Source organism: Marmota monax, unplaced genomic scaffold (assembly GCF_021218885.2).
Source record: "Marmota monax isolate L192 unplaced genomic scaffold, Marmota_monax_Labrador192_F-V1.1 WCK01_AAM20220418_F8-fsc00158, whole genome shotgun sequence".
NCBI lineage: Eukaryota > Metazoa > Chordata > Mammalia > Rodentia > Sciuridae > Marmota > Marmota monax.
Window position 1 is genome coordinate 1263797 of NW_026694092.1, and position 60948 is coordinate 1324744.

Sequence of the window (60948 nt, forward strand, 5' to 3'; positions counted from 1 at the left end):
GGCTTTTCATTAAGCAAGAAAAGTAGTTTGGTCCCAAGAAACCAATTTTCTTCCCCAAAGCTATGCATAGTGAGATCTAGGAAGTCTAGTTCTAGCACTATTCTGTTGTTTCTTATTGGACTCTGTTCTCTGATATCTAATGCTGCTTGTCTACTACTGAGGTGAGGTCTTTCTGGTGTGGACACTTTGTAAGATGCAAGGGGACTTTAGTATAGGGCTCAACTGTGTGTGTGTGTGTGTGATGTCCCACTCACATTCTCAACCCTTGTGCTTCCAAGTAAAATGAGACCCCCTAAGAATATTGGAGTATTCACATGCTCTTAACATTCTATTCATAAATTTTATAATAATAAGCCAAAGATGTTTCCTTCAAATAAGGGTCAATGATGAAAGTTCCCCCAATATCTTTCAGGGTTCACTCTTGGTGTTATATTCTGTGGATTTTGACAAATGTATAATGATACAATCCATCATCATATTATCAAACAGAATGATTTCAATGTTCTAAAAAATCCTTTGTGCTATGTAGGGGTTCTGTGTTTGGGTTTGAGGTCTCTGATAGCTTCATGATTGTGGCATGCTTGGTGTCTAGGAAGTTTCTGGGCAAAGACACAGAATGCCTTCATGAGAAGGCTCTGTGTTAGAGTTTTATCAGCCTCAACCTTGATCTCAAGCACACAGCTCCTAGGAATAAAGGAACGCTCTTGTTAGTCAACCACAATGTTTTACTGAGCCTAAACCTGTCCACGTAACAGTAACTTTACACAATGGACTTTCTTGAGAGCTACACAAAGCTCATAACATTGCACATTGCAACTTAGTATTAACTGAGGAATAAGCTACATAACATTGCTAAGTCTGTAACCTGCTCAGTAATACAATGAACAATATGTACTAATGATGCCAATGACCTCTAGTAACCTATTGATAAAAATAAAGCTTGGCAGCTTGGCCCCTCTGCCATTCTGCCATCTTTCTTTCCTGCCTCTGCATCTTGACTCTGTGTCCCTTTTTATTTTCCTTACTATACCTATTTACCCCTCTTCTTCTCTAATGCCCTTGAAACCCACTGATCATTTTATTATCTCTATAGCTTTACTTTTTCCTGAACATCATATCATATAGGTATCATTCAGTTGGTTGAATCCACAGATGTAGAACACCTGGATACCAAGAGCTAACTGTAATGCAACGTGAGCTCTTTATTCACACACATATTTTCAGAAAATTTGATTCACATTTTTTTTAAAATGTTATTTTTTCTTTATATATATATATATATATATATATATATATATGCTAGTAGAGTATATTTTGATACATTTATACAAACATGAAGTATATCTTATTCTAATTAGGATTCCAGTCTTGTGATTTTACATGATGTGGAGATTCACTGTGGTGTTGAATCACATTCTGACTTCAAAAATATCTGGGGCTGGGGCTGTAGATTAATTGGACCTTCATCAAAATTCAAAACTTTTGTACATCAAAGGACACTATCAAGAGAATGAAAAAACCACTATATATATATATATATATATATATATATATATATATATATATATAAATATTCAGAATATATAAATATTCAGAATATATAAATAATTCATAAACTCAACAATAACAAACAAAAAAAAGTGGTCAAAGGACTTGAATAAACATTTCACCAATATCACTAATTAGGGAAATGCAAATCAAACCTACAATGAGATACTACTTAATACCTGTTAGTATTGGTATTATAAAACAAAACAAATTTAATGGATATAAAGTCTCTGTTTGACTTGGTAAAAAAAATTTCTGGAGTTTCACGTGGTGATGGTGGCTGTAAAATAATATAAATGTTCTTAATGCATTGGTTTATACACTCAAAGGGGGTTAAATTATAAATTTTATGTGATGTATATTTTGACACAATGTAAAACTATAGATATAAGGGCTGTTATTTGGATTTTGTCCCCTAAAATATTGTGAAGGGGCTGACATTTGCACCTAAGTTTGTTAAGGGAGTATAACTGAATGTTTCAATTCATGCAGAACCAGACACATAGATGAACACAAGAAATAAATATTTGGGAAAAGTTTTTGGACTTGGAGGGATCATGAAATTTGAGGTTTAAACAAAGTTTACCTAAATCTTCCAGGGGCCAAGAAAGCCTAGCTACCATCTCTAGATTACAATAATATAATGATTATTATTAGTGTTTACCATATGCCAGGCATTACACCTTCCATAAAATTGTAAATTGTTTCTTTAACCCTCACTGCAAGCCATTGATGTAAGTATCACCTCATTTTATACAGTAGAGAAGTAGGGTTAAATGCATGCCACAGCCACATTATTCAGTAGGTTCCAGAGCAATTTTTATTTATTTATTTATTTATTTATTTATTTATGTATGTATGTATGTAACATAGATTGAATCCAGGGGCACTTAACCACTGAGCCACATCCCCAGCACTTGTTATTTTTTATTTTGAAACAGGGTCTCACTAAGTTGCTTAGGGCCTCGTTCAGTTGTTGAGGCTGGGTTTGAACTTGCAATCCTCCTGCCTACCTTCTGAGCTGCTGGGATTACAGGCATGTACCACCCTGTCAGTCACCAGAACAAATATTTTAAGGTTAGTCTTGTTGAATCTAGAAACAATTCTCATCCTTGTGTAGGAGATACTGGTACTTTAAAAAAAAAAAAAAAAAAAAAAAAAAAAAAAAAACAAAAAAAAAACCAATGATCTGAAAAACTTGAAAGGAGAAAAAAGCAGTGAAACAGGCTAAAGAAACATTGGGAGAAAAATGATTCAGGGAAGATAGAGGAATGACATAAAGCACTGATCTTCATATTGTTCTGATCTTTTTCCACCCATGTTTGTTTGGACCTAAATGAGCTGACATTTGGAAATTTGACAGACTGCAGATGTATCCTGCAATACTACTTAGTCATGTTACAGACTAATTTTGAAAGTTGAAATTTAGAGGTGAGAGTTACACTGAAATAAAATCCTATGAGGGTCTTTTAACCACTAGCTTCAATCTCCTAGCACTGCTGATATTTAAAAGCACCTTTTGGAAACCCCAAAGAGTAATAGCTTAGCTATATTCTTCTAGTTTGAAGGATGAGTATAAATTGCTCCAGGAACCCTTGTTACTTAATACTTTTTAAAAAATATATATTTTTTTAGTTGTAGATGGACACAGTACCTTTATTTTGTTTGTTTATTTTTATGTGGTGCTGAGGATGAAACCCAGTGTCTCACATATGCAAGGCAAATGCTCTACCACTGAGCCACAACCCCAGCTACTTAATACTTTTTACTACTTAACTTCAGATTTTTTTGTTCAATTAATTTGAGCCTCATTGTACTTAAGATATATAATTTGAGGCCCATTTTTTCCCATTGTGAAAGTGAGTCCTTCAGGCCACAAAGGAGAGGAGGAAGGACCCACACTTTCTAAGGAAGGAGAATTTTCTGACACTACAGTTTCAGTCCCTTCTTACTGGAGAAGGTCTCTCAGCTACAACAGTTTTGAAACATTTCATATTACAAAACTTAACACACAACCATGTTAAGAACACAACAGTGCTAATCATGGTAGGAGAACCTATTGTTAAGTTGGGAAACAGACACTATAACACTCTCCTTTGGAAAGCGAGTCTAAGCAGGCTTTTCTTAGATGTTTTCCATCTAGTTGCAAGTACCTTCATTCAAAAGCCCAGCTGGGAGTGGTGGCACACACCAGTAATCCCTGCGACTCAGGAGGCTGAGGCAAGAGGATAGCAAATTAAAAGCCAGCCTCAGCAATTTAGCAAGGCCCTAAGCAACTTAGCCACACCCTGTCTCAAAATAAAAAAATAAAAAGGCTGGGGATATAACTCAGCAGTAGAGCACCCCTGGATTCAATCCCCAGTACTGTTCCCCCCATTGTCTCTAGGAAAACTCACCAAGACTTAAGATTAAAGCTTACAATTATGGAAAAAGCTTAGCTAACCAGTCCCCAAGACATCTCTGTGCTCCCTTTTACATCTACTTTAATTTACATGGTCTTTGCCAAGTCAACATCTAAATCAGTAAGCTCCTTGAAGTTCCACCAAGCATAAGCTAAACCTGCTCATCCTACGAAGTTTCAACTATTCATGTTAGATAGGAGTTCAAGGACACCAAGATGGCAGAGACAGGGTATTAGAAGCAGCTAGAGGACAAGACAAGGAGAGGAGTCCTGTCTCAGTTTACAATAAATCCCATTACCATGACAACTCCCACCACTGAGGACTTATCACCCACAACTTCTGCCACAGATTCAGTCTTTTAAAATGACTAATTGAGGTAAAGTGGACAGTATTCTAATTAGGTTTTCTAAAGTAAGGAATTGGGGGGGGGATTGGAAAATATTCTAATCAGGTATCATAAGATAACCAATGGGAGAAAATGGAGTAAGGTCTTCAATCAGGTCCATATAGGAAAGAAAGCACCCCACAGTTCATGATATAAGACCCTAATTTCCAGACACTGGAGCCTTAAGACTCTCTCACTTAGCCCACTCCACTCTTCACCTATCAATAAATTTTCACCTTCAATAAATCTATACTTTATCTGTTACTTCTATGTGTCTCACCCAATTTTTTGTTTGTGACACCAAGGACCTAGGCTTCGACCTGGACTTGGACTGGACATCCCAGTGGTAACATTAAGGGTAAGAATTTCTGAGGCTGTCTGTGTTCATTTTCATCTTAGTTTCCAAGTTCAGAGCACTTGGCAACAGACACAGAAATGGAGTAACACACTGATGAAGTCCAAGGACAACTGAATAACTGAACTTCTATTAGGATGAGACTATGTTGGTAGGCATGCGCTTGCTTCAGAGTAACCCAAAACTTCAACTCGTAGTTACTAAAACAAAGAAACAACAATATTAAAATGCAGTCATGTGACATTTGAAGCCCCTAGACCTGGTCATTTCTTCACATATCTCTAAATAAATAAAATTAAATATAAATATGAAGGAAGATTTGTGCCTATTGGTGATTTTTACTAAGAAAATAAATACTTGAAAAAGATGGAAAAGCTATTGAAAATTAGTCCCAGTGGGAATATTCTATTTATTTTTCACATTCCTTCCTCCTCAGAATCTGACAGCTACATCTTTTCTAACAAGAAACAAATGTGTTTTGAAACTAATCAACCTTGCCCTCCAGAGTCCTGTAGTGTTTTCACTTTCACAAGTTATTTCCTTTCTTTATGTGTGATTGCACTATTATAATAGTAAATACTTTTAAGCAACAACAATTAACTTGAAACAAAAACATCAATATATAATGTGAGTAAATGTGCATTATTGATTTAAATTTAACCAATTCAATAATACAATGCATTTTAATATCAGAAATAACATTCAGCGGGGCACAGTGGTGCACACGTGTAATCCCAGCAACTCTGGAGACTGAGGCAGGAGTATCACAAGTTCAAGGCCAGCCTTGGGAAATTAGCACCATCTTAAATAATTTAGTGAGATTCTGTCTCAAAGTAAAAAATAAAAAATGCTGGAGATATAGCTTAATGGTAAAGCCTTCTGACTTTAATCCAAAGAAAGAAAGAAAGAAAGAAAGAAAGAAAAAGAGAGAGAGAGAGAGAGAGAGAGAGAGAAAGAAAGAAAGAAAGAAAGAAAGAAAGAAAGAAAGAAAGAAAGAAAGAAAGAAAGAAAGAAAGAAAGAAAGAAAGAACAAACATTAAAAAATTATGGAATTTAGTTTCTGAGATATGGAATTCTTAATTTGTGGAAAGTGTTCCTTTTTGAAAAAGCAGAAATAGGAAGTATTAATCAAAATTATTAGTAATATCTTAAGCCAACAACCTTGCCATAATGTAATAAATCTGATACAGAATGAACCATAACCTGGAACTCTCTCTCTCTTGGTTTATTTTGTTTGTTTGTTTGTTTGTGTTTTTGTTTTTGGTAATGGAGATTGAACCCAGAGTCGCTTTTGCCAGTAAACTATATACCCAGCCCTTTTTAAATTTTTAAATAGATTCTCACTAAGTTACTAAGGCTGACCTTAAACTTGAAATCCTTCTGCCTCATCCTCCAACGTTTCTGGGATTAAAGGCATGTGCCACCATGCCCAGCCTGGAACCAGACAAACCTCATTATATCATAGTTTCATTCATAACAGAATCTGCCACATGGACCTCAAGAATGGGATAAATTTACTCTCAAGGGTTGGGCATGGTGGTGCACATCTGTAATCCCAGCAGTTAGGGTTTTGGTTAGAGTTAGGATGGTGAGTTCAAAACCAGCCTCAGGAAAAGCGAGGTGCTAAGCAACTCAGTGAGACCCTATCTCTAAATAAAATACAAAATAGGGCTGGGGATGTGGCTCAGTAGTTGAGTGCCCTTGAGTTCAATCTCAGGTACAAAAAAAAAAATTATTCTTAAGGGCAAGAGTAGATATCAAAAGCATTCTTCTTTGTTTATTATTCCTAAAGAGTTATTACCTATTGCACTGGAAAATGGCTGCTGGATATTTCTAATCTTTCAATGACTGCTTCCATTGATTTTCCCTCGCGGAAATTCATTTGGCCCTCTGTATTGGTCCACTTTCTATCACTATAACAAAATACTTGAGATAATTAAGAAAAGTTTATTTTGGCTCACAGTTTTAGAGGTTCCAGTCCATGATCTGATAGATTCATTGCTTTTAGCCTTCTGGAGGAGGGGCCAGATGGCAATGGGTGGGGAGAGGCAGCTTCTCACTTTGTGGCCAGGAAGTAAAAAAGGAAGAGGAAGAGATGAGGTTCCACAATCCCCTTCAAGGATATAACCCCAATGACCTAAGGACCTGCTTCCTAAAAGTTCTATCACTTCTCAGTGGTGACACCCTGCAGATTAAGCCTTTATCGCACAGAATTTAGGAGTCATTCAAAATCCAAAGTACAGCACCCTTCATTCTATGTCTTCCTTTCTGTTAGCAAACAGGTCTTAGCAGTGCATTCCTGGAGTGATCCCTGAGCTCAAAGACAGGCGTTTTTCCTTCTGAGAGGAAAAGCTGACTGAAAGTGGCCCTGTACTCAGAAAACAGAGACTATATGTGAGTGCCAGTCTGAGTTCAGAAAAGCTGGAAGACACCTCCCTTATGCCTACCTAAAGAAGGGCGTAGGAGGGGCTGGGTTGTGGCTCAGTGGCAGAATGCTTGCCTAGCACATGTGAGGCCCTGGGTTCAAACCTCAACATCATATAAAATAAAAATGAATAAAATAAAACTATTTAAAAAAAAGAAGGGCATAGGATTGATAGCACCCAGCTGTTGCTGCAATGATGACAAATTGATGACTTGAACAATGTGTAAGATTTGTGGGGCTCATTCCTAAAAACACTAAACGTTTTTCCCTTCCTGATTAAGTCCCCTGTCTTTATCTCACATGACTAGACCTTAGTTGCACATTTCAATTACTAAGCAAACATAGATGGTGCCCTTGCTGATAGACCATGAATCACTAGAATGACATTAACTTCTCCTTTTTCTCTTAAGACAGGTTCAAAGTCTGGGTCAGGCTCCCATTTCTTCCTTACCCTCTACTACAGTCATGACACCTTCCACTTACCTGATAGATTTCCTAATCACTTCCATCCAACCCCACCTCTCACATTGCAGACCTATTTTGTGTTTCTGACCTCACTGATTCAAACTTCAAGCTCATCTCTTCTCTTACTTCAGGTCCTAGAGAGAGACTCTTTCCTGTCTTTCCCTGGCAACACAACCCATGTATGCAATTTTCATGGAGCTCCTATACCTAGGACAGAGTTAGGGACCATGGCTAATAGTCTTCCCCAGACCAGTGTAGCAGGATTCTCATGCAGAGAGCCAGGACACTGGGGCATTCAGCAGGAAGCAGTGTTTATTAGTGCAGGCACTGGCCCAGTGGATTCATATCCAAAGGCTGAGCCCTGAGCACAGCAGGGTATCGTCTTATATACTCCATTACATGTTAGTTCTATACACACATACACATATATATTTACATATATGTATAAGACATGCATTTTTTAGTTTTCACCTCTCATCTTACCTCTCAGCCAGGTACCTTTATTTTAGGTAGATTTTCAATGTTTGTTAATTGCTGGAATCTCCTGCTCTACTTTCCCCATTTTAGAGTAAACAGAGGTCTACTGTTCCTTATTTAAAACTTTGGGAGCTGGCTGTATAGAGGAATTCACAATTTTTTCGGATATTTGAAGAATATTATTATGCATATGTGGTAAATTACAGAACACATAACTGTGGAGAGCAGTGATTTGAATCAAATCATGGCCTCTGACTCTCTCATGGCTGTGTTTGCACTGTGAGCTACCAATGCAAAAGTGCAGGTCAAAATGGCCTAGTTGCTATGGTGACACCGGCCTGAGAAGTGCAGAGAGCTGTTTTCAGTCAAGGCCTTGAGTTCAGACACCAACTCACAGGAACAGAGGATTCTGAGCAAAAAAAAAAAAAAAAAAAGATGACCCTAATGTCTCACCAGTCCTGCAACCTTCAGATTTCCTGCTTTGCTGAAACTTCCTCACAAATAACCTTTTGATGAAACCTATATAATAAATGTGTTGAGCTAGCTCTGGGTAAGTCTTACCCCATTAGGGGTTGGCTGAACCACCTGGACCCCACCTTTTATTATCTATGCATGTCTGTTTGTCTTTTCTTCATCCCCCATCACCCCTCCTCTGGTTTCTGAATTAATGGCTACAGCTGACAGATGAGGGGGCACAATACCCAACTAGGTCTGTGGAAGCATAATTATTAACACTAAGTGGGATAAATCAAAACCATAATTTTCTCACACTGATAGGGGACAGACAGATGTGAGTGGCAGGAACAGGACATGAGGTTAAGGGAATAAACTTATAAAATGGGCCCCCTGTGCTGACCTCTACATGCTTTCTTTTCCAAGAAGCAATCTATCTAAGCCTGTCTGGCCTAAATGGAAAGGTATGTCACATTCCTCAGCAAACTACCTGTTATTTGTACAAGAAATGCAGGCTCAAATAACTTCAGTCAGAGGAACCCAAGTTACCCTGAAGGGGGAGACCTTTGTGACCCTTTACATAAACCAGATCTTGGAACTTAAGGTGATAAGGATAATTCCTCCTAATCATAAAATCTGTAAGAATATGTGGTTAAGAATCCAATTAGAGCCGGACGCAGTGGCACACGCCTGTAATACCAGCGACTCGGGAGACGGAGGCAGGAAAATCACAAGTTCAAAGCCAGCCTCAACGACTTAGTAAAGCCCCAAGAAACTTAGTGAGCCCTTTTCTCTAAAGAAAAAATAAAATGCTGGGGATGTGGATCAGTGGTTAAGTACCCCTGGGTTCAATCCTGGTGCAAAAAAAAAAAAAAAAACCAGAAATGGACCTGGATGGAATTCTGTAAAAACTTCTCCAAGATTCTCCAATAAAACTGGAATGCAGGAGAGACATACTATCCCTCTCCTCTGTGAGAGGACCCACTCTCTGCCTTGAGAGTGTCCCCTTTTCCCTCTTCCTATCCCTTTAGTAAACTCTTGTCTGAAATTTTTCTGACTTGATTGCAAGAATCAAGGTTTGAAGGTGGGGATCTCCATGCTGCCCCAATTTCCCAGAAGACCCCCCAGCCCTGTAACACTATCAGGTCCTCTCCCACATCACGGGAGTTCTATCTCTTCTCACTTAAATAAATCCTACTCTTCCCTTTCATCTTTGTCCATGGACTTTATTCTTTAAACTTGTGAGAAAAGAACCCAGAAGGAAATTGGTGAGACCTACAGCCCTCACAAACCCCATTTACCAGCAGAAGCAGGAGACATTGTCAAGGAAGAGAGTGTGTCCTCTCAATGAGGAGAGGGACAGCTTGCCTCTCCTGCACTCCAGTTTTATTGGGGATCCCAGAGAGTCCTGCCCTGGTCCACCTCTAGGTCATCTTGGCCCATGATGACTGGTTCTCATTGGATTTTTGGGGTTTTTTTTGTACCAGGGATTGAACCCAGGGGCACTCAACCACTGAGCCACATCCTCAGCCAAATTTTGTATTTTATTTAGAGATAGGGTCTCACTGAGTAGTTTAGAGCCTTACTAAGTAGATGAAGCTGGCTTCGAACTCACAATCCTCCTGTCTCAGCCTCCTGAGCTGCTGGGATTACAGGCGTGTGCCACCCCACCTGGCCTCTAATTGGATTCTTAAACATACATTCTTACAGATTTTATGGTTAGGAGGAACTATCCTTATCTTCTAGAATTTCAGGATCTGGTCACAAAAGTCTCCTGGGTTCCTCCCCCATTTCCTTTTTCCTATCCCTTCAATAAATTTATTCCTATTGCTTTGAGGAATATGTCTGAAATCTTTCTGACTTGATGGCAAGAATCAGGGTTTGAAGGGGGTTTATTCATGCTAGGGCCTTCCACAGTTTCTTGGAAGGCCCACCTCTGTAACACTACTACTGAGCTACATCCTCAGCCCTTTTTATTTTTTATTTTGAGGCAGGCTCATACTAAGTTGCCCAGGCTGGTCTCAAATTTACAAACTTGCTTGCTCACCTTCCTTCAGCCTCCCAAGTAGCTGGGAATACAATTGTGTGCCACCATTTTGAACACATGGCAACCAAATGATGGATGTGGGAGGTAGGAAGCAAACCTCATATCAGCAAGCTTTCCTTTATTCTGCAGCAAAGTCAATCCATCAGGCAGGACAGCTCATTTTCTGGATATGGAAGATGGCCCCCAGGTTACAGAAGGAATCTGGGTTTTACAATTTACAATGAGGGCAAATTAATCATTGGAGACTGTGGACGTGCAGTTTGGACAGTCAGGGACCTCGTTGTTCAGGTTAAAATTTTAACTCAGAAAGGCAGTTGTAAAAAATTTGAAACTCATTGTCACTGGGGAAAGCTCACAACTAGGTGGAGCTGGGGCCTAGTGAGTTGCCAAGCCCCTGGTGAGGCTTAACTGACTCCAAACTAGCTGGGCACGCAGGACTGGTGAGACATAGGGTCATCTTGTTTTGCTCAGAATTCTTTATCCCTGGGAGAACGTGCTGAACCCAAAGCCTCAACTGATAACAGCTCTGCACTTTGGCAGGGAGCCTTCTCAGGCCAGCATCAACATAGCAACTGGGGCATCTTGATCTGCACCTTTGCACAGGCAGTTTCCAGCACAAACTAGCCTCCAGAGAGTCAGAGGCCATGATTTGATTCAAATCACCACTCTCCGTATTTCATAACAGGGGGAGGGTGTTTCCTCCATTCTTCAGATCTTAAGCCTTATTTTGAGTTTCCCACTGAAGCAGTAATATAGGGTTAAAAGTTGTTGATGCTGATGGTTAACAGAAAAGCACTACTTACTCTGTTTAAGATAAATGACAGGAAGAAGAGTATAAGGTTAAAGTTTAAGTTGGCGACAACTAAAAGAAAAGCATTGCATAGATTATGCTTAAAACTAATAATAAAAAGACCTCCCTACCTACATCCATTGTTCAAGACAAACAACAAAACATCAAATAGATATATGCAAGCAGATCTCACCCCAACCCCCTGAGGGAAAGTAACTGAGACCCATTTTTAAATGCATTTCCATGTTAAAAAATACACCAATGGGGGAGTCCTAACACAATTTTAGACACTTTTTTTCAGGGTGGGGCAGGAACAACAGAAGTGTGTTATCTCACAGCATCAGTGGCCCAAAGTCTGAAACAAAGGTGGCTTCCATGCCTCTCTCCTTGGCTTGTAGATGGTTGTCTTCTTCCAGCATCTTCACATCACCTTGCTTTTATGTATATCTATAAACACAATTTTTGACCATGTGCAAAATAGTGCAGATGCACTGAGAGATTACAACATAATCATGAATACTGCGATATAACTTATAAATATGCAAATTCCTAACCCACAACTGTGTAAGTGGTCACTTTGCTTTCTGGCTATTCTGCCTTGCTATGTGAATCAATGTAATAAATACCTGTTACTAACCCTCTCTTTGTTGAGTGTGTTCAATTTGCTTCATGAATGAGGTAAAGGACCCACTGATCTGTTGACACCACCAAGCTTTTGAGGTGTTGAATGATCTAGGAACAACCCACACACCTGCCAATGATGTAGTCAAGAAATTGGGGGGCAGGTTATATAAGAAATACAGAAAGTTGTCAAAGAAACATGAGAGATAACATGCCAGTCATGTGTTTAATTACCCAATTACATAACCATGATTTCAATTTACACTTACATACAGGGGAGTATATGGAGGAAAACATGAAGTAGCTCCTAAAGGACCAAGGCAATGCCCTATTTGACTGACTCTTTAACCCATAATGGGGGAGACATAGAAGGGCTTAGGCAGCCAGGGCAAGATGGTGAATGAGGAGGTTGGGGGCAGAGATAGAACAAAGGATCATGGAGAGGGTCTTTAATGAGGTCAATTTCCCAGTTGAGGAAAATGCTTATGGATACAAGCAGGAGACCAATTCAGACAGACACTTTCATATTTGTGCCCAATAGAAACACCAAAACAGATGTATGCACAGAGGGGGCACCAATCAATAATAGTGAAAAGAGTGTGGACAGGGGAGGTGATAAGGAAAGGAGGAAATTCCAGAAACCATAAAAAGAACAAGCCAAAAGTTCCCCACTAGACTCCAGGCTCTGGGGACCCTTCTCTTTGAAGAAGTCTGTTACTGTTGATTTTGCAATAGACCTGCTGCTTGCTTTCTATCTCTATGTCCTTTTTCTTCAATTCTTTGCTGAATGGAGGTAATAAATCCAGCACTACTAGACAGTAACAATAATAGGTACTCAATAAATATCTGTAGATTCATTAGTTTCCAATTCAGACTTGGGAAATAACTAAAGAAATAAGGACTTGGGAGTCTGGGGGCCTAAGATGGGTTTGAAAAGAGGATGAAATGCCATTTGTTACTTTTCTCCTTCTTCCTCTGAGTCCCTCAGGATGTAAACTTTGCCTGGGAGGAGGGTGTTACATCACTCAGAAATGGGTCCTCTCCTTGCTCCAAGGTCACAGACTAGGAAACCCAGGAATCCATATCTGAAGTCTTCTAGAAAATGACCCGTCCCTGCTCCCTAAGAATAGGAAACCATTGGCTTATGTGTCTGTTTTTATATAAATACCAAATTGTTTAGAATACTTTGATTACTTTATAGTATAACTTTAAATCAGTAAAGTATGGTACCTCCAACTTTTTTATTCTTTCTTAGGATTATTTTGGCAATTCAGGGTACTATTGTGATTCCATATGAATTTTAGAATTTTGTTTGTATTAACCCAAGTATATATTGCCAATTAATTTTCAACAAGTCCACCAAGAAAACACGATGGGGGAAAGGACAGTCTCTTCAATGAATGCTTTTAGGAAAACTGGATGTCCACATGCATGGACATGTGGAATGAAGTTGGACCCTTATCTTACACCACATGTAATAATCCACTCAAAATGGATTAAGGACTTAAACATAAAAATCTTAAACTGCAAATCTTCTAGAAAAAAATATTGGCCTTGGCAATGAATTTTTTGGATATCACAACAAAGCACAGGCACAAAGGCAGAAATAAACAACTGAAGCTGCATCAAACTAAAAAACTTGTGCATAGCAAAGGAAACGTTCAACAAACTAAAAGGGTGGCCAATGGATTGGAAGAGAATAATTGTGAACCATATACCTGATAAGGGGTTAACATCCCAAATATATAAGGAACTCACACAACTCAATAGAAAAAAAAAGAAAAAACAAGTAACATGATTAAAGAATGAGCAGAGAACCTCAATAGACTTTTCTTCAAAGAAAATGTAAAAATGACCAACAAGTAGATGAAAAGAAGTTCAACATCACTAATTATCAGGAAAATGCAAATTGAGCCTGTAAATAAACACCATGGTTTTTCCCCCTGGTGAGTACAAAGCCAATAAGCAAACCAAGAGATAAAAGAAGAAAGTTTTATTACTTGTACAAGTAAGGAGAGCACTGGAGATAATACCCAAAGAATCGAGTCTTCCCAAAAAAGGAAAGCAAGGAACTATTGTGTTCATATAGGAAAGAGTCATCATCAGATGTAGAGGTGGGCACATTCTTAAGCATTCTCAGTTGGAGATCAAGTTTCTTCATACATCCCATGTTCAAAAAAATGGCAGACAGGTATACCTCCTGGGTAAATAATTTAGCATTATAGTGAGCAAACTTTACTCTGGGTCACCAACAAGAGTAAGTTAGAGTGACCCAGTGATTTTGGCCATTCCTTGTAGGTTTCTCTGGAGGCCCTTATCTGAAGCAAAACAACAATTTGGAGTGTTGACAGTCATTTCAAGGGGCAGCAGATTCCCCTCCTCCAGGTACCCTAAAAGTACCTGCCTAGCAGCTAACTAAGTCACAATAAGATATCATCTCACACCTGTTAGAATGGCTATTATCAAAAAGTCAAAAGATAACAAGTGTTAGTGAGGATGTGGAAGGAAAGGAACCCTGGTATACTTTTATTTCATTTTTAATTTTTAAATTTGTTTTAATTATTATACATGACAGTAGAATGTATTTATGCACTTTGATATATCATACATAGATGGGATATAATTTCTCATTTTTCTGAGTGTACATGTTGTAGAATCACATTGGTCATGCAGTCACTTATATACATAAAGTAATAATGTCTGTTTCTTCTACTATCCTTCCTATCCCCACATCCCCTACTTTCATGTCCCTCTGCCTAATCTAAGGTGACTATTTTTCTCTAATGCCTCCTGACTTATTATGAATTAGCATCCACATATTAAAGAAAATACTCAGCCTTGGGTTTGGGGATTGGCTTATTCCACTTAGCATGATATTTTCCCAATTCCATCCATTTACTGGCAAATGCCATAATTTCATTCTTCTTTAATCAGAAATTTGTACAATCATTTTGAAAAGCAGTATGGTGGTTGTTGTGAGCAAGTTATACCATTAACATAGACTGATACCTCTGTCTTTCCACAATGTCAGAATTTATTGAATAATAATAACCTCACAAGCTACATCACTTTTCATTGGTTGCAATTCCCCAAGTACTCATGGGTCACTTGGTTGCCATAAATCAGGCAACCACAGGGTCTTTCATTCCGATCTCAATTGTTAATATCTGTAACACTTACATACGTCACACAATTATATAGGTTACAGAAGAGTTAAGACAGGGTTAAGATTGCCACAGGGTTTCAGGATGCAGTGACTACAAGAGCAAAGGCAGAGAACAGATACAAATGCATCTCTGTAGGCATCAGATGAGATTAAGAACCAGCCCAAGAACCTGTTCAGGGGGCAGAACTGTCAGAGCACAGAACTTATTCTAGGTCAGTGATTGAATCTAGCTAAGCTGAAGCTTGGGAAAGAGAGCCGGAGGGTCATCTCCTCTTTGACCTCTTGGTGTGTTCACTGGGTGGGTTAATGATGGTGAGACAGGGTAAAAGTCACACCGTCAGTGTAGATAATGAATGATGGGGGCCAGAGGGTGACAAAAGAGTCATAAAAGAGAGAACCATGGGTTGCTAAAGGTTAACCTCTGTGCTTGTGCTCCTTGGCACTCTCTAGGTTGCTAACAATTAACCTCTGTGCTCCTACTCCTAAGTCACGTATGTATACAGGGAAGAAAGAGAAGACAATGATTAAAGAGGTTTTGGGTTCTATAAGAAAGGCAAGTCCACCCCCTCCCATGGATACCCAGCTCTGGAGCGACTTCTCTTTGGAGAAGTCTCTCTCTATCACTTTCTTAAATCAAACTTGCTTGTTGCACTTGACTGGGCCATTCTCTCAGTGTTCATTCTTCGACTCTGAGGAACACAGAACCCGTCTCCACCAGACCAGTATTAACTGCCTTAGCTAGTTTTGAGGTGCTTCTTTTATAGGTTTCAGGTAAGGGGGACACATCTGATAAGATTGATAAGCTCATGGGCCTGACTTTTCTAATATGCCCAAGCATCTGTATGCTTCTGATTCAATAAGAACACAGGTGGTCATTTTTATTAGCCCAATTAATACATCAGTTTGTGCTTTACAAATAAATGTGCTGTTGTTTACTTGTAGAAACAAGGTGTAGGGTCATTGTACCTTAGCACTTATACTTAAAATGGAGTAGTAGCTCAGGGCAAATTGAGCTTTATAAAATGTAGTAACTTAGGCCTATGCACTACTGAAAACTACTGTTCTATACATCATAGAGTAACAGCACAGGGCAAAGCCTGCTTTCCACAGTGGCTCTTCAAAAAACTGAAAAAAAGATCCATCATATGATCCAGAAATCCCACTACTGGGTGTATATCCAAAGGAAATGAAATCATTATATCAAAGAGTATGCCTATGTTTATTGCAGCACTGTTATTGTTAGGATGTCCAGTCCAACTCCAGGTCCTTGGTGGAGCAAACAAAGAATTGAGCAAGACACACAGAAGTAGCAGATAAAGTACAGATTTACTGAAGGTGAAGATAAAACTCCATTAGGTAGAAAGGAGTGGGCTGAGAGCAAATGAAGCTCAAGTCCTCAATGTCTGGAAATTAAGGTCTTATATTCTAAACTGTGGCCATTCCCTTCCCTATACAGACCTGATTGAAGGCCCTAGCCAATTTGCTCTCCCATTGGTTACCTTATGACACCTGATTTGAATATTTTCCAATTTCTCCCCCATTGGTTACTTTAGAAAACCTAGTTAAGAATACTATCCCCTTTATGCCCATTGGTCACTTTAAAATTTGGACCTATGGCGGGAGTTGTCATGGTAATAGGATTTATTGTAAACAGGGACAGGGCTCATTTCCTTGTCTTGTCCTCCAGCTGCTTTTTTCTAATACGGTGTCTCTGCCATCTTGGTGTCCCTGAACTCCCACCTAACAGCACTATTCACAATAGCCAAGCTATTGAATCAACTAAGATGATCAATAACAGATGAATGGATTTTTTTTAATGTGGCAAAATATACATAATAGAATGTTATTCGGCAGTAAAAAGGATTATGTCATCTGCGAAAACACAGAGGAGTGGAAGTAGTTTCAATATTATAAAGCACAATAGTATAAAAAGTTTGAAACAATTCGTTATACGGTTCAGGATAACTAGAGAAAAGTTCCAAAGTTTACAATACATAGAAATGGTACCATTTGAGAAGACAAAAATGCTAATTACATTAAATTTACACAATAAAAGAAGCCCACGTGATGGGATGGAATGGGCAGAAGAATGTGGTGGGGTAAGGGCCTCCATCCTGGAGCAACTGCTGCGCACAGCAGGTAAAAGGCGGCGGGCTCAGACCCAGCAGTTGGCAGGCCCAGGAGGGCACCAGTAGAGAGCAGGACGAAGGTCCGCAGCGGGATGGGTGTCGTTGCGGCTGCTGTCGACCCCCATCGGGCCAGCCGCCTCCACAGAGGCGGAGCCCCAAGGACTAGTCCCCGCGCGCGGCGGCTCAGCTGCTTATCTCCTAGGGGTCGGACTCAGGCTCTCGGGACCGCTTGGTGTCCTCGGGCAGCGGCATGGAGGAGGTGCGCGTGTCGGTGCTGACCCCGCTGAAGCTGGTCGGCTTGGTGTGCATCTTCCTGGCGCTGTGTCTGGACCTGGGGGCGGTGCTGAGTCCGGCCTGGGTCACCGCTGACCACCAGTACTACCTGTCCCTGTGGGAGTCCTGCAGGAAGCCCGCCAGCTTGGACAGCTGGCACTGCGAGTCCACGCTCAGCAGCGGTGAGGGCCCGGCGCGCCGCGACCCCTGCCTCCCTCCCCGGACTGTCCCGCGCCCCAATGCCCCGACGGCCACCGCCCCTCCCCACCTCTCCGGGTCCCCGCTCCCGTCGTTTCCCCCTGTCCCGGCCCTTCGTGGAGCCTCGGCCTCCAGACGCGTCCCTGCATGCACCCCTCTCCCCGCCCGGCTCCAGGTCGCCTAGCCTAAAGCGGCGTCCCACGCCCTCTCCCTCCTCCCGTGGCCATTCCTCCCGCTCTGGAGTAACAGGTATGCTATTTTGGGTAATTGTTATCGTTTAAGGCGAGAACCATGTGGCTGTGTAAAAAAATGCAACTCCTTCCACACCCCCGTTAAAAAAGAAACGGGCTAAAACGCCCAACTCCCAAGATGTGTGGGTTCCCTGTTCAGTTTTTCCCACGCTCTGTTCTCTACTGTTTCAAAGAGTAATTCCCTTAGTTACCTGTTAGAGCCCGCGTTTCTGGCTGTTTGACTACAGTTCATCTAGGTATTCCCGAATGAGATTTGGTTTGATTTTATTTCCTTATACTTTTCAGAGATATGGAGAGCCGGAGAGGACAGGTTTACTTTCCTTTGTGGTCGTTGATTATGAGTTCACCTTCATTCTCCCCAATCCTGAGTGCCTCACCTCTCTAGCCAGACCTTCCTCTTTTCCAAGAACTATTCACAGATGCCTGGAACTTTACAGCTTATTTAGCTAGCAAGAGAAGCTGCAGTAGGTTCCCCATTTGGGCAGATCTCAGATCAGATTTGATGCCTCAATAGCATCTCGGAGTGGAGTGAAAACAAAATGCTATAAAGGGTATCATTGAAATGATTGTCCATATCAAATAGAGATTAGATAATATTGTATAACTAAATAATGTTGCATTAATGTTAAATTACCTGATTTGGGTAATTGATAGTGGTTAAGTAAAATAATATCTTTTTCTTTTGACATGTTCAACTTATTTCCAAATGGTAGGGAAAGATGTATTTGTGTGCAAATGAGAAGAAAACTGACAAAATGTTAAAATTGGTGAATATGTGTAAAGGACTTTCTGTCCTATCTTTAAAATATTAAGTAGTTTCAATATTATAAAGCAAAATAGTAGAAAAAAATCTTTAAAACTTTAAGTTTTAAATTATTTTAATTAAAAATATCATTCATTTATATAAGGTATTTTATATTCCTTTAAAAAAACACACAATGTGAAGAATCAGAGCTTGTTTTAAATATATGAGTCACATTTTACTCTGAACATTCCATGATATTTGGTATAGATAGTGAAGGTTCTAAATAATATTTAGATCACATTTACAAGTGATACTTAATTCTACTTAGAGTATATAGTAGCTCATGATCTTTCTAGGATTATGGCTACTTTAACACATAGCCAGCTATGTTAAAAACACACATAGACATATTTATGCACATACACAAAATCACATGAAGTAATGTTAGTGAGACATAAAACATATTTGCCTTCTAGTACACCTGGTATCACTCATTTAGCATCTAGTATTTTCATGGTGCACGGGGCTGGATTTTTATTCAATGCCTACTTCTGGTAATTTCCAACCACAAAACAGTTCTATGGAATTTGTACCTCTGCCTTGTGCTTTCCCATCCCTGGTCTCCTTTACTTGTATGTAGCTCATAGTAAAGACTGGTGAAGAGGAGTAGTCTTATGGAATGGGCAGGGAAGTCCACATATGGCTTTATTTTGTTTCAAAGGGAAAACATTTAAAAACAGTATCAGCTTTCATTAGCTTCCTCCACCCTTTCTCTTTGAATGAAAGTAAGGATATTATTAACTTTCTATATCAAAACCTTATCTGAACTAAATGCTTCTCTCCTGCCAAGATGATGAATCTTAGCTCTCAGCAGAGTGCTGTGGCAACACATCAATGCATAGGGAAGTAAACTTAGCTTTCCCATGCAGGGAATATTATTAGATAGATGCTACTTTTAGACTTCCTTGAAAAAGTAATTTTTAATTGACAACAATGCAAACACCTTTGGAATGCAGATTTCAAACATACATAAAAATGTAAACAATTCTTTGAGAATTTTTAAATTGCCAATACTCATTTTTTCATTAATTTCAAAAGCTTCTCTAGCTTCTTCAAATGTGCAACCAACACTCTGTGTTGCCTGGTTTAATTTCTTCAAAAATCCATTAGCTCATGGGTAGCATTAATTAATCTGGAATTGGCTTTTTCTCCTGTGAGGAAAACTTAAAAGGTACACTAATAAGCATTAAAATGGAATGAAAACCCCATGAGGTTAGTTACTATACAAGGTGGAAACTGCCAGATGCTCTTCAGACAACACAAGCAACCTCCTAAACCTCTTTGTGTAAGTCAGCAGTGAAGTAACACTTAACTCACAAGTACCGCATCTGCTAGCTTCCTCATCATGTGTGTGTGTCTTTCAAGTAGCAGTTGTCCTGGGCAGGAACAGTGACATAATTTACCATGTTATATTTGGATTTCAGCACATTCCTGCCAAGCATGGGTGTTTTAGTATAGTAATAATGATACCACTACTTATATTCATTACTCTAAGTGGATATGCTAAAGAATTCTGCCATTGGACAGCATCAACTCAATCTAAATTCAGACTCCTTTTGTTTTCCTTTAGATTTTTTGCTAAATAAATAAAATTTAAATAGAACTCTAGTAGATCTAATAATGTAAACCCAAAGAACCCTGACTTGTATGAAAAGGTGACAAAACAACATTGATAAACTTGATCCAAATCCATTCCATAATTGTGTGCAAATTCAATTACCTTATTTATAGTGTGACATATCTAACCCCAATCCACTGTTCTTCAGAAAAACAAAATTTTTCTCTGTGATATATAGAGATATTGCACATGAACCAAGATATTCTGTCCAAGAAATAAGGAAACAACCATGTGTACACTCCTGGAATTCTTTTTACTTTTGCATACAATTAAATTTTAAGTCATATTTCAATAAAAACATCTTCCTAGTTTGAAGTTATAAATATTGCTGCCAGAATTTAATCCCTGTTCATATGAAAGGGTTATAAAATCTCTATAAACTTCAAAAAATTCATAATTATTGACATGATAATTTTACATATTAATGGGATTAACTAGGGTATTTCCATATTGCAACATCGTGCATTGATCATATCTAACTATGCTGCTTCTAACCTCCATGGGATTTAAAATCACACTACAGACACTTCAAGATGTTTTAAAATTCTATGTTTTCCAAAGAAATTTTAAACTTTTCCTTTACTGAGGAACATATTTAATGAATGCAAAAACAGGTGCTTACTTTTAAATGACTAATATAGCAATGAATCTAAATTTTACTTAATTATGGACATGTGTATTTCATATAATAGAAAATATAGACTTCTTGCCAAGTATTTTTTTAAGTATCCAAATTAGAATCAATTAAATGTTATACAATTATACTAATAGTAAGCCCTCAGTTTCCATTCCTCCACAATTCATAAGTACAGCCATTTATAAAACAGATTTTCAGCATGGCCAAGTGAATATGTCAGAATTTCTTTCAAAAAAGCAATGACCAAACTGGACAAAATTGTCCAAAAGAACCATTTCAGTACTCTGTTAGTTGACAAATGGTATGTAACAAATTGAACATGTTTAAGAAAACCAGTGGCACTTTGTGGCATTTTTAGCCTAAGATGTTCCCATTCTGCCTCCCCACCACTAGCTCTGCTATAGTAGCTCTACTAGAATACAGCAGGCTATGAGGACTAATACTCTGGGCGAGGAGAGGAGTGGTTTTAGAGAGCAGAGAAATCTAAGGTGAATGTTGTCGAAAACAGTAACTATCACAATGGCAAAAATTGAGGAAGACCAACATCACAGCTAAATTGGAATTGCAATATGGGTTAAGGTAACCTACAGACAGGAAAATCAGTCACATTTTTTGTGGGATGGGGGGGTACCAGGGATTGAAGTCAGAGGCACTCAACCACTGAGCCACACCCCCAGCCCTATTTTGTATTTTATTTAGAGATAGGGTCTCACTGAGTTGCTTAGCACCTAGCTTTTTACTGAGGCTGGCTTTGAACTCGCAGTCCTCCTGTCCCAGCCTTGCGAGCTGCTGGGATTACAGGTGTGCGCCAGTTTAACAGCGATGTAACAAAAAGGATATTAGTGGACTTTAAAGAGATCCCAAGTATCCCAACTATTATGGAAGGCTATGTCCAGTCTCAGGAAAAGATCATACAACGCCCTAGCTAGCAACTTGTGCTTGGCTGCAAAAGAGGACTTGTGTGCCCAGGGAGTAAAAGCAAGGCAGTCTTATAAATTTACTGAACTTTAAGTGCATTTCTCAATTCATATTAAAAGACCCATCAGCAAAGACTAAATATTAGTATCCCCCTCATCTTAAATTCATATACTGACTAACTTGAATCTAATGTATGAAATATGATATGTCAAGAGCTTTGTAATGTTTTGAACAACCAATAAAAAAATTTAAAAAAAATTAAATTCATATACTGAATTACCAACTGGGAATGTGACTATAATAGGAGTTAAGTCCTCTAAGAAGCTAATTAAGTAAAGTTAAATGTGGTCATAAGGGTGGAGTCCTCATCCTTTTAAGAGGGCATTGCAAGCCCTCACTTTCTCACCACCGGTGTGTGAGTGTGTGTGTGTGTGTGTGTGTGTGTGCGCGCGCGCGCGCAGAGTGAGAAGGAGTCCATGATAAGCTGATATCCTTAGCTACCTGCAAATAAGGCATGGGTGAGTGAAGAGATTCCTGAATCCCCATTATAAACCTACAGGGAGACCTACCCTTGAAAAGTCGAGAGTTTCCCTCATACACACACATCCCAACTGAAAACCTTTATTTCATTAAAAACCAAATAAATAACTTTATTGGAAGTAACAATCAAACTGAAAGGCCCAAACTGAAGGGAACTTGCTGAAAGGGCAACGTGTAGGCCTGGCCTGGGGACCCACCCGGGGGGTGGCATGGGCTGGGCACAGTTCTGCTCAGTCATCCTTGTAGCTGCGGCCCAGGGTGAGCCTGTCAAAGAGGATCTCGGCCATGGGGTCTTCCAGGGCCCGAATCCTGCGCAGGTTGGTCAGGTAGCCGGCCAGCTCGCGGATGATGAGGACCTGCTGGTGCAGATAGTGGCGCCGCAGGAACTGGCAGAGGTGGGGGTCGCCCCTCTCGGCGGCCAGGTGGTGCAGCTCCAGGAGGCCCCGGTTGAGGCTCTTCTCCAGGTGGAAGGCGCACTCCATGGCCTGAAGGCCGCTGTGCCAGGCATTGCGCTGGGGCTGCTCCACGTCGTGGAGCCGGATGTGGCCTCCGCGCTGGTTCTGCAGCTCCATCAGCTTCTCGGCGCGGTCCCTCCACTCGTGCGACAGGCGCAGGAAGAAGTTGCCGAAGTGCTCCAGGGCCACTTGTGGGCGGTGGCAGAAGAAGGCCAAGGACAGGTAGACGTAGGAGGCGTGCAGCTGCACCTGGATCTGGCTGTTGACGGCGGCCTCGCAGTCGGGGTGGTAGTTGTGGCGCACCTGCCACACCATGATGGGCACCATGATGGGCACCATGATGGGCACCATGACGGGCGCGGGCAGGAGGGGTGCCACCATGAAGGCGAGGGCGGAGCGGGCTCTGGGGCCGCGCAGTGGGCAGCGGCGGCGGTGGCCGCCGCGGTAGCGGCCGCGGGGTCCCCGGGGCGCTTCCAGGGTGTCTGAGGGCGGCACCTGGGGCAGTGGCGGGGGGGGGCGGTGCCGGGGCCTGGGCGGGTCTGACCTCTGCGGAAGGCAAGCGGGTAATGGCGGCTGTGGAGCCTGGCAATGGCGGCGGTGGCGTGTTCCTGGGGGTTGAGGGTCAGGGGTCAGGGGCCTGGCGGTACCCGGATGTGCCCTGCTGTGCCCCGCAGAGTTCCCTCAGTAACCAGGGCGACCCCGCTGGGCGTCTCACCTGCGTAATGTTTAAGTTAGAGGCCTAGAGGGACGGGCGTCGTGGTAATCGTGGTCAGGTATGAAGAGGCTCATGTGAATACTGTCCAGTGGGACCCTCTCATTAGATGGAGGGCTTCTGGGACGGTTAATATCACAGGCTTCATTTGAACGGCAGCTTTCCTCAGTGACGTCAGTGTCTAGACTAACACCCTTTTGATTGTGTCCTCGCTCCATTCTCGGAAGTCAGTAAATCCAGCCACTGCCTCTTTCTCCTTCCACTCATGATCATGCTCACACTTCTCTGACAGCAGAGCTTCACTCCAAAATCTCTGCATCCTTCTACCTTTCTGTGTTTTTTCACACTTTTCAGACTGGTTCCTCACTTCTCTATTCTTTCTGGAACCTTCCACCACCACCCTAGCAAAACATGCTTTTTGTCCTCTCTGGACTCCTAAATGGACAATCTCAATGGTCTCTTAATATCCTGGATCAGCTCACTCTCTGTACCTAGACCATGAATTTCTTCTTGTGTAAATACAACATTCTGTTTGCTCTGTCAGTAAAGAAAAGCTTTAGGTGCATTCCTAGGGAAAGCAATGTTAACCACGTAGAAGTATTCATGGCCTTCAACCTCCTCTTGACTTTCGCTGCCACTCGGGTAGCCTCGTTGTTGGTTTTTGTCCTCCCAGTTCGAATCAGTAAATCCCAAGGTTAGTCTGAGAAAGGGACTAAACTTGCAAAGGTAGCTTATTCAGGATAGATTTATATAGATAGTTCCTATGTATTGTCCTGAATTGCTATTTAATTTCAAGTTCGCCCATCTTGCTTCCTAAAAAGACTTTAAACATCTTAAGGTGAGAATCCTTAGTTATGGCTATTGTTTCTATGGCAAAGCTTCCTATACTGGGGACTTAATAATAATCATATCAAGAGATCTTGTTTTAAGCTATTTTCTTTTATATGACATAATTTTATTATAATAGCAATGTAGTGGATATTATGCTAGATTATTTGAAGAGTAGTAGATTCCTGCTGGCACAGTGGCACATGCCTGTAATCCCAGCAACTTGGGAGGCTGAGGCAGGAGGATCATGAGTTCAAAGCCAGTCTCAGCAACTTAGCCAGGCCCTAAGCAACTTAGAGAGACTCTGTCTCAAAAAATAAAGGGGACTGGGGATGTGATGGGAAAGGCATGTATTTTAATTTCAAAAAATGTAATAAATTCTTTTCAACCAGGAAAATGTGAACTAGAACTTTTTGGGAAGGAAGAATTCTATCTCACAGAGACAAATTCACATTTTTTTGTAAAAGGAGATGAAGCATTTTCATTATTAAAAATGTAAGGGAAATGCTATAGTATGCTAATAAATCTTATAATTTAAAAAATCTTCCTCTTCCTTTGTTAATTCATTTGCAAATAATTATTGAGCATCTACTTTATACTCTGTTCTTTCTAGGTGCTGGTAATTTCTGTACTAATTAAACAAAGTCCTTGTTCTCACAGAGTATTCGTTCTTCAGAAGAGGAGAGAAAATGAACAAATGAATAAATGCATACCATCTTGTAGAGATTAAAGTAATAATATTCGAATTAAAACAAGATGCATTAGGCAGGGTACTCCAGAGAAGCAGATCTTGATCTATAGGATACAGGAATTGGCTCACATATTTATGCAGGCCAAGAAGTCCCATAAACTTCCATCTGAAAGCTGGAGAATCATGTCTTCCATGAGCTCAGTAAAGACTACAATTTACAAATATTATAAATCAAATGGACTTAACAGACATCTATAGAATATTTCATTCAACAGCTGAATTCACTTTCTTCTCAGCTGTTCATGGAACCTTCTCCCAAATAGACCGTATTCTAGGCCACAAAGCAAGTCTTAGCAAATACAAAAAAAATTGATATAATTTATAATTATGATAATTATTTCATGAAATAGAAAGTATAGAATACTTCCAAATTCATTCTATGAAGTCCATATCACTCTCATACCAAAAATAGATAAGGACACTTTAGGACACTACAGACCAATATCCCTGATGAACTTACATGTAAAAACTTCTTAATAAAATATCAGCAATTGCCTTCAACAAAATAAGAAGATGGTACATCATGCAGGTGGGTTTTATCCCAGGGTTGCAAGGATGATTTAACATACTCAAATCAATAAATGCAATTCACTACATGAGTAGATTAAAACAAAAATCACAGAGTTAACTGGATAGACACAGAGAAACCTTCAACAAATTTCAACAGCCGTTCCTGATAAAAACACTGAAGAAACTAACCATAGAAGGATTTATCTCAGAAACTAACCATAGAAGGATTTATCTCAACATTGTAAAAGCTATGCATAACAAACCCAAAGCCATCATTATTGTGATTGGGGAAATTCGAACAAGACAAGAATGTCCACTTTCACCACTCGTATTCAATATAGTACTAGAAATTCTAGCCAAGCAATTGGGCAAGAGAGGGAAATAAAAGGGATAAAAATAGGATAGGAAGAAGTAAAATTATCACTGTTTGCAGAGGATATGATCCTATACCTAGAATATCCAAAAAGCTCCACCAGAAGATTGCTAGAGCTGATAAACAAATTCAGCAAAATGGCAAGTTACAAAATCAACATACAAAAATCAATAACTTTCCTGTCTATGAATCTTCTGAGAAAGAAATTAGGAAGCAGTCCCATTCACATAACCTAAGAAAGCCTAGGAATAGATCTAACCGAGGAAGTGAAAGACCTCTACAATGAAAACCGTAGAACACTGAAGAAAGAAATTGAAGAAGATTCAAGAAGATAGAAAGACCTCCCATGATTGTAGATAGGCAGAATTAATATTGTTAAAATGGCTATATTACCAAAGGCAACATACAGATTCAGTGCAATTCCCTTAAAAAAACAAATGATATTCTTCACAGAACTAGAACAAACAGTCCTAAAATTCATCCCAAGAGTAAAAGACCCAGAATCGCCAAAACAATTCTAACCTGAAAAAGCATAATACCTGACTTCAAATTATACTTTGAAGCTATAATAACAAAAACTGCATGGTACTGACAAAACAACAGACACACAGGCCAATGGTACAGAATAGAAGACAAATATCTACAGTCATCTGATCCTTGACAAAGGGACCAAAAATATATTGGACAAAAGATAGCCTTTTTAACATATCATGCTGGGTAAACTGGTTATCCATATGTAGAAGAATGAGACTAGAACCTTGACTGTCATCCTTCACAAAAGGCTACTCAAAATGGATCAAAACCCTAGGAATTAGACCAGAAATTGTGCAAATCTTAAAGGAAAATGTAGATTCAACATTTCAAGGCAGGCAATAACTTTCCCTCTAAAGCTCAGGAAATAATGCCAGGAGTTAATAAATGGAATGACTTCAAATTAAAAAACTTCTGCACAGCAAAGGAAACAAGAATGTGAACAGATACCCTACAGAATGGGAGAAAATCTTTGCTAGCTACTCTACTCTGTCAGAGGATTAATATCCAGAATATATAACAAACTCAAAAAACTTAACTCAAAAGTCCAAATAACCCAATTAATAAATGGGCAAAATATCTAAAAAGTTATTTCACAAAATAAAAAAGAAAGAAAGAAAGAAAAGAAAAAAAATAAAGAACCCACAAATGTCCAACAAATATATGAAAAACTATTAAATATCTTTAGCAATTAGGGAAATGCAAATCAAAACTACTCTTGAGATTTCATCTGGCTTCAGTTAGAATGGCAGCATCAAGCATACAAATAATAATAAATGCCTAGGAGGATATGGAGGAAAAGGAACCCTTTTACACTGTTGGTGGGACTGTAAATTAGTACAACCACTATGGAATTCAGTATGGCAGTTCCTCAAAAAACTAGGAATGGAACAACTATATGACCTAGCTATCCCACTCCTCGGGATTTATCTTAAAGAATAAAGTCGTCATACTATTGTGATGCATGCATACCCATGTTTATAGCAGCACAATTCCCAATAGCCAAATTATGGAACCAGATGAATGAATGATTAAAGAAAATGTGGTATACATACAGAATAGAATTTTACTCAGCCTTGAAAAAGGATGAAATTATGTCATTTGTAGGAAAGTGGATGGAATTTAAGAACATTATGTTAAAACAAAATAAGCTAAACTCAGAAAAGCAAGGATTATATGTGAAAGCTAGAGAAGGAAGGGGGGGGGGAAGATGAGATTGAGTGGGAGGGACTCTTGAAAATCAAAGAGATCAGTAGAGTAGAGGAAAGGGACCAGGGCAAGTGCGGAAGGAAGGAAAAGGGAAATACTAGGAAATGATATTGGCCAAATTATGGCTATATTGCATACATGTATGCAATACGTAATTAATATGTAAGCACCAATTCCATCATTATGTACAACTATAATTTGCCAATTAAAAAAGGAAAAAAATAAAAAAACTTTAAAACAGAAAAAAGTCATATAAAAATATTCATTTCAAAATGGATTAAATACTTAAATATAAGTCCAAAAATCATAAAACTACTAAAAGAAACAATCGAGAAAAAGCTTCTTGGCATTGGCATCTATTATGGTGTGGTTATGAGGTGTGCCCCAAAAGCTCCTGTGTTAATGCAGGAAGTAAAATTATTAGATTATGAGAGATGTAACCTAATCAATGGATTAATCCATTTGATAGGTTAATAATTTGAAAGGAATAACTGGATGGTAACTACAGGCAGGTAGGGCACTGTTGTAGAGGACAGACAAGGCAGGGCACCGAAGATAGCAGGAAATAGTTTTATTTGGCTGCAGCCAGGTTCAGAGGGTCCAGCTTTCACTTCAATCAATTAATACCTTGAACCCCAAGTTCAGGTAGTTTCAGTACTTCATACCCAGTGGGTAAGGGAAGGGGCTTAGAAGTTCACAGTCTGCAGAAGTTCACATAAAAGCAGCTTTTTCTTTCACTGTTCTGGGTAAGTTAACACTTCAAGGACAGCACCTGAGAAGGGGAGAGCTTCTTCTCCCATTTCTTTCTTCCCCCTGCCAGCTGTTACCATGGACACCAACTGGTAATTTCTCTTATCTTAGAAATATAGACATCTCTGTGAAGCTCCAGCACAAAAGGCCAGAGGCCTTGTTAAAGGATCTCTCTCTCTCTCTCTCTCTCTCTCTCTCTCTCTCTCTCTCTCTCTCTCTCTCTTTCTCTATATCACCATTTGCATTTGCAAACACACTTCTACAAACTACTAAACTGGATAAATGTTTGTGGAAAAACTAGTAAGGGGGCATCCAGCATCTGGAGTGCTGATTTCTTCCAGGCCAGTGGCCAAGGAAAATAGGAAGTTTAACTACATTGAACTCTTTTGTAGAGACTCTTGCTGACAATCCTAAAATCAGCCATGGTGAAGATTTCTGGAGAAGCCCAGTTAAGATTTTCTGTGGAGAAGGGGGTGACACTACTACATGGCTGGAGAAGGTGAGTGACTAAAGAAGTGCCCTTGGAGATTATGTCTTGTCCCCCCTGGCTTCTCCTTCTCTCTTTCTGTTTCCCAACAACCCTCCACTGCCACCCTCCTGCCATGATGTTCTGCCACACCTTAGGTCCAGACCAATGGAGTTGGCTGACATGAACTGAACCTCTGAAACCATGAAACAGAATAAACTTTTCTGCTTCTAAGTTCTTGTCAAGTATTTTGGTCATGGTGATGAAAAGCTTACTAACACAGAACCCAAAGCATATACAACAAAAGCAAAATCAGACATGTAGAATTGTATTAACCTAAAAACTTTCTGCACAGAAAAAGGAAAAAAATCAACAGAGTAAAAAGGATCCTATGGAATTGCAGAAAACATCTGCAAGCCATATCTCATAAAGGATTAATATTGAAAATAAATAAGGGATCCATACAAATCAACTATAAAAATTCCAGTAGTCCTATTAAAAATGGGGAAAATACCTGAATAAATATTTCTCAAAAGAGGATATATAGGAGGGGAGTATATTTCAGTGGTAGAGGAGTTATCTAGCATGCAGGAGGCCCAGGGTTTGATCCTCAGAACTGCAAAAAGTTGGAAGGAAGGAAGGAAGGAAGGAAGGAAGGAAGGGAGGGAGGGAGGGAGGGAAGGAAGAAAAGAAAGAAGAATGGATACAAATCACCAACAGTGAGAGGGAAAGATGCTCAACATCACTAAACATCAGGAAAATGCAAATAAAATCTACAATGAGATTTTACTTCACCCCTGCTAAAATGGATATTGTCAGACAGAAGATAAATGTTGGCTGCCAGGAGCAGTGGAGCGCACCTGTAATCCCAGCGACTGGGGAAGGGTTGGGGGATGATTGCATGTTTAAGACCAGCTTGCAACTTAGCAAGGCTCTAAGAAACTTAGCAAGGCCATGTCTAAAAAATAAAATGAAATAAAATAGCTGGGGATGTAGCTCCATGGTAAAGTGTCCTAGTACAAAAAAAAAAAAAGTGATTGCAAAGAAGTGGAGAAAAAGGAACCCTTTCCCACTGTTGGCAGATATAGAAATGGGTACAGCCATTATGGAAACCAATATGCAGATTCCTCAAAAAATTAAAAATGGAACTACCATATTATCTGCCAACTCTACGTCTGAATAGATGGCCAAAGTAAATGAAATAAAATCTTGAAGAGTTATCTGCACTCCTGTGTACACCTCAGCATTACTCACAGGTACCAAGATATAAAAACAACATAAATGCCCATCAACAAATGAATGGATCAAGAAAACATGGTATATATACACACATAGGAATGTTATTGTGACTTTTAAAAAGGATGCTATCCTGCTACTTGTGATAACATGGATGAATCTGGAGGACATTATGCTAAGTGAAATGGGCCAGATGCAGAAAGACAAATGTCGTATGATTTCACTTACATGTGGAGTCTTAAATACTCAAACTCATAAAGGCAGAGAGCAAAATGGGAGTTGTCAGGCTCTGAAGGGGAGGAGATATGAGGAGATATTGGCCGAAGTTTCAGTTATGTAAGATTAATTAGTTCTGGAAATCTGATTACAACCATATGACTATAGTTAAGAAAACTATATGGTACACAGTTTGCCCAGAGGGTTGATCATAAGTTTTCTTTGCATACACATCAAGAAGAATGAATGATAGGCATTGGAATATAGTTCAGTGGTAGAGAGATGGCCTAGCATGTGTAAGGCTCAGGGGTTTTAATCCACAGTACTGTGCACAAAATAAATAAATAAGTAGGAAGAATGAATGAACAAATATACACTTTTTTAAAAAGTCCTTATAAACAGATAAATAAAATTAAGGTTGTAGGGCTGGGATTGCGGCTCAGTGGTAGAGTGCTCACCTAGCACGGGCGGGACCCGGGTTGGATCCTCAGCACCACATAAAAATAAAGGCATTGTGTTGTGTCCATCTGCACCTAAAAAATAAATTTAAAAAAAAATTAAGGTTGTAAAACCTCCAAAGAGCCTGAAACTAATTTTCTTAAATATGGTTACCTCTGGGAAGAATAAAAACTAAAGTGCAAGAAGAGAAAATGGAGTAACATGGTTTTAACTACAGATTTCAAGTTTTGTTTGCCAAAATAATTGCTGTAATCATTTCATTAAAATTTTATGCTGAACATGGTGGTACATGCCTATAATCCCAGGGATCAAGGAAGCTGAAGCAGGAGGATCACAAATTGACAAACAGCCTGGGCAACTCAGTAAGGCCTTGTGTCAAAATTAAAAATAAAAAGGGCTTGGAGTGTAGCCCAATGGTAGAGGGCCCCTGGGTTCAATCCCTAGTACCAGAAAAAGAAAAAAAAAAGTTTCATGTAAGTGGAACTATACAAGTTTCCTTTTATTCATCACAATTATAGGATTTTGAGATTCATCCCATGTTGTAACTGACATCACTAGATCATTTTTTAGAGAAATTCTGCTTTTATTTATGGTGTTATGCATTCTTTACAAATAATTGAGATAATGATATAATATTCTCAACTGCTATAAAAATGTGAAAAAGTGTAGGTGAATGTTGCTTTCATACTTGATACAATGTCTACAATATGGATGAATCCAAAGCAGTTTATTGAAAAATGTTTGTAAACATGAAGTGTTGAATTTACAAATGTTGCCAAAGTTGTACATTCATGACAGGATGGTCACTGTGTATTTTGATTGATGCTTGAAATGAGAAAAAGAAATAGCCAAATAAGTAGTAAATTGAAAACCATCTAGTCATCATCATCGTCATCTTCATCTTCAGTGCTTGCATGAGCTTTTATTGCTTTTGGTATAGGAGTCTTAACAGAGTCATAATTCCATCCCTTCCTGATAAAAAGCTTCTCAAGGATGTCTGGCATACTGTAGCCTTTGCTCATGATGAAATCCTTAAAGGCAATTGTCCCATAAAGATCGTCAATAATGTCTGGTTTAGGAGTATGGGGTTCTTGACTTTCACGTAAGACCTTGGGGTCAATCAATGGTTCATCATTGACTAGCTTTCTCCACAACTTGGGCTTCAGGTACCATGCCCCATACCTAATCTTCACCCAGTCGGGTTTATAAGGATTCTTGAATTTGTGGAGTTTCCTCTCAAAGTCTAGTTCCTGTATGGGGAATCTTATCTCCTTCACTTTGTTTAGCTGGTTGCAGTACTTGAGATCAGAAGGAAGCAGATTTATTTTCTTGATGTGGTAGTCATCATAGGTTGGTTGGCACTCATAGTCACTGTCAACCTGTTGCATCATGAACTCTTCATCAATGCCCAAGTCTCCAAAAGAAGCAACCCATTTGCAGAAGTCACTAATTCCTTTTGGTATGTGCTTATGACCCTGAGAAGGGGGCAAATCTTTTTTACTTGACTTGTCTTCTTCATGAACCAATATTTTTTTATTTGACCCGGGAATCTTGGGAGGTTCCGCGAAGCTTCTTTTAGTACAGCGTTTGGAAACCTTGCGGGGTTCCTTGGTCCCTTTGCCATGGCCCTCACAGTAAGCCCACGTGTCTTCCAGCTTCCTGTCAGGGTCCAGTACTTCCAGCACCTTTAATAAGATTTCTGCAGGGAGATCTTCTTCCAGATTTGGGTAGTGAGCCAAGGGATGCTGGGTCAGGCTGGCTTCAACATCCGCTACAAATGCCTTGCGTGCCAGTTGAGCCCTTGAGAGCGTGGAAAACAGACCTACATTCTTGGACTTCTTGCTACTCTTCGTGGGGGCAGGCTGGGAAACTGTGTGAGAAATCGTTGGGAGAAAGGCCTCCTTGTGGCTCCTGCCCCGAGTGATCAGATCCTCACTGGAGGGACAGCCTTTCCTGAAGTCATCCAATCCTTCTTTAACGAATACCCACCTCCGGCTATCCAGCGAGGTGGGGAACTTCAGAAGCTTTTTCTTTTGCTTTGCAAAACACCTTGAAGACAAACGGTTGTCGTACCAGGGCTTGCTGGTCATGCCCAGAGAGAGTGGCTCCAATATCCATGGCCGGAACCGCCACTTCTGTTTCGCCATGGTACCTGTGGCTCCAGACACCACCGATCGCCCAAGCAAGCCTCAGTGCTGTGTTTACCCGAGGCCCCCGAGGTTGCCAGGATACTGGCAACCAGGATTCTCCTGGAGGGGCAGTGCCCAGCAATCCACCCAGCTTGGTCCATTTTGTGTATGTCCCTTGTATGGACATAATGCACTATTTATCCACATTGTTTTCTGATTGGGACAATTACAGAGAATGCTTCTATGAACTTTTGCATCCACATTCTCGTGGGCGCATATGCATTCTTTTCTCTTATGTAAATTTTAGCTAAGAGTTCAATGGTGGGATCATGAGAGGTGTATGTTTAACTTTTTTAAGCAACCACCAAACGTTTCCCAATTGGGTATACTACTTTTTTTTTAATTTACAGATAAAACCGTTTGTCTTTATCAAGTATAACATGAGTTTCTGAAATACACACACACACACACACACAAACACAATGGAATAAGTAAATCTAGTTAATCAACATATGCAATATTAATTCCCTTAGTTGTCATTTTTGTGTTGAAAACAGTTAATATTAACTGTCTTGGCATTTTTCAAAAGTAACATACAATGGTCACTATGTTATAGAATAGAACTCTTCTTGTTTGGACTTTTTCCTCCTACTTATCTAAAATTTTGTATCCTTGGACCATGTGGTTGTACTATTTTGTACAACCTTCTAGCAGTGTATAACAATTTCCATTCCTCCTCACACTCCCAACATTTGTTATGATTAGTCATTTTAACTTTGACTATTTTAATAGGCATGTAGTCCTACCTGCATTGTGGTTTTAATTTGCAGTTCTTCTAATTCTGTTCTTCTTTTACAAAGTTGTTTTGTTGTTTGGGTTCTGTTATTTCCTTTACATTTCTATGGGAATTTAAAAATCACTTAGTGAATATCTACCCCAAAAAGCCTGTTTAGACTTTGGTGAAGGTTATGTGGACTCTTTAGATTAATTTGAAGATAAATAATAATAATATTGAGTTTTCTGAGTCATAAAGAGGTACATCCCAATTCGTTCATGTGTTCTTTTGTATATCATAAATAGTAGAACTCACTCATTTGTCTTCCATTTCTAAGGGACCAGTCTCTGCTACATTATGTCCACTGTCTTGCAAACTATTATCTTAAAGATTTGTCCTGATTTTGTTGTTGTTGTCTCAAAACAAAACAAAAAACAACAACAAAAAAAATGGTCCATTTTAGTTTATCTTGTTCAGAAAATGTTTGTATTAGCCTGTCACCACCATTCACATGATGCTGCCTTCTCCAAGGTCACCAGAGACTTCAAAAGTATCAAATTCCTCACTACATTATTATTGACTCATTATTTGAAAGTGGGGATCATACCCACTTTACTAAAACACTTCTTCCTTAGATTATACTATTCCATTTTGTTTTTTTATCCTAATGTTCATGACAGATATTGTTTTTTAAGTCCACAAATTGAATACCAAATTCCTCATCATACTACATTAGGCATTTTACAAATATGATCCAGCATAACTCCTCTTGGTAGGAAGTTAGCTATGAGCAGGTGGAAAGAGCGATAATAAGGAGAAACAACATTTAGGGAGGACATCAAATGTGTACTTGAGGGACGAGTCCATAGGTCACAGGAATGGAAAAAAACAGGAAACCTTAAAAAAAATAGACAACCATATGGTCACTTATAACCCACAAAGAAAACAGGAACTGATATGTCAAACCACCCCTGGCCATAGTTAATCATAACCCCTTAAAGGAACTATTATTTCAAAAACATGTCAAAGCCATCTTCTATGACCTGGTCATTACGACCCTCACAAAAAAATTTTCTGAGGGCCATATAAAATGAAAAACAAAGGACAATAAATAACTAGTGAATCAAAGGAGGTATGATAAAACAAGACAACAAAGAAACCCAGACCCCATAAAAACCCAGACTTTGAAACAACCACACCGTTCTCTTTGGAGATTGTCCACTCAGTGCCTAACCTGTGTATACTTGCATTTTCATTCCTCTAATAAATTCTTGCTTGCTATTCTGTTCATCTTGCTTAAAATCCTTCCTGTGAGAATACAAGGCCCAATTGCTGTAAAACCACGCAGTCATTTCAGCTCCACGGGACCCCTTACAACACTCTTTTAGCATTAAAAAAAAAAAAAAAAAAAAACTTTAGTACACAAATTACTGATTATATATCATTTCTTGCACGTGGCCTGAACTTATGTTTTTTTTAGGGGGGGCGGCGGTACTGGGGATTGAATTCAGGGCACTCAATCACTGAACCACATCCCCAGCCCTATTTTGTATTTTATTTAGAGACAGGGTCTCCCTGAGTTGCTTAGTGTCTCACCATTGCTGAGGCTGGCTTTGATCTTGCAATCCTCCTGTCTCAGCCTCCTGAGCTGCTAGGATTACAGGTATGCACCACCGCATCTGGCTGAACTTATGACTTTTTAAAAATTAATTTGTTCATTTATTATTTTACTCATCACACATTTGTTAAGTTTCTATTTTGCACCAGAGTGTGGGCTGTGTCTTCAAACTACTCCAATTAACGATACAATTATCTTGTTTCTTGGCCGGAAAAAGAAATATAATTTATTTTGTGTTGGCCTCAGAATGAAATTCACACTATTTCTTTGCTAGATAGAATCAGTCTTTGCATATTAATTATTTCAAAAGTTTTGTTCAAATTTCATTTGTGAGGCATACATTTTGTGAGTATTTAGTACAGATTCAGATTGTAAATGAATGAAATAGAATTAAATGGATCAATACAACTAGAGTGAACTAAGATTGATGTCAGAAGCTAATGTATGAGGCCAGGAAATAAAAATTCAAATGACTAGGAAAATAGGAATTTGGGGATTGGAGGTGTAGTTCAGTGGCAGAGTGCTTGCCTAGCATGTATAAGGCCCTGGGTTTAATCCCCAGCACAGGGGAAAAAAAAAGAAGAAGAAGAAGAAGAAGAAGAAGGAACTAGGTCTAAGTCAAAGTCTAAAAATCATTGCCTGTGACTTTCTTGTTCAATTTTCTGAAATACTAATCACTAGCAGAAATTTCCACTTAGGGAGGGGGACAAAGTGACATTTCCAGATAAAAAACAAATACAGGGCTGGGGATGGGGCTCAAGTGGTAGCATGCGTGAGACACTGGGTTTGATTCTCAGCACCACATAAATGTAAAATAAAGATACTGTGTCCACCTTTAAAACTAAAGAAATAAATATTTTTTTTTTTAAAAAAAGACAGCGTTTCCTAACATTAATGGCCAATAATAGTTTTTTTAAAGCTTTGGATATTCAAATACTTTGTAAAGTTCAATCTTCCAGTCTTGTCATATGACATTTTATTTTCCATATAGGGAAAGATAATTGCAACAGAAATCACACATATCTATTTTATAATTAATGAGTGAAATGTAATGAATAAGCATCATGCAATATAAGTAAAAAGCTCATTTCTTCTATCAAGGAGATGACATTACTGTAAGATAATCAGCATCCTCAAATTATGTATCCTATTCCAACCAGAGAAATGATGATTAGGGGGTAGGTCTGTTAGAGTAAACCTGCTGAGAGTATTTAACATCTTCCAAAGGTATATCTCTGAAAAGTGATTGTTGTAGGTTGCCAAACAGGTTGCTCAACTGCTCCACACTATATTTCTTCAAATAATAGGGAGTGTGTTAATGCATCTGTCTTAAAGGTCATTGTTACCATAGACATTGCTTCTATACAGCAACACATAATAAAAGCCTTTTACAGCTTGTAATCAAGCAATAATTTTCAATATTAGATTTTCTATCAAGAGTTTATACTGTCATTTACTTTACCCTTTTAGTTTTCATTTTTTATTTTTCATTAACATGACATAGTTATTTCTCTATATCCTTAGCTTCTATGTATTGTTTCTCCTTCTTTTAAAATATCACTAATATTTGTATATAATTACATTCCAAATTAATCATATGCTTTTTTAAGCTTTCCAAATTTGGTCTCCCTTTAAAGCTTACTCAACAAGTCATTTCAGGCCTGCTTCATTTTTGTTCATCCTCTCTGAACTGCAAATTCATCAGCTTTTGCCCTTAACTTTCGCTATGGAAACATGCAATTGGTTCTTGTTGAAATACAAAAAAATAGCTCTTATTTTAGAGCTGGGTGCGGTGGTGCATGCCTGCAATCCCAGCAACTTGGGAGACTAAACTAATAGTATCACAAGTTCAAGACCATACTCGGCAACTTAATGAGACCCTGTGTCAAAATAAAAAATAAAAAGGGCTGGGGATGTAGCTTAGGGGTAAAGTGTTTGTAAGTTGAATCCTCAGTACCTCCAAAGGAAAAGAAAAAGAAAAAAAAACAAGAATTAAATAACTAAAACTCAGCTTTGAATAGCCATGAGAGGTACAAATTATTTCCTGCAATAATTCCATATTTGATATAGGGGAAATATCCAAGAATAAATGTCATTCCTGATTTCTCAAAGGGGATACATCACATATCCATTCACATATATATTTGAAATCTGGTGCACATTACTTTCCTTATATTTGTTTAGATGATATGTTTAATATGTTTCATCAGTTTAAAGAAATCATAATATTCTTGTTATGGACTTTCTAGTTGATTCCTTCAGCTCTTCCTCCTGATGTAGAAAACTCTTCTTTAAAAACAAATACAGATTTACTAAAATATAATGTACATATTATGCAATTCTTTCATTTAAAGGATACAAATCAATTATTTAGTGTATTCACAGAGTGTACATTGCCACAGTCCATTTTAAAACGCTGTCATCAACCCCAAAATAAACATCACAACATATTAACAGCCAATGTTCATCTAGCCCACCATTTTAACCATTGGTAACCACTAATCTACTTTCTCACTCTTGAAATTTGCCTATTCTGGACATTTGTTATGAATGGAATCATAGAAAACGTGGTCTTTTTGACAGAATTCTTTAATTTATCATACTCTTTTCAAGTTTCATCTATGTCACAGAGTATAATAGTACTTAATTTTCTTTTTATTGCCAATTGATTATCCATTGTGTGGATATACCATATTTGATTTATCCATTTATCAGCTGATGGACATTTGGGTTGTTTCCAATTTTGTTTTATTCTGTTTTGTTTGTACCAGGAATTGAACCCAGGGGCACTTAAATTAACTGTGGAGACAAGTGCATGGAGTACTGCATATATAGCTTACATTAAGGGCGTCTGAGTGGCAGGCCACTCCCCTCATGCACGAAGTGTGAGTGGCAGGCCTCTTACCCCATAGGTACAGCCCTGGGCTTGAGGCCATGTATTACAGTCCCTGCACTTGCTCCAAGGCCCACTACTTGATTGGTAGCTGCAAGGACAGTTAGCAGAAATTGCATTGGTGGCTGCCTGTAATCTGCTTAGCTATTGCCTGAGTATATATACATGGTAACTACGCAATAAAATCAGACATGCTTCCTGTTTTGGTCTCTGGAAGTCTTGATTATCAACTCTGCACCCACACTATCCTCAACCCTGTTCCGTGGACCTCCTCACTGGATGAGAGAGACCCCACACACTTAACCACTGAGCCACGTCCCCATCCCTTTTTAATATGTTATTTAGAGACGACAGGGTCTCACTGAGTTGCTTAGGGCCTCGCTGCTGAGGCTGGCTTTGAACTCGGGATCCTCCTGCCTCAGCCTCCTGAGCTTCTGGGATTACAAGCATGTCCCACTGCACCCAGCTGTTTCAAACTTTTTAAATGAATAATGTTGCTACGAATATTTTCATACAAGTTTTTGTATGACAAACATTTACATTTCTTTTGGATAGGAATAGAATTGTTGGGTTATAAAACTATGTTTTTAACCTTTTGAGGAACTACCAGGCTGTTTCTCCATAGTGTCTGCACTATTTTATATTCCCACCAGCTAGTAAATGAAGGTTCCAATTTCTCCATAAATCTCACCAATACCTACAATTATCCCTTTTATAATTATTTTTATGATAGCTATCCTAGAATGTATGAAGTGATATCTCATTGTGGTTTCAACTTACATTTTCCTAATGGTTCATAATATCAAGAATCTTTTCATTGGTTTAATGTCCATTTTTATATCTTTGTACAAAGGACATGAATATACATTTCTTCATTCTAAAATTAAGTTATTTTTTCCTTTTTCTTTTTATTCTGTAAGGGTTCTTAATATACTTAACATATGTTTCTACATGTTATTAAAGTTTTTCCTAAGCAGATTATTTAAAAAGTAAAGAAAAATGTTTTTCCAATTTCTTATTAAAAATAAACAATAGCTGGATGCCATGACACAAGCCTATAATCCCAGTGGTTCTGGAGGCTGAGGCAGGAGGATCACAAGTTCAAAACCAGCCTCAGCAACTTAGTGAGGTCCTAAGCAACTCAGTGAGATCCTGCCTCAAAATAAAAATAAAAAAGGCTGGGGACATAGTTCAGTGGTAAAGTGCCCCTGGGTTTGATCCCCAGTACATACATACATATATACATATATACATACATATATACATAACTTAAGAAAACTGTTGTTTTAAAAGAGAAGACCAAACTCTGGTTTTGCCTCAATATTTAACACACAGATAATTTTAATAAAACTTTATAAATAAATTCATCCAGTCTTCTAGCTTTGACTATATAAGATAAGATTCCTTTTTGGCAAACATTTTACAAATTATTTTTTAATTTATCAGCTTTTTTCCCCTGTATTTTTATTTTTCTCATTCTGGAACAACCAGTCATTCTATTTAGAATGGAATTAATTACTCCATTTCTTTTTAACAAATAAACATCTTCATGCCCTTAGAACCTTCCTTACCAAAAATACATCTTACCTTCCTTGCATAATTTGAATACAAAGTTGCTTCTCTTATAATTTCTAGTGTTTTTAATTCCATATATCAAATTAGAACTTTTAAGTTTCAATAACCTTAATTTTTAGTGAAAACTAGGAAGTATGCAATTGTGAACTGTCTGTAACATTCCAACATTCTGTAGATTAATCCCATTTCATAATTTCTGAAAACATATGCTTCTCCAATAATACAATTTCTCATGCTTATTAACAGAACCAAATATCTTTAGCACCTCTATAATCAGAAAACAAAAGCAGAAAATCTTAAACATGTTCAGCAATTAATGTTTCCATACTTTGTCTTATTTAGAACTCAACCAGACATTTAATGAATATATCTCACTTAATTTAACTTAACATAACTTTAAGGTTTCAAGGCACCGATGACATTTTTAAGTGATTCTTAAGTGCACATGTTTTATAAAACATAATCATTATAGAAAAATTCATTTAAAAACTCTATTCCACTTACATTAACTCACTTTTTTTAGCAATTATACTGGAATTTCTCATGAAAATTTCACTAGACATTTTAAAAAGCTAGCCATCATCTTAATTTATTTCTCTTACTGACAGACAAAGCAGGCAAGTATCAAAAATATCACATAAACAAAGAACCTAAAAAGTTAAGCATATGGTTCTTTCTTCTTTTTAATTGTCAGGCTTGACATATATCAAGCAATTTTTTTGTTTGTTTGTTTATTTGTTAGCAGGACTGGGGATTGAACTCAGGGCCTTAGAACACACAAGACAAGCATTCTACCACTAAACTACACCCATATCCTCATCTCTAAGCAATTCATTTGTATTGTGCCTTTTGTTCTTAGACTGGATTTATAGTTTTATTAATTTAAACCTCTAGTAGAGATAACATAAGCTTGTTTACTAGTAAACATAGGTAGGATAAAATATACATCTGCATTATATTTAATGACAGTCCCAAAGATATTCATGTTTATATTTTATCAAAGATTTTTATACTAGCTTTATTTAACAAAGATTATCATATATATTGTGAACTTTAAAAAGAAGATTAGAGTCAGTTTCTATATTTCTAAGTGTTTTTAAATATTTGATTTACATACATGGTCATTTGTCTCTAAGCCAATTTGGCTAGAAGTCCTTTAAGGGATTTAAAAAATTAATTTGGTAATATAATCCAGAGGTAGAAAAATGTCACAAATGCATAACAAATATACATCCATACATAAACAGACAGACACAAAGATCTCAGAACTTTCATTCTAAAATTTTAGCTGTGAACCAGGTAAACTAATATAAAATTCACTCGTTTCTAAGAGAATAGCTGAATCCAAACTGTGTTTCTGGCAGATGGAACAAATTAAAATTATCCAGTGAGATAGCTAGAACTTTTTGCTAATATTTATAGAAAAGACTTTTGAAGATTTTTTTGTTTTTTTCCAGTTTCCAAATAGTTCCTTTTTTTCTCCCTTCTAATGATAATCATCTCTCTGAAGTTTCTATTTCAAAAAGATGACTATCAGATCCTAGAGAAGGCAGAGTAAGAAATTTACATCTTAAACATGGAGAGAAAAGATCCACATTTTCTGCAAGAAAGAGTTTTGGGGCATATTTGTCTATTATCAGAGGTCAATCTTATGGAAGCTAGGAACTAAGTTTTAGGTGACTGACTGAGGAGACATCTAGGTGGCCACCATTTAGTCTATTTCCAATTAGACTTTTTGCATATAGCCTTAGGTATTTGCTTTTGGGGGACTTTGAAACGCTTGAGAACAGAGGTGCCTGAAGTTCAAGTGACTGAGGGGTTGGTGTGGGAAGGTAAGTCTGACAAAAAGTAGAGGGCTGAAGGAAGTAGAGGTTTGAAGGAGGACATATCAAGAATTCAAGGTAACTGAATGGGAGATCAAAGTTGGCAAAAAGAGGAAAGAACAGAAGCAGATGGAAGGAAGAGGTCTCATAGGAGCTGAACTGCAGAGGTCTTATGCTCCATTATAAAGATTAACTAAAGCCAAGCCTGGTGGCGCACGCCTGTAATCCCAGCAGCTCCAGAGGCTGAGGCAGGAGGATCAGAGTTTAAAGCCAGCCTCAACAATTTAGCGACACTCTAAAACAAATAAACAAACAAACCCTGCTGGGAATGTGGCTCAGTGGTTAAACACCACCACCCCCAGGTTCATTCCCCGGTGTCCCCCACCAAAAAAAAAAAAAAAATCAAGTTTCAACAAGAAAGAGATGGACAGAGCTGGTATAGCATATAGTCATCAGGTGTTCAAGAAGAGAGTTTCCCTCAACCAAGAAGTTTCTACGGAAGAACCATGATCCAATGGAAAGAGCAGAAAGGATTTCAAAATTATACAGTGAGAATACCTGCTTTCACTTTAAACCAATTCTGACTATAAAGCTCTTTAACAAAAATTCTTTCAGAGTTATTGGAGACAAAATTGACCATTTCATATTGTGTGCATATTCAAATATGTAACAACAAATTTCACCATTATGTATAATTTACTAATAAGAAAAGAAGAAATCCTTTCAAATAGTTAATTATTTGGTTTCAGGCAGGACAAAGAGAAAATATTATTCCTGGAAGTATTGAACCCTTTTTTCCCTTTTCCTTCTTTTAAACCAAAAGTCTTTATTGAATGATTCATATCCAAAACCAATAAGCTTTTTATGACTCAATCGTGGATGTAAGAGGTATCCTCAAAAGAGGGTACAAAAACTATATCCTTCCCAAGATCCAGAACCACACTTTAAGACAGACTTTAAGACACAGATCTCTCCTCTCCCTGCAGAGCTGGCAACAGTCAGAATATTAACAGTGAAATTAACTGATGCATGCCTGCAAGGGACAATTTGCACCCTGACAGGCAGAAAACCATGCTAAGCCCTCAAGACACAAAATGAGACAAACAGAAAGGTAATAGCTGTCCCTGGAAAAGGAAAGATCAATATTAATCAGGTATCCTAAAACCAAATTTATACCAGAGTCACAATCCAAACAAATATTTTTCTCCTGCTAATTTGAATTTGGAAAAGAAGGGGCAGGAGAAATTGTTACCTTCCTCTTTCAACAGGACTGATTGTAATAGATATTCAGGAGACCTGATCTTGGTAAGAATCTCTTACCTTTCCCTGGCTTATGTTGGCTGTCAAAGGATCACTCTCATCTGCAGGCTCCAGAGCAAGTGGGGTGTCTCAGGTGTCCTATTGAGTTGCTAGAAACCAAAGGAGAGAAAAAGTAATATATTATCTTTACTGATTGCACAAGGTTCATGGCTGAGGCTCCCACAACAAGTGACATATTAAAACCAGAAAATTATACAAATTTATTTAACATAAGTTTTTGATTTCTGTTTTTGTGACAAAGGAGCATGGACAAAGCAGGGTGTGGTGGTAATAAACTTGGAGGAACTTAACAAGGCCCACTTATTCAAATTTTTCTCAGTGCCTGTGTCTCCAGAGACAAGGATGTTCATTTCTTCTGGGTACAGAGAGCACAACTCTCACGTGAGGCTCTTTATGACCTACTTTAAAGGAAGATCAGCTAGGTTTTTATGTCAACATAAGTGGCGAGGGGAAGGTAAGAGGGACCCTACTGCCAGTGGCGGCACCATTTTAAAGATGTCTTCTGGGATGGCCCTGGGCAGCAACCGCAGCAGTATTGGCTGCACAAAGGACCACGGGTGGAGTAGTCCTCCGGCAGGAAGGGGGAGCTGATGCCTGATAGGATGTGGTCCTCTAGCAAATAGAAGACACCGACAACTCTTCTGATGGCTTTTTTCCTTTTTTTTTTTTTTAATTTTGTGGCATTACATGTCCTTCCTACTATTAGATTTTATGGCATATATGAGCTTCATGGGTTGATAGGTGGAGTTCAACTTATTAAAACAGCAAAAATGAAAAACACAAAGGTAACAGAAAACTCTATCAGCTCCCCAAAGCTCATTAGCACAAAAATTCACGCAATATGTTTTGTTCATATCAACTTATTGTTCCCGAAAAGAGTTGGTGTCTTCCATTCCTTTTTAAAATATACACCTTTATAACTAAAATAGACAAGCTTGAGCTGTTTTCTTAAACTCTTTGCTCCTTATCTCATGTAAAAAGTGGTTGAAACTGATTATCTAGCTTGGTGGACCAAAATAATGTAAATCGAAAAGATTTTTTTTTTATAAATACCTGAAAAACCTATGTGGAGAGAGAAATATTAAAGTATCATCTTAATTATATCTAACCAAAACCAAAGAGCTTTAACCTTTTACTAAAAACAGAATGAAGCTTTTGTATTTTGGAAGTAAGCATACTTTCCAAGAATTTGGAACAACACATTTAGAAAATAATTTATCCCTGTGTATTAGATTTCTTGGTTTCAAGAAAGTTTGCAGCTGATTTGCAAAATATTATTCTTTTGCCCCGTTTCCTCCCAAGATTAGTGTTCTTAGGAAATCTTAATGTTTCTTTTCAGGGTTGTTTGTTTGTTTTGGGTTTTCTATACAAACTGATAAATGAGTAGTCCTTGACCTACAGTTCACTTGTTGTTACCATCCTGCCTCCATGACTGTTTAAATACTGAAGCAGCATTTTTTTGGGGGGTGGGGGGTACCGGGGATTGAACTCAGGGGCACTCGACCACTGAGCCCCATTCCCAACCCTATTTTATACTTTATTTAGAGACAGGGTCTCACTGAGTTGCTTCGTGCCTTGCCAGTGCTGAGGCGGGCTTTGAACTTGCAATCCTCCTGCCTCAGCCTGCTGATAAAGCAGCATTTATTTTTGAAAAAGGTTGCATTGCCTTCCCCTCCCACTAAGAACATATTTACTCTATTATATTAAAACCCAGCTGCAGTTTTCTTCCTAGTCAATAACAAGAATAGCATGGGTTGGTGAAGAGATTAATAGGCTTGGCAGCAAAAATATTATAAGACCCTTAGTATATATTTCAATATTTGTCAACTATTGATTGTTGGCCAATGTTTTATCCCAGTGTCTGTTTTTCTTTCATTTATCCATGTAAATAGGCCAAATTCAACTGGAAATTTTCAGTAAGAAACACTTTGAATTGTCACCAATAACATGACAAACTACACATTAACAATATCAATGTGACCCCCCCCCCAACCCCCAACAAAATAGGTATGTGGGGGGCGGCAGCAGCAAGGGATCCAAAACATTTTATTTTGTTTCTCAAAGACTATGAATATTGGTTAATGTAGTGTTACTGCTAAAGTTTGAAAGTGGACTCCCCACCCTCAACCCAGCCAGGTATTTCTGCCCAGATCTTGATTACCTTACAAAGTGAGGAAAGAGAGAAACTAAAGAAAATCTAGCAGATCCTGAGAAAGCAAACAGGTGAAGTCTGTTTCCTAGTTTTGTCAGATATGCAGAGTGCATACATTTGTATATGTAGAGAAGTTTCTGGCATCTTAGAGCCATTCTGTATTTGATCACTTGCTAAAGTAATGTTTATCTACACTCAAAAAATCACTTTTTTATCTGACAGAAGAAAATAAATGTAGAAGTATAATAGAGGATTCATATTTGAGTGGGAAAAGAATCAGTACTGATGATAGTGTCTGATTGTTACTTGGTAGAATCTTAGATTTTATTTCTGAGAATAAGATTTAAATAACAAGGCATGACATTTAATTTTATGATTGTGTGATTTTTTTTTTTCTTGGTTTGGGGTATTGAATCCAGAGGCGCAAAACTTCTGAGCCACAACCCTATCCTTTTTTTTTTTTTGTATTTTATTTAAAGACAGGGTCTCCCCAAATTGCTTATGTAAGCAAAAATAACCAAAAAAAAAAAAAAAAACGGCAGCAGACCTTGGATCAGCAAGCTGTCTTTATAAGCAGTGGTGGAATGGCACATTTTCAGGGGAGAAAATGGTGACTGGTTCCAAGCGGGGTCTGTGTTTTATAGGTCTTAATGAGAGTTAATCATAGCAGAATGTTTAGTGTGACTTTCCTGAAATGCCGTGCTGGCTGGACAGTCAGGAAACTGGTTGTGCAGGTTCAAAGCCTAAATCAGGAAAACAGCCGTAAAGTCTCTCAAAACCCATTGATACTGAGATGAAGGTCCCAACCCATCCTTTGCCTTCTCCACCCAGGACCCATTGTCACTGGGAAAAGATAAAAGCCCAGGGCCCTGGGCCCTTTGTTTGCCTTCCCCTTCTCTGTCTTCCCAGATCCCACTGTCCTCCTTTTCTCCCTGAGGGTTGTCATTTCCCTTTTCTTGGGAGATGTTATTTTCCATATCCTTCAGTTTAGACCCCTACTAAATTGATGAAGTTGGCTTTGAACTCCTGATTCTCCTGCCTCAGCCCAAGCCACTGGGATTACAGCCATGCGCCAGTGCACCCCACTGATTATGTGATTTGTACAGGGATTTAGTCATGTAAATTATATATATATATATATATATATATATATATATATATATATATATATATCTCAAAACAATTTTAAAAGTAGGTTCACTGCACGGTGGTGCGTACCTGTAATCCCAGTGATTCCCAAGGCTGAGGCAGGAGGATCACAGGTTCAAAGCCAGCCTCAGCAAAAGCAAGGTGCTAAGCAACTCAGTGAGACCCTGTCTCTAAATAAAATACAAAATAGGGCTGGGGATGGGGCTCAGTGGTCAAGTGCCCCTGAGTTCAGTCCCCAATACCCCCACCCCACACCCAAAAAATAAGTTCACTGGCTCAGCAATTTTTTGGAAATGCAAATTACTAACATCTCCCATTGTCAGCCATCATCTGCAAAAGATGTTCACATAAAAACAGCATTAATATTAGAAGAGGAAAAGGAGGGGGCTGGGGTTGTAGCTCAGTGGTAGAGCGCCTGCCTTGCATGTGTGAGGCACTGGGTTCGATCCTCAGCACCACATAAATAAATAAGTAAATAAATAAATAAAGGTATTTTGTTATGTACAACTAAAAAAATTTTTTTTTTAAAAAGAAGAGGAAAAAGGCTTAAAAATTCACAATGGCTGTAGGGAGGACAGAGATGTAAAGATCTGAGTTATAATGAGGTGTCAGAATAATTGCAAATCATTTTACTTTATTTTTGTGTTACATTTTTTATATTGCAGTTCCCATGGTTAACAAAGCCTTTGCACATGATCACTCACAGTGTGCCTTCTTCAGACAAATGCCGCCAGGCAAGTCTTTAAAGTAGCCATTGCTCAACTTTGTTGAACAGAAGCATTTTCATCTCTTCAGTCTAGCCTAAAGCTTTTTTTTTTTAATGATTCCATTTATACAAAGATTCAAACCAGGTAAGATTAGTGTGATGATATAAGCCAGAATAATGTTTATATTTGATGGGCGAGCAGATGCTGACTGCAAATAGGCAAAAGTAAGACTTCTGGTCATGGGTCATGTTTTATTCTTGGTTCTAGGTAGAGAGTAGACATATCAATTTTGTTAAAATTCTACAAACCATATACTTGTGCATTTAGTGGGCATATAAATATATTTAATAAACAGTAACTGAGACATAGTTAGAATTAAGTTATTTGAACAACTAGGCATTCCCTGACAATAGGAGCATAGGAACTGTGGACTAGAAGATTCTTTTTTTTCCCAGTACTTGCCCTTACTCTCCACTCCTCTCTCCCCCTATACCCTTATCTCTACTAATCTTTCTGCTATTTACTTATAGTTTTTTTTCAATTAGTATCTTGTGGATATTTTCTCAGTATATATCCAAAACATCTAAAATCAGACTACCATAGAGGTGCAGCCACATCAGTATTTATAGCAACACAAGTCACAATAGCTAAGATATGAGAAACCTATATGCCATTCAACAGATGAATGAATAAAGAAAATGTGGTATATATACACACAATAGAAAGTATTACTTAACTTTAAATAAGAATGAAATTATGGCATTTGCTGGTAAATGGATGGAACTAGAGACTATCATGCTCAATGAAATAAGCCAGAACCTGAAAAAGTCAAAGGTTGAACATTTTCTCTGGTATTTGAAAGCTAGTCCAAAATAGAGGGAAAAAAAGAAAAAAAAAACAGAGAAGAAATGGGGGTGGGGAAAATTCTATCAAAATAGAAGAAAGATCAGTGGAGTAAAAGGTGATAAAGGAAGAATAGTTGAATGAATCTATCCTCAATTTCCTATGTATATATGTGAATAAACCACAGTGAATCTCACCATTATGTGTATCCAAAGCTCTTAATCAGGGCAATACACTGTGTCTGAGACTAGTGCCCTCAAGCCACCTCACAGTGAAACAAACTGCTATTAACTGTTTGCTTTCTGCTGCCAGTGCCCACCTTCTCTTAATACCTCATGACCTCTGGCCATTGCTCCCTATTTGGCTGGCTTCCCCTTAGTCTCTCTCTCATCCATGCAATAAATCCTCCCTACTTACTTCAGTTGTACTTCTCTCCAGAACCAAGACTCATCATGGCCTCCCCGCTTCATTGTATTTCTGCACATAGCTCTCAGCTTGTCATTCTTAACCTTCCACTGTTTCCTCTTGACCTGTTATTTCAACTTCATCTTCTTTTTTACTCCCTGTATTCTGTCCATGCTGTTGTAGCTAGTATTTCTGAATACATCCTGCTGTCATCCACTTTCTGGGTCAAGTTCAAGCTTTCTTCTCAGCCGATCTGCTAACCTCTTACCCTCCGTTGCCATATCTGAAAAAGGAGTCCTGTCCATTCTCCATGACCTTGTTCAAAACAATTCTACTCATAGAACCTGCTAGATTTCTAGTATTCTATCTTTTCACTGTGAGCCCAGAACACATACATCTTTCTCATACAACTCTTTGACAGCTGGCCTTTTTACCAGTTTCTACCAATGCCTCCCTGTCACTAGATGTTGAGTGGCTTTGAGTCACAGACTGTGTCTTAATCATCTTCATGTCTCCTATAGTACCTAGTACAGTATACTGTTTCATGGGTATTCAGGAAACATTTGGTGAAAATGAATAAAGAAAATGAATGAATAAAGAAAATGTGGTATATATACACATAGAAAGAATTAGAATACAATCAGAATATCACATAAGTAACAGGAGGAAATATTTAGCACTTTGTTAGTTTTTATGATGACTTTATATCTGGTCTTATTTGTAAAACATCATTTGGCAATGGAAAATGTGGTAGATAAAGTGGTACTCTCCACTTTATTGAAGATAAGCATTAGTATCCATATATGTTAAATCTTTATGATAGGGATCAAAGTCAAATAGGAAAAAGGTCAGAATTTGTATTCTAAGTGGAATTTGATGTTATCCAGGTACAAAAATGATTCGCAGTCTATGATTATTTAAGTCAGTTCTCCTACCATTGTGTAATATATTTTCTAGCTCATTGATCAAGAGTTCTGTCTTGTTTATTATAGAGAACTCTTCCTCCACATCATGACAAACAGGCTAGAGAGAGTTGGTCCAGAGTACTGATAGCTATCACTTATATATCATTTTATCCTGTTCAGAGCACTCATTTATTTTATATCATTTAATCTTTCTAAAATCTCTGCAAGGAAGAACTTGTCTTCTTTATATAAGTGAGAAATCTCAGGCTCAGAGAGCTTAAAATGTATTGCTGCAGATCCAACAGTCAGCAAGTGGCAGATCAGGTTCACATCTAGTTTTTCTAACTCAGAATGACCAACTTTACTTTGGACAAGAAAATGAATAATAGTCATTCCGTGGATATCATTTGTTGCCCATCTCCAGACCCATCCCAAATCTTGGTGTATTCCTGGCACGTATCTACCCTGGAGACAATACTTGCACTGACAAGAGTTCCTGTATAAATCAGCCTGTCTATTTGAATTTCAGCAGTTCCTATGCTACCCTGAAAAATATCTGTGGCTATTTTCTAAAAGGTTAGGATTATTTGTTCTCTTAAAGAAAGAAAAAATACACCTGACCTGCTTAGAGCTTCAAAATGAGGGATATGAAATTTAATTTTTTTCCTAAGTTATCTTCACCTTCAAGAAAAGTATAGGATAAACTTCTTTCATTCTTCCTACATTTGGTACATTTTTCCTCCCACCAAATTGCAAAAGAACTGTATCTAAGGATGTCCACTCTTGAGAATAGCCTGTTTAGTTCCTTTTGCTCTGTATTCTGTATTCAAAGCCATATTTTTGTCTTCATGACCTTGACCTGAGTGTTACTTAAGGAGCCTTCAATTTGCTCTTTCTTCATCCTTTTCCTGAAGAAACCCAGGAAATCATTAGATGCCCTCTCTCTGTGCTTGCCAAGTTGCCTGTATTTTCCCAGGTCAAAATAAAGCTGTGTGATTTGACAAATACAAGCATACTTTTTAATACCAGAAAATATGCTTGTATTTGTCAAACCACCTAGGGTTTGAGGAAAAAAAATATTTATGTTGACATTGTCTTAAATCTTTTAGAATGCATATATGTATATATGTATACTTCCTTTGCTGTCATTTTTAAGTCATAGCTACAGAATAAAGAAAAACCATATGACTTACCTCTAAATGTGACCTTTCGTATTTTTTCCTGAGGCTTTTTAAATTCTCTTCTCTTTCTGTATATTAGGCATTTTAATTAGACTGTGTCTTAGAGGGGATCATTTTTTTCCTCATTTTTTAGTTTGTGCATTAGAATTATCCATATTGATGGGATTTGTTCTTACATATTCATATGTGCATACAATATAAAATATAATTTGGCCAATATCACTCCCCAGCATTTCCCCTCTCCCTCTGTGCCTCCTACCCCTTGATCCCTTTTCTCTACTTATCTTCCTTTGATTTTTAGGATATCCACCCCCATCTTTGTTTTCCTTTTTCCTCTCTAGCTTCTGCATCTGAGACAAAACATATGACCTTTAGCCTTCTGATTTTGACTTATTTTGTTTAACATGAGGATCTCCAGTTCTATCCATTTTCCTGCAAATGCCATAATTTCATTTTTCATTATGGCTGAATAAAACTCCATTGTTTATATATACACATGTATATGTTCTAACTCATATATATGTATATGTGTATATATATTTTTCCCTTACTCTGCAGCTGTGACTTAAAAATGACAGCAGAGTAAGACAGTCTTGGATTCCCTATTCCTAACTAAATATATTATTTAATTGGGTTATTTATTCTTATTCATAGCACCTCCCCCACAATTCCCTTGAAAAATACAGACTGGGTAATTTAAAAGTGTCTCAAGAGTGTGTTGTTGAGGTCTTCAGAATTCTTTCTCCCAATTATTACAAATAGCATTCAATAAATATTTATTGAATGAATTAATGAATAAATGAATTGAAATGATCCTGAGCTTATTTTAATTGTAGCAAATTTGTATTCTTTTTGCCACAAAAATTAGGCAAAACCTCAACCCACAGCATTTGAAAGGTTTCTTATATCACTGAATTAAACTATTTGGACATTATGATTCTGTCCCTTTACCTAATAAGTAACCTAATGACGTTGGGCCCTGCTCTAGTAGTTGCCAGTCTTCATAGACTAAGGCATCTTTATTCCAAGTTCTTTCCTTTGGCCTTTGTGTGACTTTGAAATGATGGTGAGAAGATGCCTAAGCTGAAGGACGTTAGTATTGGGCATTCCCAGCTGAGAATGAAAATAAGCAAAGATGGCAGGGTCAGGAATAGTAGAGTATATTTGCAAAATAAGGTAAAGAATGAATGGTAGTGAAGGCCCTGTGGGGAAGAGCATGGCACCATGCTGAAGAGTCTATACCTCCTCACCTAGGATAAAGAATGTCAGGGTGCCAGCCAGGAATGAGGCCTGTAGATTTGCACTTGTGCTCATCCCTCTTATACACTTTCGTTTATTACCAATATAATTAGGTTCATACAGCTGGATGGAGGGGACTTTAGAAGAACTATACTAGAACAAGGAAACCAAGTTTGGAGGTCATATGGGATCCTAGCAAAGAGATGATTAGCACCTTAAGTAAGGTAATAGAAATGGGGAGGAAAGGCTGGATCTGATTGACTTCCAGGGACAGGTAGAGCTGTTTGATTTACTGGTTCAAAGAGTCTGGGGAGGAAAGGAATGATTCTCAGGTCTAGTGAATGCATGGCAACATCAAAGTTATTTGCAGCTGGGACTAATAATTCAGGGGGAGGAGCAGGTCTGCCCTTTAATTCAGCAGTATTAATGGAGGTCCTTACCCAAGGGCAGAGTAGCTAGAAGATGATGAAAGAGGTATAGGAGAGGTTGGGTTGAGGTCCCAGTGATATCCCCATATGTTAAGGTCTGAGAAATTGAACTTGGACATTTGCAGGAGGGGTGTGGGCCAAAAACATTAGGCCTGAAATCACCAGCTCATGGGTGGTAGTTGAAACAGTGAGAGAAAATGTACTTGCCCAGAGAATGTGTATTTCTTTATATAAGTGAAACACAAAAGAGAAGAAAGGAGTGCTATACCTATAGTTAAAATACCCAATCATACAAGTGAATTTTTAAGAGAATAGGGCTGGAGGTATAACTCAGTGGCAGAACACATATTTCATATGTATGAGGCCATGGGTTCAATCCAGAGAAACATAAAAAAAAAATGTTTAAGAGAATAGATCTCATAGGAAATGTTCTTACCATAAAATTAAAACTTTTTAACAGCAATTGAAAGAAAAAAAAAGTGGGGGCATATCAGAGAAGTGACCAAATGGGGAGACGTTTTCAGGCAATTAAATTATTTGGAGGAAAAAAGAAAGCATTTTAAATTATTTTCTGTTTTGTTTCAAATGGAGGAAATAAAACATTATGATGAAAGGGAGAATATTGGGCTTTTGGAAGATGTAGAGAGAAACCTCCAAAACACACATTCTCTGCTTGTTTAAATTGCTTAAGGGGCTGGGATTGTGGCTCAGCGATAGAGTGCTCACCTAGCATGTGCAGGGCCCTGGGTTCAATCCTCAGCACCACATGAAAATAAAATAAAGATATTGTGTCCGACTACAACTAAAAAATAAATATTTTAAAAAATAAATAGATAAAATAAATTGCTTAAGACTGATTTTCAGGCAGTGTTGAGAACCCCTAAAAACCAGAGGCATCCATATATCTCTTCTAGAAATGTGCCAGGATCACGTTCCTCTTACTAAAGCATCTAAATACATGATGTCAGGAAAAGCCTGCTCCAGCTCAGAGGGTCTTTCTTGACTGAGGCTTGCTGGCCTCTAGTGGCCAGGAAGGAACCTCCCAGCTTCTGGCTCTACCTGTCTTCATTGTGACTTCAATGAGAGAGGAGGGGTGGGCGGGCAGCATCAGTTTATGCCAAGTGTCTTAATAACCATTTTAAGGACCTTTTGAGAATATTGAACAGGCACTCTGCTTCTTTACCAAAACCTGGAAAGGAATTTTTCTTTTGTCCAGAACAAATTATAGAGGCAACATTTAGGCCCAAACTGGACAGCTTTGTTTCTTTCTTTCTTTTTCTTTTTCTTTCTTTCTTTTTTTTTACTTTTATTAGTGCATTATAGTTATACATAATATTTGGGTTCATTTTGACATAATCATACATGCATAAAATTTAATTTACCATTTATTTAATCTTAACTGGCTGTATAGATATGTATAAAGATGGATTCACTGTGATATATTTATACATGCACAGAGTGTAATTTTGTCAAATTCTTTCCACTTTTCCTCCCCTTTACCATCCTTCCTACTACCCCCTCAATCTCCTTCTTCTACTCCATAGATCTTCCCTATATCTTTAGCATACTATGACACTTCAATCCCCTCCCTCTACACCGATTTTCATTCTTTTTTCATGGGATCCCTCCCCATTTTTACCCTTACTTTGCTCTATCTTCTGCATATGAGAGAAAACATTTGACCTTTGACTTTCTGAGCCTGACTTATTTCACTTATCATGACGTTCTCCAGTTCCATCAATTTACCAGCAATTGCCTTAATTTCATTTTTCTTTATGGCTGAGTAAAACTCTATTGGGTATATATGCCATATTTTCTTTATCCATTCATCTATTGACAGGCATCAGGACTGGTTCCATATCTTGGCTATTGTGAGTTGCGCTGCTATAAATATTGATTTGGCTGCATCCCTGTAGTATGCTGATTTTAATTATTTTTGATAAATACTGAGGAGTGGGATAGCTGGGTCATATGATGATTCTATTCCTAGTGTTTTGAAGAATCCCCATATTGCTTTCCAGACTGGTTGTGCTAATTTGCCGTCCCATCAGCAATGTATGAGTGTACCTTTCCCCCCATATCCTCATATTTATTACTTTTTATTCTTGATAATTGCCATTCTGACTGAAGTGAGATGAAGTCTCTGTAGGTTTGATTTGCATTTCCCTCATTGCTAGGGATATTGAACATTTTTTTCATATATTTGTTGGCCATTTGTGTTTCTTCTTTTGAGAAAAGTCTGTTTAGTTCTTTTGCACATTTATTGGTTGGGTATTTGTTTGGGGGGTTTGTTTTGTTTCTTTTTTATTTTGGGTTCTTTGTTTATTCTTGTTTTTAATTCTAAGGTTTTTTTAGTTCCTTATATATTCTGAATTTTAATCCTGATTAGAGAAGCAACTAGCAAATATTTTCTCTCACTCTGTAGGCTCTCTCTTCATGCTCTTTATCATTTCCTTTGTTGTGAAGAACTTTTTAATTTGATGCAATCCCACTTGTTGATTATTGTGTTTTATTTCATGAGCTTATAGGATCTTGTAAATAAGTCAGTGCTTGTGCCAGTATGTTGGATTGTTGGCCCTATTTCCTTCTAACAATTGCAAAATTTCTGGTCTAATTGTTTAGTCTTTGATCCACTTTGATTTGACTTTTGTGCAAAGTGAGAGATAGGGATCTAGTTTCATTTTTCTACATATCAATATCCAGTTTTCTCAGCACAATTTTTTTATAAAGGCAATCTTTTTTCCAACATATATTTTTGGCACCTTTATGAACTATCAGATGGCTATAAGTAAGGCGGTTTGCCTTCATGTCTTCTATTCTGTTCCATTGTCTTCATGTCTATTTTGATGTCAATACCATACTTTTTTATTACTATAACTCTGTAGTACAATTTGACATCAGGTATTGTGATGCCTCCTATATCACTCTTGGTAAGAATTGCTTTGGATATTCTGAGTATTTTATTCTTCTAAATGAATTTTAGGACTGTTTTTCTGACTCTGTCAAGAATGTCATCGGTGTTGTCATTGGTATTTTGATGGAGATTGCATTGGATCTGTATAACACTTTTGGTAATATGGCCATTTTGACAATATCAATTCTGCCTATTCAAGAACATGGGAGGTCTTTCCATCTTCTAAGGTCTTCAATTTCTTTCTTCAGTGTTCTGTAGTTTTAATTATAGAGGGTTTTGTTGTTGTTGTTTGTTTATTTTTAGGTTCTTGTGAATGGAATAGCTTTCCTAATTTCTTTCTCAGCAAAATCACTACTGGAGTATAGGAAAACTATTGACTTATGAATGTTAATCTTGTATTCTGATACTTTGCTGAATTCACTTATCAGCATTGAAAGTCTTCTGGGAGTTTTTTTGGATCTTCTAGATATAGGATCAAGTCATCAGCAAACAGATAATTTGATTTCCTTCTTTTCCTATTGTATCCCTTGAATTTCTTTCTCTTGCCTGATCACTCTTGCCACAGTTTCAAGGACTATGTTGAATAGAAGTGATGAAAGTGGACATTCTTGTCTTGTTCCTGATTTTAGAGGAAATGCTTTTAGTTTTTCTCTGTTCAGTTTGATGATGGCTTTGGGTCTGTCATAGATGGCCTTTATAATGTTAAAGTAAATTCTTTCTATTCCTAGTTTCTCTAGTGTTTTTAACATGAATGGGTGCTGGATTTTATCAAAGGCCTTTTCTGCATCTATGGAAATGATCATATGATTCTTGTGCTTAATTATGTTCATATGTTTATGTGGTGATTTACATTTATTGATTTGTGGATGTTGAACCAGTCTTGCATCCCTGGGAGGAAACCCACTTGATCATTAAATACTATCTTCTTGATATGTTTTTGAATGTGATTTGCTAATATTTTATTAAGGATTTTGCATCTATGTTCATCAAGGATATTGGTCTACAGTTTTCTTTCCTTGAAATGTCTTTGTCTGGTTTTGGTATCAGGGTCATACTGAATTTGTAGAATGTATTTGGGAGTGTTCACTCCCTTTCAATTTCATGAAATAACTTGAGAATGACTAGTATTAGTTCTTTTTTAAAGGTATGGTAGAACTCATCTAAGAAACCATCCAGTCCTGAGATTTTCTTTGTTGAAAGGCCGCTTCAATCTCATTGCTTGATATTGGTCTGTTTAGATTTTCTATATCTCCCTGGTTCAATTTTGACAAGTCATATGTGTCTAGAAATTTGTTGATGTCTTCTATATTTTCCAGTTTATTGGAGTATATATTTTCAAAATAGTTTCTAATGATCTTCTAAATTTCAGAACTGTCTGTGGTGATATCTTCTTTCTCTTTCTTAGTTTGACCAAGGGTTTATCACTCTTGTTTATGTTTTCAAAGAACCAACTCTTTATTGCATTGATCCTGTGTATTTTTATTCTCAATTTCATTAATTTTGGTTGTGATATTATTTCTGTCTTCTACTGATTTGGGGGACAGACTTGTTTCTAATATGTGAATGATGTCCTGAAGATAATGCTTTTCAATTCTGAGGATGCTTTCTCCAGTGAAAGGTACAAAAATAGATGACAGACAAGATACACTTGGAGCAGACTCTCGCAGATACATAGAATAAAAATCAAATGGAAATAATGTATGTCAAAGAAGTTTTGAACTCTAAAGAAGTAAGTATCTATTTATACAACATTATTTTTAGAAAAAAAATGAGTGATCATATGGCCTCTATAACTGATTCTTGGACAGCATTTGCAACTTTTCTAAGCTTCTGTTTGCTCCTTTGTACATAAAAATAATGGCACATCCCACATGAATGGATTGTTGAAGTTATGAGTCAATAGATAAAGTATTTACCATGTGGGACTGTCACTAAACATTTAATAACTATAGCTCTATTATTGTTATTATTATCATTATTATCTAAGAGATATAGTCCCATCTTGAGTTTATTGGCAGATCAGGAGAATCTCTGCCTAAAGTGGAATCCTACTTCACAGTTTATCAAGGTCTTTCAAGTATATGTTGATCCCATTTAATTAAGGCAGTGCTTGAAATTCCTCATAAAGTTCTGCTCAAGTAGGTGGAAACCTAGCTTTTCTAAGGGGAAAGTTGCATTCCAGTGTTGACTTGATATTAAGATACAATGGGAGGAATCTAATTATTGTTTGGGAGTTGACCAGATGGACTTTAAAAGCCTTTGAAGGCTTGAAATTCTGTCATGCAACTCTATGACCCTCTTCATTGCCTAAAAATTCATAAGCAGAAGTAAATTGCAGAAGATACCAGAGACACACCATAGCACAAGGATATAGGTCCCATATAGGAGAGAACTCCAACCCTTTTCCTCAAAGAAAGATACCCCAGCCACTCCCAGTCACATGGGGATACTCTTAGGATGGCACAAAGACTCTCCAATGGCAGCCTCTCTCCCAGTGCCATCCTCACTGCCAGAGTTACCTTTGAGAAAGAGGCACACATGCAGAAAATGCTTTCTGAGAAAAAAAGTCTATTTTTCTATTTTTGTTCTTTCTTTTAATTGGTACTATATAATTATACATAATAGTGGGATTCATTATGCCATTTTTGTACATGCACATAATTTGATCAGTTTCATTCCCCAGGACCTCCCCTTCTCCTTCCCTCCTCCCGCCCCAGATCTACTTGTTCTACTCTACTGATCTTCCTTCTATTGTTATTGTTATTTCAATCAGTGAATTATATATATAATATACTATATAATATATATGGTATATATATTATATATAATTCTAGTTTCTTCATCTGTAAAATTGGATAATATGCTATAAATTGAAAGGATTAATTGATATAATGCATGCAATTATTATATATATGACATATATTACATATATACATTCATACATGATTCATTGTGGTATCCTTGTACATAGACATGGCACAATTGGATAGATTTCATTCCCTAGTACCTCACCATGCTCTCCCCTCCTCCTTCCCTCTCAATCCCCTTCCTCTACTCTATTGATCTTCTTTCCATTTTCATGAGATACTCCCCCTTTTTTCTCTATCTCACTCTAGAGTCTGCATATAGAGAAAATATTTGACCCCTGACTTTTCTAAGGCTGGTTTATTTTCCTTAGTATGATAGTCTTCATTTCCATCCATTAATAAATGCCATAATTTCATTCTTCTTTATGACTGAGTAAAACTCCATTGTGTATATATACCACATTTCTTTATCCATTAGTTTATTGACAGATACCTAGGCAGGTGATATAACTTGCCTATTGTGAATTCTGCTGCTATAAATATTGGCATGCATATATCTGTAAAGCATGCTGATTTTAGGTCAGAGAAAATACTATTTTTTTAAAAAAAGACCATAATTCCAAGGAAGAATTCATCACTATAAATAAGCAAACATTTCAATATTTGTAATTTGAAATTACCATAGACAAAGACATAATACATGTAGCCAGGTGTGGTGGCACACTGCTGTAATCCAAGTGACTCAGGAGACAGCAGTTTAGCAAGACCCTGTCTCCAAATAAAAAATTAAAAGGACTGGGGATGTAGCTCAGTTCCCCTGAGTTCAGTCCCTACTACCCAAAAAACAAAACAAAAAAGTCAAAAGTAATGCCAGGCATGGCAGTGCACACCTGTAATCCCAGAGGCTTAGGAGGCTGAGGCAGGAGGATTGTGAACTGAAAGCCAGCCTCAGCAACTTAGTGAGGCCCTAGGCATTTCAGTGAGACCCTATCTCTAAATAAAATATAAAAAAGGACTGGGGTGTAGCTTGGTGGTTAAGTACCCCTGGGTACCAAAAAGAAAAAAAGCCAAAAACAACTCACGTGTTTTATGATGGTTAATTTTGTGTCAACTTGACTGTGTACAATGATACCCAAATAGCAGGTAAAACATTATTTCTGGGTGTGTCTATGAGAGTATTTCCAGAAGAGATCACATTTGAATCAATGAACTGAGTAAGGATCAGTTCTTATCAATGTGGGCAGGCATCCTCCAATCCTTTTAGAGTCCAAAGTGGAACAAAATAATGGAGGAAGGCCAAATTCTCTCTCTCTTTCTCTTCTGGAACCAGTAATCCATCTTCTCCTGCCTTAGGCATCAACTGTCTGGTTTATAGGCCTTTAGACTCAGATTAAATTATACCACCTGCTTTCCTAGTTCACCAGCTTGCAGATGGCAGATGGTGGGACTTCTCATCCTCCAAAATCCCATGAGCCAATTCCCATAATAAATACATATATCTCCTATTGGCTCTATTTCTCTAAAGAACCTTGAGTGGTATATATGTGGAGCATTTAATGAATACCAGATGCTATACAAAGAGTTTTTCATGCATTATGTCAATTAATCCCTTCAACTCATAGCATATTATCCCATTTTACAGATGAGTAAACTAGACAGGGAAACTGGGGTTCTCTATAAAATTTCTTTCTTTCCCTTCATATAATTTGCCACAATATATGTTCACTTGTTTGGAAATTGAATTAGTGTCATATATAATTGTGATGCAGGCAAAGCCTTCTCTTGCAGGATATAACTGAGTCCAGTTTTGTGGTTGGTGTAGCTGGGAAAGCACAGGAATCTTCACCAGTTCAACTTCATCTCAGAGGAACAGTGGCCTGGGATCTACTATCCACAGAATTAGGACTGTCTATCCCTTCTCAGTTCTGGCTCTAAATACTGACTACAATGGAGTCTGGTGGTCTGGTCTTGCTACTCTGAGGAGATAAAGTGAGCTTCCTCTTTGGCAGCCATTATTCTAAAACATTCAAGTTAAAGAAGAGTACCCCTGACATGTCTCCTCAGTATGAACATTTAAAACATGCAGAACACCCTTCAAAGTGGCAATGTGAGAGGAACTATTATGTTGCCACAAGGAGAGGACATCAATCAGTGGATGACAGCTGACAACTGCAGATTTCTTGAAGCATGCCAGAACTCTGCACTACTTTCCAGTCATGTCTGCAGGTCTAAGATCTGAACGTCATTAGGCAGGATATACTAATATTAGAAAGCCAAAGAAATGTTCTGCTACAAACTATATCAACTATTTGATAGCCTAGGCTCAGGATTAGCTTGATTTTGAACTTTTTTCCTTCTAATTGGTGTTCCATTTCCCAAGAACTTTTATCTGTGGCAAAGACTATTCTAAAGTGTCTGTTCAAGGTTTATACCCTTATTTCTTATCAACACTTGGACTCTGTGGTGCAATTTCAGGAAAGGCCCATGGTGACATCTCCTTTAAGTGCAGGGTCATACTCCAGGGGGCTTTGGACCACCCCAAGTTCTTTCTCCTTTCTCATTTGTAGTACTAAAGGGAAACTTGGAGCCTCGAGCCTATTATAGAATGTGTTTGGAATGCAATATCCTGAGAGAGGAAAGGACTGTCCAGAATAGTCTAGGTTCTGTTCCAGTCCCCCCTGAAACAGGATATCATTCAATGCTTTGGCCCTATGTTTCACATAACCCCAGATATAAAACCCAGGATGGGCTGCTCTCTGGGGTCCCTCAGCTGTGGTATAAGTGGGGCACACACCAATACAACTTTGACCTAGGCAACTTTCCTGAGCCTTGGGGAACTAGCTTGCAATGAATCCTAGGCTTCTATTGTCCCTGTACCCATATAAGTAAGAAACATTCCTGTGTAGGCTCATAGTGTATATGGATGTTCTGTCACACTGGACTCTGACAGGTTGGTACTGTACACAGTGAACCTGCTTTTTGTTAAGGATTTGTTCCATTTGTTTCAAGAGTTCAATTTGATTGATAAGGTAAGAATTGGCATCATTTCAGGAATTCACTGAGATTCTTGTACTGAAAGACAAATA

General features: G+C 38.1%; 2 protein-coding genes and 1 pseudogene across 2 annotated transcripts; 1 reads left to right on the plus strand and 2 right to left on the minus strand.

The window, feature by feature from the left end:
- Nucleotides 1–22733: 22733 nt before the first annotated feature.
- Nucleotides 22734–23273, minus strand: LOC124107137 (ferritin heavy chain-like). The gene has a single exon (XM_046465056.1). It carries the CDS (start codon nucleotides 23271–23273, stop codon nucleotides 22734–22736), a length of 540 nt encoding a protein of 179 aa, XP_046321012.1.
- Nucleotides 23274–31874: 8601 nt separating this feature from the next.
- Nucleotides 31875–33146, minus strand: LOC124107138 (protein FAM47A-like). Its single transcript, XM_046465057.1, has one exon. It carries the CDS (start codon nucleotides 33144–33146, stop codon nucleotides 31875–31877), a length of 1272 nt encoding a protein of 423 aa, XP_046321013.1.
- On the plus strand, nucleotides 33145–60466 carry LOC124107139 (MOB kinase activator 1A-like; annotated as a pseudogene).
- Nucleotides 60467–60948: the final 482 nt, after the last annotated feature.

Coding starts and splice junctions, on each gene's coding strand:
- LOC124107138 (XM_046465057.1), bottom strand. CDS start 33,146: ATGGCGAAACAGAAGTGGCGGTTCCGGCCATGGATATTGGAGCCACTC.
- LOC124107137 (XM_046465056.1), bottom strand. CDS start 23,273: ATGGTGTGGCAGGTGCGCCACAACTACCACCCCGACTGCGAGGCCGCC.